General features: G+C 34.6%; 5 protein-coding genes and 3 pseudogenes across 7 annotated transcripts; 6 read left to right on the top strand and 2 right to left on the bottom strand.

The window, feature by feature from the left end:
* Positions 1-1872: 1872 nt before the first annotated feature.
* On the bottom strand, positions 1873-3716 carry LOC132167047 (rust resistance kinase Lr10-like; annotated as a pseudogene).
* Positions 3717-7551: 3835 nt separating this feature from the next.
* LOC132168084 (rust resistance kinase Lr10-like) lies at positions 7552-8890 on the top strand (annotated as a pseudogene).
* Positions 8891-19513: 10623 nt separating this feature from the next.
* Positions 19514-22013, bottom strand: LOC132165057 (rust resistance kinase Lr10-like). The gene is made up of 3 exons (XM_059575564.1): positions 21293-22013; positions 20888-20914; positions 19514-20802 (listed from the first exon to the last, which is right to left on the bottom strand). The coding sequence occupies exons 1-3, from the start codon at positions 21996-21998 to the stop codon at positions 19694-19696; spliced, it is 1842 nt and encodes a 613-aa protein (XP_059431547.1). The 5' UTR covers positions 21999-22013; the 3' UTR covers positions 19514-19693.
* Positions 22014-22263: 250 nt separating this feature from the next.
* On the top strand, positions 22264-28010 carry LOC132168241 (cysteine-rich receptor-like protein kinase 18). Of its 2 annotated transcripts, none has more exons than XM_059579367.1 (6): positions 22264-23203; positions 23506-23544; positions 23732-23773; positions 23909-23950; positions 25417-25461; positions 26760-28010. In XM_059579367.1, the coding sequence occupies exons 1-6, from the start codon at positions 22300-22302 to the stop codon at positions 27857-27859; spliced, it is 2172 nt and encodes a 723-aa protein (XP_059435350.1). In that variant the 5' UTR covers positions 22264-22299; the 3' UTR covers positions 27860-28010. The 2 variants fall into 2 exon arrangements, with proteins under 2 accessions (XP_059435350.1, XP_059435349.1); XM_059579366.1 differs by having other exon boundaries at positions 23906-23950.
* Positions 28011-29330: 1320 nt separating this feature from the next.
* LOC132179386 (pentatricopeptide repeat-containing protein At3g49170, chloroplastic) lies at positions 29331-33557 on the top strand. Its single transcript, XM_059592112.1, has one exon. The coding sequence runs from the start codon at positions 29332-29334 to the stop codon at positions 31921-31923; it is 2592 nt and encodes an 863-aa protein (XP_059448095.1). The 5' UTR covers position 29331; the 3' UTR covers positions 31924-33557.
* Positions 33558-34155: 598 nt separating this feature from the next.
* Positions 34156-37936, top strand: LOC132179379 (probable protein phosphatase 2C 8). Its single transcript, XM_059592099.1, has 3 exons — positions 34156-35123; positions 36702-36807; positions 37068-37936. The coding sequence occupies exons 1-3, from the start codon at positions 34416-34418 to the stop codon at positions 37379-37381; spliced, it is 1128 nt and encodes a 375-aa protein (XP_059448082.1). The 5' UTR covers positions 34156-34415; the 3' UTR covers positions 37382-37936.
* Positions 37937-45273: 7337 nt separating this feature from the next.
* LOC132186970 (spermine synthase) lies at positions 45274-51594 on the top strand. Of its 2 annotated transcripts, none has more exons than XM_059601110.1 (11): positions 45274-45453; positions 46841-47058; positions 47188-47232; positions 47619-47695; positions 47803-47925; positions 48945-49049; positions 49153-49225; positions 49343-49414; positions 49716-49911; positions 50294-50423; positions 51278-51594. In XM_059601110.1, exons 2-11 carry the CDS (start codon positions 46872-46874, stop codon positions 51380-51382), a joined length of 1113 nt encoding a protein of 370 aa, XP_059457093.1. In that variant the 5' UTR covers positions 45274-45453; positions 46841-46871; the 3' UTR covers positions 51383-51594. The 2 variants fall into 2 exon arrangements, with proteins under 2 accessions (XP_059457093.1, XP_059457085.1); XM_059601102.1 differs by having other exon boundaries at positions 45274-45473.
* Positions 51595-53625: 2031 nt separating this feature from the next.
* Positions 53626-58210, top strand: LOC132181161 (plastidial pyruvate kinase 4, chloroplastic-like; annotated as a pseudogene).
* The last annotated feature ends 1814 nt before the right edge of the window (positions 58211-60024 follow it).

Below are 60024 nucleotides of genomic sequence, written 5' to 3'. Positions count from 1 at the left end.
ATATATATATATATATATATATATATATATATATATATATATTGAGATTCCTTATCAAAATAAAATGATATTAATTATTGTGAATCCTTATCTAATCCGTGCCACATCACTCAACGTCTCAACCCTTCCTCTAGCTCGACAGATGCACGTGATGGCACTACATGATGATTATGCAGCAAAGTTACTAAGCAGGAAGAGACTTGTACTCTCCTTTCAACTCTTCAAGATTGTATTGATAACAGAAGTTTAACTTAATAGATATCAATGATGGTTGAGTCCTCGATCAATGTGTTATATAAATATATATTTTGCGTCAAATTCATAGTGTGTTTTATATAATGTAATGGGAATTCGTAACTAATTCAACAACCTTAAATAGGGAAAGAAGTAGGATCAACTTCTTCCTTTTGCCTATCTTGCTTAAAAGAGATTAAAATTATAGGATATTTGAAGACCCTAGGCCTTTGCCAAACACAAGGTTTAAGGGATAAAACTTTACACTCCTTTTTATTCTATGAGGTTGTTTTAAATAGGCTAATGCATAAAAGACCACACATTCTTACCCAATAATAATTACTTGCATAAGAGATTGACTAAAACATATTATGATACCAAAGACCATATCTGTTATGACTTCGATAAAGACTCCTTATTCTTTAATTTACAACTAACACTAACTAGTTGAGAATCATCTCTTCTTTATATCTTATCTTTCAATACTTCACCACATTGTGAAACTCTTGATCATGCAATCACCTATTCACATAACACATAACATGCATGCTCCATTTGCGAGAATTGGTGGCCATCAAATATCCCTATGGTGCAACTGAAACAAATTCACTCTTACGATTTGTTTATTTCGATGTAAAATATTTTTTATTGAAAAATATATTTTCAACGAAATCATTTTTAGTTGGAGGGGGAAAATTAAGAAGAAATTATTTTCCTAAAAATATTTTTCAACTTTTGGCTTTAATGGAATATGAGCGACCACAGAAAATGGCTATGCGAACTCCTGCGATGTGAAAAGGAGAAGCTCAACTTCGAAAATTGTTTTTACCATTTTAAAAAAGTTAAATAATTTTAAGGAAATTAAAGAAGTTTTTTTGGTCAAACTCATATGTTCTCGGTTTGACTATTATTTTCTGTCGTACCAAACATTGAACAAATACGGAAAGTATTTTCTATAATCATTTTACTTCAAAACAAACGAATTCTTAGATTATATGATAGCCCAAGCAACTGAAAATTGAAAAGGTATAAAAGGCAGCTAATAAAAAGAAGGAAAAATTACAGTTTACCTCCTCAAAGTTGACAAAAATTTTCAATTCGAACACCAAAGTTTCAATTTTTGCAATCCATCCCCACAAAGTTCCAATTTTTTTTCAATTCGACCAATATTATCCCAAAATTCCCATATTGCCCCTAATTTTTAGTTTTTCTGAAAAAAAAAAAAAAACAAATTTGGGGGTGTAAAAATGACCAAATGTGGCCAAAGGGGTGGCTACGGCCACCCCGAATTTTATTTTTTTTTTAATTTTTTATAAAAAATAAATAAAAATAAAAATTAGGGGCAATATGGAAAGTTTTTGATACAATTAGTCAAATTGCAAAAATTTGAAACTTTGGAGGAGGTGGATTGCAAAAATTGAAACTTTGGTGTTCGAATTGAAAAACGCTGTCAATTTTAGAGGAGTAAACTGTAATTTTCCCTAAAAAGAAAGGAAGAAAGAAAAAAAAAAAATTAACAAGATTAATAATAGTTATACATTGATATAAGAAAAAACTTAAAGTTCCAACATTGACTACAAGATTTGTTGTAAGAGTACAAAATCATTGCATTATTACGTACACTAAGTTTACATGCAATTATTTTAATTCGAGGATGACCTCCAACTCATGGTTTAGACGTTTTGTAGACATATTTGCATTGATTGTTACAGGGCCTACAGAGGCAAAGGGATTAGGAGGCATAATTAATTTATCTCCTTCTCCTTCCAACATTTGAACTACATCTTTCATCAAAGGACGATCCATTGAGTGCCATTGGATGCACCATAGTCCTACAATTGCAAGTTTCTTTGCAATTTTAGCATCACCATCATTCTCAACAAAGATCCGTATGTCTTTTTTTGGTTATAAGAGATTGTAGATCCATTCTGGAAAGTAGACTTGGCTAGTATTCTTGACTGTAACATCAACATTTTTCCTTCCTCCAACTATTTCAAGTAACAATATTCCAAAGCTATAAACATATGCTTTAGAATACACATTCCCAAAATTTCTAGAGAACACTTCAGGTGCAATGTAACCTATAGTCCCCCTAGCTGTTGCCATGGAAACTGCACTTTGATCATTTGAACACAACTTGGCAAGACCAAAATCAGAAATTTTTGGATTGAAGTTTTGGTCTAGCAAAACATTGTGAGGTTTGATGTCTAAATGGAGGATTCGTTAGTTGCATCCTTGGTGAAGATACTCAATTCCTTTTGCTACGCCAAGAGCAATATCCCAACTAAGGAAACATTTATTGGCGTATGTTGAAGATATGAACTTCTCTAGTGAATCATTTGGTAAGAACTCATAAACTAGGGCCCGTCTAAATTCGTCAGCGCAAAATCCAATCAAGCGAACCACGTTAACATGATGGATCCTACCCATTGTTCCTACTTCATTTATGAATTCTTCCTCATTTTCGTTGGACGTGTTGAGGATCTTTACTGCAATTTGAATTTCATTGGAAACATTTCCTTTGAATACTGTTTCATATGCTCATTCGTTGTAATCCTTCTAATATCAGCATACAAGTATCTTGTGGGTTTACAACTTCGGTAATCTTCCAAATATATTTCAATCTTCGCTTGATGTGCTTTTTCTACTTTATCATAACGTAAGTATAGAAATGGTAGAGAGCAAAGATAGCTAGTAGTAATACAATTGAACCGAATATGACCCCTGCATAATAAACATTTGTGAGTCAATAGTATTTTACATCTCTCCAATAAAAACAATTTCAAATGGGCAAGACAACTCACCACTGATTTCTAACTTCGATATTGTAGTACCTAGTGTTAAAGATTTCACATAATTAGCTTCTCATTGTCCATAATTAATTTCAAAAAAAAAAAATCGCCTAAATTTTTTTTTGGTAATAGCTAAGTTATATTGAATTCAGACCTTGATGAGTTCAAGCTGTACAGGCTTCTAAGAGGACTAAACGTGATGTGCAGTAAATTTTCCTGAATTAACATGTGTATGCTAATCTTTGTACGCAAATTGTATGTTGATTTTGTGCCAGCTGATTTCCATCAATTAGTTGGAAGAGCTACAATATTATATGGCCTAATAAAATACTTTAGAAACAAATGCCTTTTACGCGTGGTGTAAAATTAATTGGATAGATAGAATACCTTTAGAAATGCACTCGGTTCCTGATCCGCTGCTATTACTCTTCGTACATCTCATGCCTTTTACTTCACAGTGTCTGCACGCCGGAGTGGACCAATGCAATTGAAGAAATTTTTTAGGATGGAGTATTACTACATCATATGGAATCGATCGAAGAGTATACATCTTTGTACAATGTAGGAGGCCCAGCGACATATTGTTCCCACCAGGAGTGAGGGCGAAAACTTTGTAGGAAGGGCTTCTAAGACAAGAGATATCATCGTAATAAACCTGTGTTTCTCTTGGGGAACAATTGAATAAGGCATAGTCGTCAATGAAATAAGAGGAGTCTAATTTGAATTGGAAATGCGAGGAAGATAAATCGGGTCCCCGAAGCCGCCATGGGAAGCAATGATGTGGATCGTATAATTGAATTACCTGAGATTTGTAGTCAATCTCTTTCACAAAGAACTTCACTGAAATCGGCAAATCGAGTACCGTATCTTTTCTATCGGGGCATGATAGGGCAAACCCAGGATACCCATAGTTTTATGGCTGGCTGTTAAGTCGGAAGGGAAATCGGATGGTTGGGCCATGGACTCCACACCGGGACTCTTCAGCAGAAACATTTTGGCCTGCTCCAAGGTCTATGATGAAAGCCAGAAACAAGAACAAGTATGAGATTACCATTTCTAAGCAAATATCCATCTCTGTGCTCTTGGAGGATAATGGTTCTCAGCCTCTTAAACAAGAACAACTATGGGATTTGGAGGACTTGTGCCAAGTAGAGCAAATATCTCTCACATCCTGGTCTCATCAATATGGTGATGACTTCACAAATATGTCCTGTACAAACATCCACAATGAATTGCTACGGCGTTTTGAGCTTTCATGGTACCGAGCTTATTGTGTAAGCTGCAGATATGACAATTGCTACCTTCACAAATATTTCCTAAGAAGGAAGGAGGTCTGGGGCTAAAAAGAGTGGAAGTTTGGAACCAAACTTCTATGCTCAGACATGTTTGGAGTCTCTTTGCTCGATCTGGCTCTTTATGGGTAGCTTGGGTGAAAGATTATTTGTTGAAAAGAAAGAGTTTCTGGAGTGTGAGCATTCCTCAAAATTGTTCTTGGAGCTGGAGAAAGATCTTAAAGTTGAGGGAGATTGCTAAGAGAATTTTGAAGTTTAAGGTTGGCAATGGAGAGAACATTTTCCTCTGGCAGGATTCTTGGCATCCCTCTGGAATTTTAATTGAGGTCTTTGGGCATAGAGCTGTCTATGATGCTCATAGTAGTTTGGAGGCTAAGTTGTCTTCTGTCATTCTTAATGGTGACTGGTTTTGGAGACCAGCCAGGTCTGAGGCTCTAGTGGAGATTCAAACTAGGCTTCATGAGATAAAGTTTGGACCTTATGACAAACCTGTATGGACTGTTTCTAGGGGAGGTTCATATGTTAGCTCAGAAACTTGGGATTTTTTTAGAGAAAAGAAGGTAGAGGTTAGTTGGTGGAAGATAGTGTGGTTTCCAAATGCTATCCCTAAGCATGCTTTCATTTTATGGCTTGCTTTACAGGACAGGCTTCTCACTGGGGATCGGTTGATGAAATGGGGATATAAAGGTGAGGTTAAGTGTTTATTCTGTCATAATCAAATTGAAAGCAGGGATCATTTGTTTTTTGAGCTTCAGTTACAGAATATGGAAGTTCTGTATGCATTGTTGCCATGAAAACAATTCTCCTATTATCTGGGATGAGGTTCTGAAGTTAGGAATCAGCAAATGGGGAACTAAAACTCTTAAAGGTCTCCTCTGCCGCCTTGTGCTAGGATCTGTTATTTACAATTTGTGGTGCACTAGAAATGAATTAAAACACTCTGGTCATCCTATTTCTGAGGAACAGATTTTGAGGAAAGTTCTTTGGGAAGTGAGAACAAGAATTGCAGGGAAGGGCAAGTTTTCTAAAAACAAAGAGAATTTGGGTTTAGCTGCTCAGTGGAATTTACCTGCAGATTTATTCTTGTAATAGTTGTAATAATGGTGTGGTTTGTAATTAGGCCCTTGGGAGGGCGTCTCTGTTGGTGAGGCTTGGTGGTTTTTTTTGTGGTTTGGTTTTGTTTGCTGTCTGTATTCTCAGCTGCAGATTGGATTCTGGTTTTTTTTTGTTGGTTGGGGTAGGCCTCTGTGAGGTCGAGTTTTTCAGCCTTTTGGAAAAGGCTTGTATTTGGTGTTACTATTGTTGATTGGTTTGTTTGCTAATAAAGTCTCTTATTCATCAAAAAAAAAAAAAACCATGTTAGCTGCCATCGAAATGGTGCGTGAAAGAATGCGTGCGAGAAAAATTACACATCACTTGCAATTTCGAATGAAATATCTGACATGTTGACCATTATTTTGCTTTTGCCAGTTTTTTTCTTTTATTAATTCTTGGATTTCTCACTCTGATAATAAGATATTCATTGTGGTTTAACGTTGTGATTAATGACTTGATTTTTAATTCTAAGTTTCCAACTCTGATGTTATTCCTTTCTTTGTCAAAGCAGGAATCCGTGACATACTACGAAGGATATACATTGGTAAGGTTTCTATATATCTCAAAAAGTTGTTTGAAGGACATATGATAGAATAACACAATGGAATAGATTTGGACGAGTTTTGTCTGATCGATGACACAAATAGAGAAATAACGGTGTGCTTGGGCATTGGTTCATCTCAAACTTCTACGGCTTTGTTTGGATCTCATAAACAATGAGGAAAATGCATGAAGGCAACAATTTTCCTGTCCGTAATTCCGTGCCGCCAATATTGCGTTCCTGATGACAAAGGCCAATATTGCGTTCCTGATGACAAAGGCAACAAGCATGGCCGAAGCCGAAAGTTGTTTCTGCAATTTTTTTAGGTTATAAACTTTTAAAATGATTCAAGTCACCTTAGCGATTAATTACTGAATTTATTTTTTTATTTTATTTTTTCATGTTGTAGATATCATGATTGTACTATTACAACTACCAGTGGCAATATGTAAGAACCTATATCTCTCTTTTGATTTTGATTTTTGATTTTATTTTTTATATAAACAGACAATTCCTTGCCATGTGAAGCTATTATTAATGTTTACATAAAAAAGTAGGGGACGACAAATACTATATTTGCAACTTTAAAAAAATATGTTGATCGAGTTTTAATTCTATGTTTCCAAACACTAATGTTATTCTTTTATTTGTCAAAACAGTATCAGACCAACAACAAAGTGTGTGCTAATTGACAAAGGTGATGTTTCAATCTCAAAAAGTTATTTGCAGGATAGTATAGAATGACACAATTACATTGAAATGGATTGATTGTCCTTGATGATGAAGCAAGTAGAGGATAACCATGTGCTCGGGAAATGGGTTTTTTTTTTTTTTTTTTGGGTAAGTGCTTGGGAAATGGTTGATCACAAACTTGTAGGTTTTGTTTAGATTTCTGAAACAATGAGGAAAATGAAAAATAGCTTAAATTTCTTAAGAAATTAGCTTCTTATCTTGAATTAAAAATTTTCTTTTGCCTGCTTCCCCATTGTTTCCTTGATAAGATAGCTACAAAGGGTTAGTATTGAAACCTTGTTTACAAGCCTAAGTAAGTAAATAACTTATCCACTGCTACAACTTCAGGTCAAGGTCGTTGTGAAGGTATATAATCGAGATCAACCTAATTGAAAGCCCACACCTATAAAGCTAAGAGGTTAATAGTAGCTAGCTTAATAGTGTTGCTTTTATTTCTTTTCAAGGATGGCCCTAGGTGAGATTTGTTTATGCAATTTTATTAATGATTTATTTATTTATTTATTTTTTTCTTATTGCTTTCAGGTCCTGCAGTCTTATCATTGATAATCACGACCATGGACTACGGTTAGAACCTTCTCTCCTTCGATCTTCTTAAATTTTGTTTTTCCTTTTTAGCAGATCATTCTTTACATTGCAAAACACAAATTAAACATGCAGTCAGAATGAAAATATTAATTATTATCCAAAAAATATAACAAGTATAGTACTTAATTACTAGGATCAAGTAGGCAATTAATTGAGCTATAAATATGCCCAAAAAAAGATTTTACAGCAATGCATCATGCATGCAACATGTGTTCGCTTATAATTTATTTTTTGTGATGGATGTTCTTCCATAGGACAATGCCTTGCAGCCAAAGTTGCATTAGGGACTCCATGTGTGATTGTGGTTTTGGTATATAAATGGCGTAGAAGACATTTATCGATGTATGACGTGGTTGAAGAATTTTTGCAAAGCCACAATAACCTCATGGCAATAAGGTATTCTTACACCGAAATTAGGAAGATGACAAAAAATTTCAATGACAAATTGGGTGAAGGAGGCTATGGCACCGTATTTAAAGGAACACTTCGAAGTGGCCGAATTGTAGCTATAAAGATGTTGGGCAAGTCCAAAGCTAATGGGCAAGACTTTATAAATGAAGTTGCGACCATTGGAAGGATTTACCATGTTAATGTAGTACAACTCATTGGTTTCTATGCTGAAAGATCAAAACAAGTTATTGTATATGAGTTCATGCCTAATGGCTCACTAAATAAATACATATTTTCGTCAGAAGTAAGCATCCTCCTAAGCTATGAGAAAATGTATGAAATAGCTCTAGGAGTTGCTCGAGGAATTGAATATCTACATCAAGGATGTGACATGCAGATTTTGCATTTTGATATCAAGCCTCACAACATTATTCTTGATGAGAATTTTACTCCCAAGGTTTCTGACTTTGGCTTGGCAAATTTATATCCAGTAGATAACAACATTGTTTCTTTAACTACTGCAAGAGGGACATTAGGATACATGGCTCCTGAGTTGTTTTACAAAAATATTGGAGGTGTCTCATACAAAGCTGATATTTATAGTATTGGAATGTTATTGATGGAAATGACGGGTAGAAGAAAGAACTTGAATGCATTTGTAGAACATTCAAGCCAAATATACTTCCCTACTTGGGTCTATGACCAATTCCATGACGGAAATGACATATAAATGGATAGTGTCACAGAGGAGGAAAAAAAACCAGTTACAAAGATGATCCTTGTTGCACTATGGTGTATACAAATGAAGCCAAGTGATCATCCTTCAATGAACAAAGTCGTAGAAATGCTTGAAGGAGAAGTTGAATGCTTAAAAATGCCTTCCAAGCCTTTCTTATCATCACAAGAGGAACACATATTTGAAGCCGAAGGGACTTCAAGTCAAACATTTTCATCAATTCAATCAAATGAATCAAGTCAATCATCTTTATTTCAATTGCAAATTAATTAATATGAAGATATTGATTTAATCCCCATTGAAGGGGGTAATTAGTTTTCTCATCTATACTAGATAGCACAAAAATGCTTGATATTTATGTGCGGTAAATAAGATTTCCTTCGATTTCAAGGTTATTCTGCTCGAGAGGAATTGTATTTCTTATGACACAATTTTTCATGGTCATGCTAAAAGTTTGAATTTTGAAAAAGCCTTTGACCTTCTTCATGAAACCAGAGGATACACGAATTGAGGCAAACAAATACATGGCAGTGTACTAAAAACAAGGTATGTGTAAAACAAATGCATTTTTGGTCTCCATATGTTGTAGGTGTGGAAACGTAGAATCTGCTGTCCATGTTTTGAAATCCACTTATAATTGGATTATGAAGAATTTATGTTTTTGAACAGTATATAATTCTTCCAACATGATTTATAGTTGTGTCATAGAGATTACTATTAGATTCAAAAAAGCCATTGACAATCAGACTTGAACTTCAATAGCAATACATTGTGTAGAAGATTAAACTCCTAAACCAAGTCCCTCATTACTGCAAGTACCAAGTACAAAATCCAAAGGTACACAACAGAAAGATTGAGTGCACTTGCGTGCAAAAAGGATGATTTGGTTAACTAGACGATTGTCTGACGAGAGGGATGGGCTTGAAGACAACCTAAAAGCCCAATTTCTTTTGTAAGAGCCTTGTCTAGGTCTTATGAAGAAATGGTTATTAATCACGGGTGGAAGATACGAACATCTCTAGTGAATCATTTTATAACAAGTTTATATGCTAGAGTTCGTCTAAATCTTTTAGAGCAGAAGTCAACTAGAAAAAACACAATTATATGGTAGATTCTACTCATTGTTCCAAATTTATTTATGAATTCTTCCTTGTTTCCTTCGTAGTGTGCAATATGAATTTCATTAAAAAAAAATCCTTTAAATAGTGTTCCATAACCTCTTCGGCCTAACTTCTCAATAAATTAATTCGCAATCCTTTTTTATGCTACTTTACCCCATAAAAATTACACTTGTGACGCATTTGACAGCTTCATATCTAATGGATCAAGCACCAAGCCCACCCAAACATGATTAAAATGCGGTGGATGGATGATCGTAAATAGAATGTTTTGGTGGGCTTGGCATTTACAGATCTAGTTACACCTGGGCTTTAAAACTTAATATGGGTATTTGACAGCTTGAGGTTGGGTGGATTCATTTTCTTGGCCCAGGCCCATTCACATATTTTTGACATTTATCAGCTTCAGTGCATGTATTTGGCCTGTTGGAAGCACGAATTTTGCCATTCATCGTCACCATCGTTTACAACAATTCAGAAACTTACATTGAGATTTCAAGTAGATATATGGGTAGAAAAAATGGGAAAGAATACTCGGACAGGGTGAGTTTACTGTTTTTTTGAAGAAAAACAGTAATGACCATTGAAAGAATATCCCACTTACTAGTTGATTGAAGAAAAAAAGTTTCCAAGAACTGGCATCGACAATTAATGACCATTGAATTTGAGGTAATGTAACGCAAAAATGATAAATCCTACCCTTATCATGAAATGCACACACGGTGATTTAAATGTAGATCCATTTAAAACAAACACACCACTTATGAGTGAATTTTATAATATAAATTTTTGTGAGTATATAATTTTACCGTCATTTTATTATTATGTCAAAGAGGACCCATGATACATATAAACTCATCCATCTTCCGCTCCTTGGTCAATGTGAGACACAATATCTTATCTTTTTCAGCAAGATTTACAACTATTCAGTAACTTAATTGCGTTTATGATAAGGTTTCAACTTTCAAAGTAGATAGAAAATAATACTTTGATACTATAAGAATCGAAACAAATGGGAAATTGACATGCATGTATCTTAAAGCCTATGTTCAGTAACATGCATGAATGGTTTGAGAATGCACTTGTTAGTTTATTGAAGAAAAGGTTGTTGAGGACAACCACCAATAATGATGGTTGAGATAATGTTAGTCAAATATGGGAAAATCATACTCTAAAAGGTTGGGAAACTCATACGGATTGAATAAGCAAGCATTACCCTTCCATGTGGGGGTGGAGTACTAGTCTATTGATGAAATTGTAGAAATGCCTAAAGGAGAAGTTGAATATTTACAAATGATTTTCAAGGCTTTCCTATCATCGGAGAGTCCCATAACAAATGCCGGAGATACTTCAAATCAAACTTTCTCATCAATTCAATCAAATGAATTAAGTCAATCACCATAATTTAATTGCAAATTAATTGTTATGAGTTTGCTTAATTACATTCCCATATATTAAAGGGGACAATTATTTTTTCTCATCTATATTTGATAGGACAAAGATGCTTGATATTTATGTGTGGTAAATAAGAGTTCCTTTGATTTATGATATCTTGCCTTATTACATCCTTTTTTTTGTTCGAACCCTATTTGCTCATATTTAATCAATGAATTCAGTTTCAGTTTCAATTTAATTAAGAAGGTAGGATGCTATTTTTGGTTCTCCATTAGTCATCCACTGCTTTCTAAATTTGGCATATTAGATAGGACCATCCTTGTCCTTTACAAATACTTTTGGTCACAATTCGTAAGTTTTTATTTTAAACGTTGAAGAGAAACCGAGTTAATCGAGCAGCTATTAATTTTCTCAAAGCTTTGGAAGCATAGTGTTGAAATGTTTGGTGTAATATAATGTGTGTGAGATGTTCAGCCGTGTGTCTTGTGGGTTGGGCAATTTTAATAGTTTGATGAAGCGGCAAAGCCTACCCAAACATGACTAGGACGCAGTGGATAATCTTAAAATAGAATGTTTGGCACTAATGGTCAGTGGGCTTGGCATGTACAGCTCCTGCTACAGATGGGCTTTAAAACTTGATATGGGAATTTGACTTCTTGAGGCTCTGTGGATTCATTTTCTTCAACCAGGCCCATTCACATATTTTTTAAGCATTGATTAAAGCCAGAGCCCAGATGGAAAAAAGACATGCATTGTTTTTAAAATGAGCTCACGATAGAGTCCTGCCGAAAATCTCAATTATTTTCCAAATATATATATATGCCTCCATGACAATAAAGGGACCTCCAACGCCAGCGAGGAGCCCTCAACGGCCATGGAGGTCCAACCTCCATAGCTCCATGTACTTGGGGCCTTCTATGGCCATGAAGGGACCTTCATAAGCTAGCCTCACAGCCATGGAGGTGCTACGCATGCAAGGAGGCTACCTCCATTATCCTCCATGCACACCTAGGCAATTGCCAATTTTTTGTTTTTATCATTTTTTTTCGTGTTCAACAACAATAATTAATGGCTAGTGGAGAGTGTCTTGTCAGCACGGTTAAAGATGAATGTTTGATAGACTTATTATATCCGACATTTTTCATTTAATAATGACTCAAACCGCGTGAATCTATTTGACAAACTCGAAAATATATGGGTTTTTTGATAATGTATTTTTTTTTTTTTGATGTAAATGCTTGGAATGTGAATTGAGTTATTTATCAGCTGCGTTTGTTGCCTGTAATATTGTACCAATAACAACAACAACACTGGTTTGTATTTGTATACCTATATACAGCGTTCTTGTCGGCAACATACAATTCTTAATATCAATATATATTTGTACGACACTGAAGGAAAATTTGCTTGTAATAAGGCTCTATGATAGTATATGGAGCTTTGATGTCATTGGTTCATGTTTTTTCTCTGTGTGCATTTCATTCCTGTTATTTGCTTGTAATAAGGCTTTCCCTCTTTGGTTCACCCACGTTTTATTTAGGTTTTCTTGCTTCTGTTTTGTAATAAGGTTTAGCCACTCGATCTGCCTGCTTGGATGTGAACTGAATTTTGGTCTAGATCTTTTAGGTCGTGGATGTGAATTTTAGTCCAAACCTTCGAGTTGTGGACGTGAACTTCATCCTAGCTTTTGGGTCGAGGAGGAATTTGCGCTACTTATGCATTGGATTGCATCTGTCTTATGCAGATCTGTTATTTCAACTGATAACTAGTCATAGGTTAGCGGAGATTTTAGGTGATGTTTTATCCTTATAGCTTCGGCTATAATTTGTATTTTCAGGGCTTTGTGCTCTTACGATGTAAGAGCTTTATGCTCGTGATTATTATCAATAAAATTGTAGTGTATTTATTTCAAAAAAAAAAAAAAAGTTCTTAGGATATACACAAAAATAATAATTTAATTCATGAATGTGACTAAAAATAATATACAAAGTGAACTCAAAAACCCTTATATTATGCTTTTGACTAAAAATAGTAATAATAATTCATGATATATATAAGTTATTCTTTTATATATATATATAACCTATATAAGAGAGAGTCAAAAGCATAGGGCGGAGAACATATATAAGTAATATAACTCTAGTCACAAACACATTAAATATGATCATCAACATACATGGCCCACTTTTCTCATCGTCTAGAATACGGTTGAAGTGGGTGTATAAATAAATAAATGAACAATTTAATAATTGACTATGGCTTTTCAACGAAATTTAATGAATTCATAACCATAATATTCGATTCCAAATAAATGTGGAAGTTGGGAGATCGAAGATAATAAAGGTTGAATCCATAAATTATTATGATAGGTACGTAGAACTTAACGTATTTGACTGGTCACATGAAAAGTGGTATTATTGACTATGGCTTTTCAACGAAATTTAATGAATTCATAACCATAATATTCGATTCCAAATAAATGTGGAAGTTGGGAGATCGAAGATAATGAAGGTTGAATTCATAAATTATTATGATAGGTACGTAGAACATAACGTATTTGACTGGTCATATGAAAAGTGGTATTATTATTATTATTTTTTTGAAGGAAAAAAGTGGTATTATTGACTATGGCTTTTCAACGAAATTTAATGAATTCATAACCATAATATTTGATTCCAAATAAATGTGGAAGTTGGGAGATCGAAGATAATGAAGTTTGAATCCATAAATTATTATGATAGGTACGTAGAACTTAACGTATTTGACTGGTCACATGAAAAGTGGTATTATTGACTATGGCTTTTCAACGAAATTTAATGAATTCATAACCATAATATTTGATTCCAAATAAATGTGGAAGTTGGCAGATCGAAGATAATGAAGGTTGAATCCATAAATTATTATGATAGGTACGTAGAACTTAACGTATTTGACTGGTCACATGAAAAGTGGTATTATTGACTATGGCTTTTCAATGAAATTTAATGAATTCATAACCATAATATTTGATTCCAAATAAATGTGGAAGTTGGGAGATCGAAGATAATGAAGGTTGAATCCATAAATTATTATGATAGGTACGTAGAACTTAACGTATTTGACTGGTCACATGAAAAGTGGTATTATTGACTATGGCTTTTCAACGAAATTTAATGAATTCATAACCATAATATTTGATTCCAAATAAATGTGGAAGTTGGGAGATCGAAGATAATGAAGGTCGAATCCATAAATTATTATGATAGGTACGTAGAACTTAACGTATTTGACTGGTCACATGAAAAGTGGTATTATTGACTATGGCTTTTCAACGAAATTTAATGAATTCATAACCATAATATTCGATTCCAAATAAATGTGGAAGTTGGGAGATTGAAGATAATGAAGGTTGAATCCATAAATTATTATGATAGGTACGTAGAACTTAACGTATTTGACTGGTCACATGAAAAGTAGTATTATTGACTATGGCTTTTCAATGAAATTTAATGAATTCATAACCATAATATTTGATTCCAAATAAATGTGGAAGTTGGGAGATTGAAGATAATGAATGTTGAATCAATAAATTATGATAGGTAGAACTTAACGTATTTGACTGGTCACGTGGAAAGTGAAATTTCAAGGAAAAGCAGGAGTTTAACAGAGTGTACAGAAAGACTGGGTAAATGACAAGTATGTTTTCATTTCTTCAATATTACGCTATGCCCCCAATTTTAATCACCATTGACTTGGTTGGTGTACATCAATCTTAGTAAATGCCCATCACGCCCTGGAACCTACAAAATTTATGACATGACAAACTTCACAACTAATTCATTTTTGGGTCCATTATTTTAGACTAATTGACACGCATCCAAACAAGTTATAATATTTGAAGACTAGCAAATTTGCAAAAAAATAAAATGATCATAACTTCGAATTTTCTAAACATTACAAGTATTCAAAACAAATGGGAAAACTGGTAGCAAACCCTAGGCCTCCAGCGAATTAATCATTATGTATGTTCATGTACGTACGACTGATTAAATAGTTTTTTAAGCTTTTCAACATAATATGGTTTTAAATGTTTGAAATCTTTAAAATTAGTTTGATGGTATTATATATATGGTGTATAATAAATCTCCTTAATTCAGAAATAAACATTACTCTAATCACAACTTATGATCACCCTGTGATATAATTCATTTCAAATAAACTACGGACTTCGATTAGAATCATTATTAAAAAAGTTCATTCCGTTCATGTCAATTTTTTTTTTTTTTTTAACAAAATGCTTGAAAAATGTAAATCTTTTTAAGAAAACAAGAAATTACAAAAAATATTTTTATAGAATATTAAATTATTAGTTCCTGAAACTGTTTTAAATTTTCAATTTAGATCAAATAAAATAACTGAAGATATCCTGGTTTTGATTTTTTTTTTTATTCACTAAAAATGATTTTTCTTGAAGATTATCAATTATCAAATATCAAAAGAAGATTTACAAACTCCCATTTTATGGATACAAATTATTTTATGGGTGTTTTTGTTTCATGATGCTTTAATTTGAGGACCACGCTAATATTACTTTTCCCTTCCAATTTAGTAATTGCAATTTAATTTGCACATAAACATCTATGATTTCAGGTTGTGTTGTACGTTTTTTTCTCTTCTCTTGTTTGGACGTTGAACACAATTTAAGAGGACTTTTCCTAGCTGCGTCTTTACTTGTCTTGTACTTCTCGTTTTCCCGACTAATTATAGTGACTCATAAAGTGACATTCTTTAGATGTTATGAAAATTTCACATTATAGAAGGTTGAATGAAATTTCCTCCAAATAAATTTGGAGGAAATTTGGAGGAAATTTGTGTCCATATTAAAAAGTATTTATGAATATAGAAATTTCTTAGAAACTGGCATTTAAAAAGTGACATATACTTTTTTATTAATCTTATTAAAAAAATGCTATTATAAAAAATATATATTCCTCATATCATAAATAACACACGACTTTTTTAGAGAGTACTGAGTCATAAGAAAGTCTAACAACCAATTTGTGTAGGAAATTTCTATGTTTGTCCAAATAGCAACCTAACTTGCACGGCAAATCATAGGATACATTCACTTTTTCTTTATTTTTTTTTTCTAACAACCAATTTGTGTAGGAAATTTCTATGTTTGTCCAAATAGCAACCTAACTTGCACGGCAAATCATAGGATACATTCACTTTTTCTTTATTTTTTTTTTAAAAAAAAAAGAAAAAAAAAGGGGAGACATTTTTCATATAAAATTAAGGACAAAAAGTCCAAATAGCATGTCAAGTTGCACGGCAGATCTTCAACAATGAAACATCATCCATACATTGTTCAATAGTCCAGTCTTTGCTTTCTCGTTTGTTTGTTTGATACGATCATACGACCTCAAAGTCAACAAAAGAATGCAATACTGCTATCACTGGTGCATTGGTTTCATTCGGAATCGTCCCCATGCACATCTTATTTGTGTGTGGTAGGGATGTCACGTGTGGTTGATTTATTGCGTATAGTGTGATAAATTACGAAGAAGTTCAGTTTGTTCATATATATGATTGTTATAATTGTAGAATTATTTATTGGAGTCCCAGTCAAATTATCATTGGTGTTAAATTGTTAAACTAATTTGTGTTTATCTTTTGAGTCATTAAGATTATTCTATTAATTTATTTATTGTCAGTCGAGGAGGATGAGTTTGGTGAGGGATGTTGCTACATATGTATCGAATTGAGTGTTTGGATTAGACTTGTTGTTATTGAAAATTAGTCATGGGTTAGCAGTGTCATAGATAGATTGAATGTGATTGTTATGTATATATTAATTTTATAATTTGTACCTTCGGGGGAGAACCCGAGAAAGATTTGATGGGAGAAGGCGATTTATTTTTTTATTTTTTTATTTTTTTTTTCAGTTCTTTAGAATTTTTTTATTAAAAAAAATTATTTTGATTGTTTTTTATGAAATAAAGACTACCGTAAGGGCCAAAAAAAGTGAGCATTTAAAAGTAAGGGCCAAAAAATGGACATTTGAAAGTAAGGACAAAAAATAAAAAAACTTAATAGGTATGGCCCAAAAAAACGAATAAGGCCAAAAGTTTTTATTGGATATGGCAAAAAAATTTTAAAATAGAACCAAATTTTTTTTGAAGGGGCCCAAATGACTAAACTTAAAACTTTACTTTACTACTCTTTTTTATTTTTTATTTTTACTTATAATTTTTTTCCCCCCTTATTTTGGGGGGGGGACCATGGCTTACCCCGGTCCCCCCTCCCTCCGTCTCTGCCTTCGGCTATGATTTTCTTAGAGCTTTTGCTCTGTGATGTAAGAGCTTTATGTTCGTGATCCTTCATCAATTAATGAGATTGAAATGATTTCCCCTTAAAAAAAAAAAAAAAAATCATATTGTTAATTATTTATTATATTCTTTGCAATTTTAAATTTGACATTTTATCTTATGTCTCTCAAAGAATGATGTGGCTCTTAAATTACCATTGAGTTCGTGATTGATCATTAATTATTAAATTTTAATCAAATTATGATTTTAAAAGCCACCTCATTTTTAGAGTGACACAAGAGATATTTATAGAATTGCTCATGTTTAACTTGTCAATGCGAGTCAATGCCGCGTTTTCTTTTTTGTAATGAAAAAGTTTTTTTGTTTTTTTTTTTTAATTGGGTTTAAATATATTTTTTTAATTCAATTTATTAAAATTGACATATACTCTTAGAGTATGCGAAATACATTTTTAATAAGATTAATTAAATATTTGAGATTCACTTGCACTAAAGTCAAATATGAATTTAATAAATCCATATATTGTCATTATTTTTCTATAAATTTAATAGATTAATCGTTAGATTTGTGGGGTTCACTATTGATTTATGTGGGGTTCACATAAGTGTACAAATCTAATAATTGATTGTAAGAAAATAATGGCTAAATATATATATATAAAAAAATATTAACCTCTAACATTTATCTTTAATAAATTAGATTAAAAAAATATTTTCAACATGTGCCATTTTTGTCCTGTCATCAAGGTTTCTAGTTTCCAATTGATTCTTCATTATGTGACGCAGGAGTGTTGACCAGATGCATGCATTATTGATCAGACTTTGGATTGTATACTGGGGTAGAAAAAGCATACAGAAGACTAGGGCAGCCTGGGCACTGGGCAGGTTTGATTACTGTTTCTGGTCTTGGGGACCTACGACATCTATGTCACGTGGCGTTAATGGTGAGAAGTACAAATAATAATTCTCTCTATTTCATTTAAAATTAATACTATTTATTTTATAATCAAGAGTGTATTTAACGATATATCACATCTTTTAAAAAGTTTAAATAATGTAACATTATATATATTATTCATTTTATTTGTAATTAAGACAATCTTAGTCCCCCACGTAACAAAAAAACTAATGTGAATTTAGCACTCGAACTTATTTATAATTCAGTCATTTCATGCATGTAAGCAATACAAGACTAACTTTTTGGAGTATTATATTAGTTATGAAGTAATCCATAATGGAGATATTCATTAAGATTGAATAAGTATGCATTGTTAAAGTATTTAATTAAATGATTAAATTTATTTCTTCTTATTAAATTAAATTTTTTAAATAAGTATAATTTAATATGCCCCACCCTTTGCATAGGGTGAAGTCTATTGACTAGAAAAATCAGCGGCAAATGGAATGCTACCAGAAAGCGACCTTTGACTATTCATAAAAACAAGTCAAGAGTACTTGTCTTATGAAGGCTTCAAGAAAATTCCATTGTTGTTTTGATCTTGTAGAGACGTGCACACTCTTTCTTCTTACAAAATTATTAAATTTTCACCATTTGCTCATTCCATGATTCCTTAATTTCGTTATAATTAATTAAAAATAAACTTTAACTACATAGAGTTATAAAAATAGAGAACTTTCTTTAATTAGATCAATATAACAAAATAAAGGCCATTTGTGTTATACACAGATTTTTTTTGCGCAAAATTTGTACTCAAACTCCATCTTCACCATTGATTTATTTATTTATTTATTTTGTGAAATATATGGACTTCGTGAACAACTTCTTTGCATATAACATAATCTCTGATTTACTTAAAAAAAAATTCACATAATCTCTAATTTAAACATGCATAATGCATCATGATAGATAACAAATTTATTATATTTTTTAAAATGGAAAAGATCAAAATCACTCTTGCGCTTTGACTCATATCATCTGTTAGACCTGTCATGATGCATTATGCATGTTTAAATCCATATATGTAGTTTCTATTTTAAAGAATATATCATAAATATATTCTGGCTTATAAGATTATATTCACAAACGTATTATATTCTAGCATTTCCTATAAATATATATTTTGCTACAAATCCATATGTGTGTTTTATAAAACATTCATGCTCCTTTTGCAAGAACTGTACGTTGGCCATCAAACATGCATGCCTACGGTGCGACTAAAAACAAATTCACTTTTAGTTTTAGATTATATGACAGCCCAAGGAATTCACAATTGAAAAGGAAAAAAGAAAAATGAAAGAAGAAGAAGCTAGATTTACCAGGTACGTACATTTTTATAATCTCCAAAATACTCCTACATTGATAGGAGAAAAAACTTGAAGTTGCTACATTGACTACAAGTCTACAAGATTAATAACTTCTAAGAATACAAGAGTACAAGATCATTGCAACCTATATTGTTATCACATATGCCCAATTTATATACAACTATTCTCATTCTGGGATGACCTCTAACTCATGGTTTAAACGTTTTATAGGTATATTTGCATGAATTTGTACGGGGCCTGCAGAGGCAAAGGGATTAGGAGGCATAATTAATTTATCTTCTTCTCCTTCTAACATTTGAACCGCATCTTTCATAGAAGGACGACCCACTGGGTGCCATTGGATGCACCAGAGTCCAATAATTGCAAGTTTCTTTGCAATTTTAGCATCTCCATCATCATCAATAAAGATTCGCATGTCTTCTTTTTGTTCTAAAATATTGTAGATCCATTCTGGAAAGTAGACTTGACTAGTGTTCTCAACTGTAACGTCAACATTTTTCCTTCCTCCGACTATTTCAAGTAACAATATTCCAAAGCTATAAACATCTGCTTTAGAAGACACATTCCCAAAATTTCTAGAAAACACTTCGGGTGCAATGTAACCCATAGTTCCCCTGGCTGTGGTCATGGACACTGCACTTTGATCCTTTGAACACAACTTTGCAAGACCAAAATCAGAAATTTTTGGATTAAGGTTTTGGTCTAGCAAAACATTGTGAGGTTTGATATCGAAATGGAGGATTCGTTGGCCACATCCTTGGTGAAGATACTCAATTCCTTTTGCTATGCCAAGAGCAATATCATGTAGCTTATCCCAATTAAGGATACATTTCTTGGTGTCCGTTGAAGATATGAACTTCTCTAGCGAATCATTTGGTAAGAACTCATAAACTAAAGCTCGTCTAAATCCATCAGCACACAAGCCAACCAAGCGAACCACGTTAACATGATGTATCATACCCAATGTTTCTACTTCATTTATGAATTCGTCCCCATTTCCATGGGAAATGTTAAGGATCTTCACTGCAACATGAATTTCATTGGAAAGCTTTCCTTTGAATACTGTTCCATATGCTCCTTCACCTAGCTTCTCAGTAAACTGATTTGTAATCCTTTTAATATCAGTATACGAGTATCTTGTGGGTTTGAAATTTCTGTAATCTTCCAAAAACTTTTCGATCTTTGCTTGATGTTCTTTTTCTACTTTATCATAAGTATAAAGACGGTACAAAGCAAAGATAGCTAGTGGTAATAGAAATGAACCTAAGATGACACCTGCAAAATAGACATATATTTGGGAGTTAATATATGATTTACATCTTCCCAATAAAAAGAATTTCAAATGGGCAAGACAACTCACCAGCAATTGCTGACTTTGATAATGCACCTGTTAAAGATTTAACATAATTAGTTTCTCATTGCATGTACATTGCCAAAAAATTAAAAAATTAAAAATTGTTGGCCAAAAATTTTATAGCTAATAACTTAAAGTTAAATTGAATTCAGACCTTGAGTTCAAGTTGTAGTTTTCTAAGATGACTAAAACGTGCTGTGCAGTGATTTTTCCTCAGTTAACATGTGTATGCGTATTTTGATCTCTTGTGAAGAGCTACAATTATATGGCCTAATAAAATGCTTTAGCAACACGCTCTAAAATGAATGCGCGCAGGGAATTATTCGCCGTTGCTGAGGAGGAATCAATGCATGTTGGCTTGAAAACTGAATAAATTGAGTACAAAGGTGGAAATTGGAGAGAAGAAAATACCTTTAGAGTCTTTGGGGAAGCATTCGGTTTGTGATTTAGAGCTATTATTCTTCAATCTGCATTTCTTGCCTTTTGCTTCACAGTGTCCACATTTTGGGATGGACCAGCTCAATTGAAGAACATTGTAATCACTGCCGTTTTTTAATATAGTCTCTGGAATTGATAGAAGATTATACATCTTTGTACAAGATAAGGGCAACTCAGCGATGCTCCTATAGTAATAGATTGCATAAACTTGGTAGGTAGGGCCACTAAGACAAGGGATATTGTAGTACTTGTAATTCTTATCTTCTATTGGGGAAGGATATTTGAATAAGGTATAGTTGTAAAGGTATTCATTGGAATTTACTTTGAATTGGAAATGTGAAGAAGATAAATTGAGCCCCCGAAGCTGCCTTGGAAAGCAATGATGTGGATCATATAATTGAATTACCTTAGATGTGTAGTTAATCTCTTTCACATAGAGTTTAACTGAAATCGGCAGCTCGAGCACCGTATCGTGTGTATCAGTGCATGATAAGGTAAACCCAGGATACCCACAATTCTCTGGCTGGCTGCTAAGTCGGAAAGGAAACTGGATGGCAGGGCCATGGGCTCCACAGTTCCGTAATTTATCATCACACCCATTTTGGGCTTCTCTAAGGTCTACGGTGAAAGCCAGAAACAAGAACAAGTATGAGATTAGCATTTCTAAGCAAATATCCATCTCTGTGCTCTTGAGGGATAAATAATGGTTCTCAGCCTCTTAAATAGTTGGGCTTTCTTCGGTGATTACCTCTATCACTTTGTTCTAAGTGACAAGTAAATTTCGGGTGAACTTCAAGGACTTGGACAATGTGGTGATGGCGACTGGCGACTGGCGACTAGTAAAAATCAGTCATCATTGATTTTTCAATATATGACGTAAGTGCTTACGCCTTATAAATCTACATTATTTAATTTGTCTATGGCTGTGGATTGTGGAAGCCATACCCTCTCTCACTATCTTCTCTCTCTCTCTCTGATCAATGGCAAGCCAAAAGCTCTTCCCTGCCGGACTCATGGTCCTAATTGTTGTTCTTGTCCTAGTCCATGAAGCTTGCAGTGCCAACAATAGTCATTACCAATGTCCTGCTTCTTCCTGCGGCAATATCCACAATATAAGATATCCCTTTCGGTTGAATGGTATTGATCCACCAAACTGCGGTGATCAAAGGTATAATCTGTCATGTGAGAATAACCAAGCAGTGTTATACTTATATGATGGAAGATACTATGTACAGGAGATCGATTACCACAAATACACAATCCGACTTGTAGACTCAGGTATTCAGAAGGATAACGACTCCTTCATCCCTCGTTATTCTCTACGCCTAACTAATTTCAGTTCAGGGGATCCATATGCTCCATATCATCCATATTCGATCAACTGTGATTCGTGTGAAGCTAACGGTAGTTATTGCTCTTTGAGCTTGCCCAATCTGTATCAGAAATATATGGTTTTCGTTAACTGCGAAAAACAAGTGAAGTCTCGGAGGTATTTGGACATTTCTACTTGCTTTAAGAATGGAGGAGTAGTGTATTCTTCCAACTCTTTTTTATCCCATTCCAAGAGGTATACATATGTTATTGCTGGCTTAACCCCAGCAATTGCTCGCAGAACCCCAGCATATTGCTTTGCAGAAGACCAGATGATGAGCGTATGGGATTTGGAGGAGTCGTGCCAAATAGAGCAAATGTATCTGTCAACATCGAGGGTATCTTGTCCAAATAATAGTGACCGATATTTTCGATGTACTGACTTTTACGATGCAGTGGTCTCCGGCTTTATGCTTTCATGGTTCCAAGTTGCTTGTACACCTGGAGATGATGATTGCTACATCAAGGACGACGCGAATTACCCTGTTCGGTGCTACGCCCCTCAAAGCGAAGGTGCGTAAGGAATAAAAGAAAAAAGATATAACACTAGAGAGTTTCTAACGAAATATCTTACATACATGTTGGCCATTATTTTCAATTTGCACATTTCTTTCTTTCTCTTTTGTCACATTTTAATCAATACCATTAATATTCCAAGGATTATTGAACATATAACTTCTTTAAGACGGGAGTAGTTCGGAGCATACCAAATACTGGCAAATATCTTTTGTAGTTTAGACTTACAAAATTAATGACTTGCTTTTTCATTCCAAGTTTCCAAACTCTGATTTTTATTTCTTTTCTTTTCTTTGTAGGGCCCGCGAGATTCTATATATTTTGGAAATGTAGCAAAGGTGAGGTTTCTATCTCAAAAAGTTTTTTGAAGAATAATATAGATCGTCTAGAGGTTTATAGAGTTGTTTGTATTCCTTAAGCATGGCCCAGGGAGGGGAAAGTTGTATATACGCAGGCCATACACTTTTAAAATTATTTAAGTCATCTTTTCTATTAATTAATAAGTTTATCTTTTTTTGTACGTAGTTCTTGCAGCTGTTATCAAATTACTAGTGCCGAGGAAAATAAGTAAGAACCTATCTCTAGCTATCTCCGTTGATTTTTTTATTTTCATTTTTTTAGGAAGGCAATTAGGTCTAATTAGTTCCAACTAAAAAGTTTCCGAACACTGATGTTATTCTTTTCTTTTCTTTGTGAAAGCAGGACAAAAATTGGGCATTCCTTATGTTGGCATTGACGACTCAAGTGAGGTTTTTGTCTAAAAAATTTGTTTAAAGAATAAGACAGAATAGCACAATAAAGAGCGTACAATTGGATGAGTTATGGCTGATGATGGCAATGGTTGATCTCAAACTTTTAGGTTTTGTTTAGATATCAGAAATGAAAGGAAAAATATAAATTCTTACGAAATTAGCTTCCTCTTTTTGTTAGAAGTTTTCCTTCCCTTACCCCATTTTTTTCCGTCGTCATAAGAGCTAGCATTTCCAAACATTTATCTAAAGTTTTATACAAAATAACTAATCAAAACTCATTTTATCTAATTTAATTGACCATTTTTCAAAACCTCCGTCCAACCATTTATCTAAATTTCTTCTCTCTAATTTATTAAAATAATCATTTTTAAATTTTTTTTCTCCACCAAAAACACCAAATGAAACCTGTCCCCTGCAGCTAACCAAAACAACCAAACACTCTAATTACTTACTGACAACAGCTAAACAAAATTAATTAACACCAAAAATTATAGCAGCTAGCAACAAAATCTATCAACCACAGGTAACTCCTCCCCTGCCTCCCCTTTCGCTCGCCACAGCTTCAACCATAGTTACCTCTTGTCCACACACAAACGATTATCTCAACCGAGCGAAGTCAGATAAAAGCACCCAAAACAAAATTAGATCAAAAATTTGTTGGAGAGAGATTTGGTTATGGAGCTTCGACAAAGATGATGGTGGAGCTTCGTTGCGATAATGAAAAAGGATTCAAAGATCTTTCAACCTGACCATATCTAGAATGAGGGAATTCCTCACCCAGATACCCATTCCTATTACTCAGCATAGAATGTTGCCCTCTTCTATTGCCGGAACCAAACCTCGAATCATAAGCTATGGGTCCCAATTCCCGAAACCCATCGACTTTTCCATACTCCCCAACACCAGCTCTAACATAATTCTCATCGCTAATCAGCTTCAGTCGCCGTTCATCCTCCTAAGAAATCCTCAAAGAGTTCCGATTATTTCGAGTGTCATCAACCACATGGTGGAGCTTCGCTGAAGAGAGACAAATGAAAAAGGAAGGAGAAGCATTGAAGAAAGAGAGAGGGAGAGAGAGAAATCAATAAAGAAAAATTTCAGTGAAAACTCGTTTTCCAGCCTTAATTGGCAAGTTATTCGCCTCATCTAAATGACTACATATTACCTCAATCCAGCACGTTGAGAAACCATTGAATATTAGGATGGTTGCTTCGGGACAAAGTGGTCATTCAGGGGCTTTGGTTAGTGATCCGGGCTATTTCCCTAGAGCTCAGCCCAGTTTCAACGCCAGCAATATTAGTATAGAGGTTTATAAAGCTGCTAATTATATTTCTTCTTAAAACATGATTGAAGGAGAAAGTTGTTTACGCAATTTTACTTGGTCTTCCACTTTTCCAATTATTCAAGTCACTTTCCTGATTAATTAATTAATTTACATATTTCTATATTTCTTTGCAGACATTTTGTTAACCGGCCTACAGTCGAACATGCTCTACGTCAGCGGTCAGAACCCCCTCTCTCTCTCTCTCTCTCTCTCTCTCTCAATCTTCTTTAAATTTTGGGAAAAATTCATACTCCTCACACTATTGTTCAATTGACAATATCTCTCTAAACTTTTAATTAGAACAATGTCCCTCCTAAATTACAAAAAAATTAACAATGTCCACCCAAGGCCATGAAAAAGACAAAAATGACCATATATAGTTTTTTTTTTTCTAGCAAGACAAAAATACGAGTAATGGTAAAAGTCCCGCTGGTGTCTTTTTTGTGTCAATCCAAAAAATAATATGGCTTTTAAAATCACTATTAAATTATTAAATTTTAATCAAATGGTGATTTTAAAAGTTAACTCATTTATGGAGTGACACAATAGAGATACAAAAGGAACTTCTAGCACTACTTCAAAAATACTCTTAACAAATTTGAAAAAGAAAATTATTAAACAATTTTTAAAAAAATTTCCAAACTTTAAAAAAAAAAAACATTTTTAGTTTTTTTTTTAAAAAAATATTTTATTAAGGGTATTTTCTTCATTGGGGGAGACATTGAAAATTTTTATAGTTTTTTTTTTTTTTTTTTGGGGGGGGAACATTGTTTCAATTGAAAGTTTGGGAGGATATTGCAAATTTGTAGTTTGAGGGAATATATAGGCTTCCCCTTAGTTAATTTTCCTTTTCAGTCGATAATTTGATATTGTGAAGCATACAAATGATTTAAAATACAGATAAGATGAAAATGTTAATAAACTTTACTTAAAAATTATAATAAATATTGTGCTTAACCATTAGGAATTTGAAAGGCAATTAGTTAAAAGAAGGAAAACTACAACTACCCCTTCTAACTATTAACAAATTTGTAATTTCCTTATACTGTTTTAATTTTTGCAATGTTATGTCGCCCAGTCTACCATGCATTGGAGTTAAAAAAAAAAAAAAAAACTGAAAGTCTACCATGCATGCATTGAGGTAATAATGTCCTCATTTCGTGATTCAGAATGACAAAAATATTATACATTGATAAAAGTTTTTTTAAAAAACTAATAAATAACTAAATAAGACCAAAAAAAAAAAAAAACATAAAAAATAGGAAAAAAAATTATATTTTTTTTTCTTCTTATTTTTGTAAAGTTTTTATCAATATTATTTTTTTGTCATGTTTGGCACGAAAGGGACATTGCAATCCCAACAAAACTTGAAAGATTGTGAGGATATTGCAAATTTATTGGTAGTAAAAAGAGGTAAATGTACTTTTGCCTATAGAGAAATTCTTATTATATTTACTTTGGTAATTTTCCTGTATAGGACCATCCATTGCACTAAAGGTACTTGGGACTCCCTGTGTGATTGCATTTCTGATATATAAATGGCGTAGGAGGCATTTATCGATGTATGACAATATTGAAGAATTTCTGCAAAGCTACAATAATCTCATGCCAATAAGGTACTCTTACTCAGAAGTTAAGAAGATGACCAAAAGTTTTAAGGATAAATTAGGTGAAGGAGGCTTTGGCACTGTATTTAAAGGAAAGCTTCAAAGTGGCCGTCTTGTGGCTATAAAGATGTTAAGCAAGTCTAAAGCTAACGGACAAGATTTTATCAACGAAGTTGCAACTATTGGAAGGATTCATCATGTTAATGTAGTACAACTCATTGGTTTTTGTGTTGAAGGATCAAAGCGGGCCCTAGTATATGAGTTCATGCCTAATGGCTCCCTAAATACATTTATATTTTCCCCAGAAGTAAGTTCCCTCCTAAGCTATGACAAAATGTATGATATAGCTCTAGGAGTGGCTCGTGGAATTGAATATCTACATCAAGGATGTGATATGCAGATTTTGCATTTTGATATCAAGCCTCACAACATTCTTCTTGATGAGAATTTTACTCCAAAAGTTTCGGACTTTGGCTTGGCAAAGCTATATCCAGTAGATAATAGCATTGTCTCTTTGACTGCTGCAAGAGGGACATTTGGATACATGGCTCCTGAGTTGTTCTATAAAAACATTGGAGGTGTCTCATATAAAGCTGATGTTTATAGTTTCGGAATGTTATTGATGGAAATGGCTGGACGAAGAAGGAATGTAAATGCATATGCAGAACACTCAAGCCAAATATACTTCCCTACTTGGGTATATGACCAATTGAACGATGGAAACGACATAGAAATGGAAGACGCCACAGAAGAGGAAAGGAAAATAGGCAAGAAGATGATCATTGTCGCGCTATGGTGTATACAAATGAAGCCTAGTGATCGTCCTTCAATGAGCAAAGTCGTACAAATGCTCGAAGAAAAAGTTGAATACTTACAAATGCCTTCCAAGCCTTCTCTATCATCACTAGACATAATCACAACCGGTGGCGGAGAGAGTTCGAATCAATCAAGTGAATCATCTCAATCTTAGTCTTTTGATTTATTATATTCCCGCTAAAGGATAAAATTAGTTTTCTTATATATATTTGATAGCGCAAATATGCTTAATATTTATGTGTAACAAATAAGAGTTTGTTTTATTTAATATAACTCTACTTATTACATAACTTTTCCACGTTCAATTTTATATTCTCATACTTGACCAATGAATTGAGTTTTAAGTTTGAGAAAATATGTTGCTATTCTTCATTCTCTACTATTATTATTATTATTTAAATCTTTGGAAGCATCTAATGTCAAATTCGTTATACCAATAAACAATTTGGAAGCATAAGATGGACTTTTGACAATTACCATCCTTTTTTCTTCATCAAGGTTTCTAACTAAACAACTTAATTGAGCCTATCTTATACAATTAAAAAAAAAAAAAAAAAACCTTAATTGAGCCTATAACCGCTAAATTCGTTATAGGATTAAAGTGTATGTTGACCAAATGCATTATTCAGATTTCAAATTATCTACGGGGTAGAAAAATTAGAAAGAAGACTCCGACAGGTTTCAATACTGTTTTTCATGCAAGACCATTTTTTTTTTTATATATATTTTAAATTGAAAAAAAAAAAAGTAAAACATCGTGCAAAAATTAATTATTTTTATACGTTTTGAAGCTATTTTCAAATAATTATTTCTAAAAACAACATATTGTTAAAGATTATTGAAATATTATTTTACGAAACTATTTTCTATTTTTAATTTAGATAAAATAAAATAATTGAAAAAATGTTGGTTTTGATTTTTGATTCAGTAAAACTAATTTTTAAAATTATACACCAAATAAACACTAATGTTGAAGACTATCAGATATACCAAAAGAAGATTTACAACCTAGAATTTTATACATACTTTAAGCATAAAAAAAAATGCAGAAAGTAACATGTAATTCTTGAAATAATTATGGGATTTTATTGTTATGTCATAGAAATCTCAATGGGTTCAAAAGGCCACTGACAATTAGACTCGACCTTTGATAGCAATTGATTTTATTGAGAGATTAAAATCCAAATCCGAGAGGTTCAACGTTTCGCATGAAACCAAGTCAGAATAATTCTTCATCTAACCAGCAATTTCCACAACTTTGTTTTGGTCTTTCACCCAATTTTTAATTAAAGAATTAGTCTACAGACCATGTAACCTTTTTTCCGTTATTTTTTTTTTAAAAAAAAAACCAACGATGAAAGAACTCAATGGCCTAAGCCCCAACTACAAAGTTAAATTCTTCAAAGCCCAAATTCTTTATGAGATGGGCTTCCATTCATTGTGCACAAATTCATGAAATAATATTTGTGATTGAGATGGGCTTGACAACAACTTCAACGCCCCAATGCTTTGTGAGATCTCCGTAAAGGTCATGAGGCCGCTCCATTGAGAAAGGCCTTATATTTATTTGCTTTTGGATATAGCTTGGAGCGTGTTTGTACTGAATCGGGTTTGACTAGAAGAAATATGCTTAGCCTCTCGCTTTCGTCTCCATCCAAACTCTCCTTACCTTCTCTCAAACCACCCTCAAACCCTTCCCGCCAAAATCTTCCATCATCATCATCATCATCATCATCACCACCACCACATAAGCAAGACTTTGAACTCTTTAACCACCGTCTGATCCACCACCTCAATGTGGGTCACCTCCACAAAGCAATCTCCACCCTTGATGGCATGGCCCAAAAGGGTACCCACCCAGACCTCACCACCTACTCCCTTCTCCTCAAGTCCTGCATCAGGTCCCGGAATTTCCAACTCGGCAAAGTCGTTCACACTCGCTTGGCTCAGTCCCAACTCGAGCCCAACTCGGTCGTTCTCAACTCTCTCATCAGCTTGTACTCAAAGTGTGGGGATTGGGGTAAAGCAAAAGCCATTTTTCATAGTATGGGAGATAAGAGAGACTTGGTTTCTTGGAGTGCTATGGTTTCGTGTTTTGCGAATAATGATATGGAATTTGAAGCCATTGGGACATTCCTTGAAATGCTTGAGAATGGTTTTTACCCAAATGAGTATTGCTTCGCGGCTGTGATTCGGGCATGTTCGAATGCGGACAATATTTCGATCGGGAAGATGATTTTTGGGTTTGTCATAAAGAGTGGATATTTTGAGTCCGATTTGTGTGTTGGATGTGCATTGATTGATATGCTTGTAAAGGGTAGTGGTGATGTAGATTTAGCGTATAAGGTGTTTGAGAAAATGCCTGAGAAAAATGCGGTTACTTGGACTTTGATGATAACTAGGTTTATGCAATTGGGGTACTCAAGAGAGGCCATAGATTTGTTCTTGGATATGGTTTTAAATGGGAATGTTCCGGATCAGTTTACACTGAGTGGAGTTTTATCGGCTTGTGCAGAGTTAAAATTGTTGTCGCTTGGGCAGCAATTGCATTCTTGGGTTATCCAGGTGGGATTGCCTTTGGATGTTTGTATTGGTTGTTGTTTGGTGGACATGTATGCAAAATGTGCGTCAAATGGATCTTTGGATAATTCGAGGAAAATTTTCGATCGGATGATAGATCATAATGTCATGTCTTGGACAGCAATTATCACAGGATATGTGCAAAGTGGAGGGCTTGATATGGAAGCTGTCGAACTATTTCACAAAATGATTAAGGCTCATGTTACGCCAAATCATTTCACATTTGCTAGTGTCCTGAAGGCATGTGCAAATCTTTCTGATCTACGACTGGGTGAGCAAGTCTATGGCCATGCAGTGAAACTAGGTCTTGCATCGGTTAATTGTGTGGGAAATTCTCTTATTAGCATGTATGCACGGTCTGGCATGATGGAAGATGCCCGGAAAGCTTTTGATATGCTGTTTGAGAAGAATTTGGTTTCTTACAACACGGTTGTTGATGGTTATGCCAAAAATCTGAATTCTGAAGAAGCCTTTCAACTTTTTCATGAAATCGAGGATGCAGGACTTGGGGCTAGTGCTTTCACATATGCAAGTCTCCTGAGTGGAGCTGCAAGTATTGGTGCAATTGGTAAGGGCGAGCAAATTCATGCCAGTGTACTGAAATCAGGGTTTGAGTCAAACCAATGCATTTCTAACGCTTTGATCTCTATGTATTCTAGGTGTGGAAACATAGAATCTGCTCTTCATGTTTTTAATGATATGGGAGATCGGAATGTTATTTCTTGGACTTCTATGATCACTGGTTTCGCAAAACATGGATTTGCCTCTAGAGCTATGGAATTTTTCCACAAAATGCTTGAGGTTGGTGTTAGACCGAATGAGATCACCTATATTGCTGTCTTATCAGCTTGTAGCCATGTGGGGCTGATTTCTGAGGGCTGGAAACACTTCAATGCGATGTACAAAGAACATGGCATTGTCCCGAGAATGGAGCATTATGCATGTATGGTCGATTTGTTGGGCAGGTCAGGATCCCTTTTAGAAGCCCTTGAATTTGTTAACTCAATGCCTTTCAAGGCTGATGCGCTAGTCTGGCGTACATTTCTTGCTGCTTGTCGAGTTCATGGAAATAAAGAACTTGGGAAACATGCTGCTAAGATGATTCTTGAGCAAGACCCACATGATCCAGCAGCATATATCTTACTATCGAACTTGTATGCTTCCTCAGGTCAATGGGAGGATGTGGCAATAATTAGAAAAAATATGAAAGAGAGAAACTTGATTAAAGAGGCAGGTTGTAGCTGGATAGAGGTTGAAAATACGGTGCACAAGTTCCATGTAGGGGACACTTCACACTCCCTAGCACGAGAGATTTATGATCAACTGAACCATCTGGCTTTGAAAATAAAGGAACTGGGCTATGTACCCGATACAGAATTTGTTCTTCATGATGTGGAGGATGAACGGAAGGAGCAATACTTGTTTCAACATAGTGAGAAAATAGCTGTGGCATTTGGTCTTATAAGCATATCCAAATCAAAACCCATCAGGGTATTTAAGAATCTTCGGGTTTGCGGAGATTGTCATGCTGCAATCAAATTTATCTCAATGGCCACTGGTAGGGAAATAGTGGTAAGAGACTCTAACCGTTTTCACCACTTCAAAGATGGGACCTGTTCATGCAATGATTACTGGTGATTTTGTTAAGGTGGAGTGAGAACAGTGAAGTTTTCTCTATGACAGTTCTGCGCTTATCGGACAGCTTATATGAGCTTCTTTTCTGGGCTCTTATCTTCCTAATTTGTTTGTTGATTGATTATTCTTATTCTGGTCACTTCCCATTAAAACTCTTCAAGAGCTGCTTCTTAGGGAGGATGAAAGTGGCCTACAGAGCCTACAAATGGAAAAGATTCCGGACGCATGAGTGCCAGGTATAATTAATCTTACGTTGGCATGTATATTTGTCATCTCATTCTTTAACCTTTGTCTTGTTCTACTAGCTGTAAACTGTATAAATCATACTTGTACCTGCTTTGTGTAATCTGTATGTCTGTTAACTTCAAATTTGCGACTCCTTGTACAACTGCGAATTTGGACCCTCATTTGATCAGTTAATTTATTGCCACTATATTCATTTTCTCCCACCGTTCATATTTCCTATTCTTCAATGTTCTAGACGCCTTGTTCACTATTATCCTTTATTCCCCTCCTGTATAGACCTGCTAATGTTTGCATTTTCTGGTTTTAGAAGAATGTTCATGAATAAAAAAATGTGCTAATGTTTTAGCATTTCAATGTTTCTGGTGCTGTGAGATACATGTGTTTGGCATCACCGTGATCCGCAGCGGACCTCGGGCTTGGCGTCAATGAAATAACCAACACCTTAAGGGAGCGGGGGGCAACCCGAAAAGGGCCGTCGGAATGACACGGAGAGGGGAGCGACCTGGGTACAACACTCGAAAAACTTTACTGATTTCGAAAGACAACTCCAACGGCAGCCATAAATCACACTCCAGAAACTTGACCAATTGGATTGGTCAGGGACGGAATCAGGGTCAATTAATATGGATAAAAATAGGCCTAGGGCCCAAAGATAGAGGTCCAATCGATATAAAGGCCCACTTACACAAAAGTTAAAAAGCCACAGGGAGCCTTAGATAACCCATCATCAGATGGTCTTCCGCTCACCTTCGGCCCAGAGCCATTATAGTGGTTCTCTCCTTATTTTGCAAGCACCCGCAGTCTAGTCAAGTCCAATCATGCAAAAATATGCATCAACAAAAACCAACTAATAGTTGAGATGGATGATGGATCACATGTAAATCATGTTGATCTTGTTCCTATATTTTACTCTTATGTTGATTGTTATATTTCTTCAATACCCAACTCGGAGGGTAATGCACTCTCACCATTCCTGCTGCTAATAGCTTCAAAAGTTCTCTGTTTGTTTGCTTGTTTAACTACAGGAGATGTATTTACTCAAATCTGAACCGAAGAGCTACACTCTGGTGTTCTTAAATTAAAAATTCCCGTATGTCACTGTTAAATCTCAATTTATTCGTCTTTTAGTGATTACTTTAAATTGAAATGACAACATTGCAGCGACCCATAGGTAACATTAATTCATGCCATTTCTGTGAAAGGATGATCCTCATACCGTGGCTTCCTTCAATTATGAACAAATCGTTCCTATGGACTTCATTAAAGAACACTGTAGCACCCATCAACATTCATGATAGGTCACGTTCTGCACAGTTGACCCAATCATAGCCCTTTATATTTTCATTCAAAATCGTATAATATAATAAAAATAATTAATAAAGGAAAGAAAAAACCATAGCACGAAATATCATCAGGGACACAACGTACGAGGTCCAAGTTCGGCACGCGACCCCGCTTCACGCGACACGCGTCCTCCTCCCCACCACGACATGTGACTTCGTCGAACATTCAATATTGTCCGAGAGCGAAAGGCCAGACCGCCAAAAAGCAAAAGCGGCACTCAGCACACCGAGACACCACGTAATGTCCTTTCTTGCGACCAACTCTAATAAAATCTTTTTTCACCACCACGTAAGAGCATTCTCAATGGAAGAGCCATATTTTTATGTAAAATAGCTCTTCAAACCTCACTTTTATCTAGTTTAGCTAAACCATTTTTAAGTGTCTCCACATCCGATTAGCTATATTTCTAAAAAAAAGGTGTGAAAAGATTTGGGAAAAAGATAAAGCAGGAGAGAGAAACACTAAAAAATAAAATGGCTCCCTTAAAAAGTGCTGCTACATTTAACTTTTTTTTTAGCTCTTCTAATCAAATATCTATTTTACATATATTTTTGGCTCATCCAATGTGGGAGGTTTTTTGAACATTTGAAGAGCTATTCTAGATAAAAGTAACATTTGGCTCTTCCATTGGGAATGCTCTAATGTCCTTTCTTGCGACCAACTCTAATAAAATCTTTTTTCACCAAACTGAATCACTAACCGCATGATCGGTTCTCCACGTGTCCCACAACCTCATCTTCACGGCCCACGTCTCTGTTTGAAAAATCCAAGTAAGTGGTCCACGGAAGCCCAACTGTCCCAGATCCAACGGGCAAGAAAAAACAACGGCCAAGATTCCATGCTTTTTTCTATACTAGTACGTTTGGAAGTCGCTTTAGCTTTCATTCAAAGTTTCATTCACGCAAATGAGAATGAAGCAGAAGCCCGAGTTTACGGTGGCAATGGATCTCCGGCGGATGACGTTAGATTCCGGCGAGATGAGCCAACTCACGGTGACCCAAACCAATAACGCTCGCCGGAAAAGGCTGAAGGTCCGGAGACTGAAGTACACGTGTGGAACGAAGACCCACGTGGAGGAAGAGAAACAATTGGACGAGAACAAGAACGAGATGTCATTGTCGTTGTCCTCCTCTGCAGAAAAAGATGAAGTTTTATCGTGCCAGAGAGACAGCTCGGAGAGTTTCACGGCGCACGGGTCGGTGTCGGTGATAGGGAGGAGGAGAGAGATGGAAGACACGGTGAGAGTGGAACTAGGGTTCATGATAAAGAGAAACAACATGGTGTACGACTTCTTTGGGGTGTACGATGGGCATGGAGGGCCGCACGTGGCGAGGGCGTGCGAGGAGAGGTTTCATGGGGTTATGGTGGAGGAGGTGGGAGGTGATCAGGGTAGAGATAATGGTGACGGGGTGGAGTACTGGCAGAGAGTGATGGAAGGGTGTTTTGGTAAAATGGACGAGGAGGTAAGGGGGAATGGGGTCGGGAAGACTGTGGGGTCCACGGCGGTGGTGGCGGTGGTGGGAGAGGAGGAGGTGGTGGTGGCCAACTGTGGGGACTCTAGGGCGGTGATGTGCAGTGGTGGTGTGGCTTTGGCCTTGTCTAAGGATCATAAGGTACGGGTTTTATGTACTTTTTCCTTTTATTCCTTTAATTTCCCCAAAATGAAAAACGCTACTGAAAGCAACGGTTTCAGGCTTGAGAGCGAAACGGGAAAAAGGTCATAGAACGTAGATTATTGAAAGCAAAGAAAAATGGCGGTTCTCTAATAGCTTTCTATGTTTTAAGCTTAGGAAGGTATCATAGAAACATAGATTAATATGCGTGCGTAGGATTGCCAAATTGATCAGGGAGGAAATTGGCCGGACAAGAATTAACTGGTAGTCAGGAATAAAGTTTTGAAGGCAGAAATATTCATCAGGAGTTCATGGTATTGGTCATACTGAAATGTGACCGACATTTTCTTGGTAGCCCACTTTATTGCTTTCATCCAAATTGGTATATTAGAAGTTTTTATTTACTTAATAATATGGGTTGTCGTTGTTTGTTAATATTATTAGGGGAAAATGCTTGAATGGTGAAGTATGGGCTTTCATCAAATCGCTCATTAGGGTTCAAAAGTTATCAATTTACTATCCAGGGATATAGAACCATTATCAAATAGATCATTCCATTCACCTTTTGTTCATGTCATACCCAATCATGAGATGACATAAAAACAAAAAATATATAAATTTATACATATAAATATAGAAAAAAAAAAAAAAAAGAAAAAAAAAAAAGTCATAGTTCAGGACTATTGGAGCATTTTTCCCATGTTATTATTAATATTATCGGTAGCTTTAAAGGGAGTCCCATTATACCGGATCATTGGAAGGGTTTTCCCAGCTCCAATAGAATACAAATATAAAGTAAGTAGTGAACTTGAATATGACGATAAAGTTGTTAGTGAATTTATTTCAATGCCATGTTGCAAGTCCAATAATGAGCCCAAGCTAGGGTCATTTTGGGCCATTGCCAGGAAATTAGAAGGTGATCAATTTCTGCTGCACAACTTTTGTTTCACTAGGGAGCACTTATTTTCAATTTGATGTGTGCTTTGGTTAGAACAACTATTTTGTGGGGGCATGGACTGATCAATTTTATCAAATCTAGCATTTGTCAACAAAATCCCCTATGAATTCTGAGATAATTCTTTGCCTGACCCATCAAGTCACTGTGCAACTCTCATCCTGTACTGTGGCTACTTGAAAAACTTTGTGAACTGTCACAACATTCCTGATTCTGAACTATGGTAACGTATAGACGTATTTAATGTGTACCAAAAGTGGCATTTTAATTTTCCCTACATTCTTAGGACGAAAGATGTACTCAGAAACGAGGGGGAGAACTACTAGTTTTCCCGGCTTTACGAGCTGGTCAGTGTGATCAAATGTGTAACTCTCTTGGTGATGGCACGTATTCTCCACATATTTTAGTATCATCTTTTTTATTGTCTAGCTTTGGTCTTATCAGCTTGTTATTAATTGGGGGAAAAGGTTCATGGTAAGAGATTTGTATATTGTCAATAAAACCGAGATTTTCAGGGTCCCCTTAACTTGTATTATCATTCAGTTTCCTTATGGTTATGATATAGAACTGAGATTTATGCAGCAATTTATAAATCTTACTAGTGAAATCATTTCTGCGCATAGCCTGACAGACCAGATGAGTTGAATAGAATTGAAGCAGCTGGTGGAAAGGTCATAAACTGGAATGGACAACGCGTTCTTGGAGTTCTATCCACTTCTAGATCAATAGGTATGTATATTAAGTTCCTACATGCTATGCCCATTATTTTGGAATCTACTAGTTTTTTAATAGAACAAAGATGGCTTGGTGTGCTTGTGACTACTCAAATTTAGTCTAATTAATGTAGGAAAGAAAATGGTGATTTATAATTGGGATGTTAAGAATGATGCCGTATGGAGTAATTATCTCCAAATTGCATCTATATATAGTACATGAAATATTGCTACGATCAACATTCTCTTTACTTAATTTCTGAACTTTGGATGCAGGTGATCATTACCTCAGACCATATGTCATTTCCAAACCGGAAGTCACGGTGACCAAGCGATCCGACAAGGATGAATTCCTCGTACTCGCTAGCGATGGTTTGTGGGACGTTATCTCAAACGAAGTTGCGTGCCAGGTCGTGAAGAGATGTCTCGATGGACGAATGAGGCGGAATTCCCTCGAGGCTGAGAATGAAAGCCATGCTGCTCGGGCAGCAGCAGTGTTGGCCGAGCTAGCAATGGCTCGGGGGAGCAAAGATAACACCAGCGTGATTGTTGTTGATTTAAGGAAACCCAGAGGCTTTCTCACTCGGTAGCCCTCTCGTTATCTTCTCTAGCTTGGTCCTGCCAAGCTTTAATTGAACGCATGCACGTGCAAGAAAGCTTGATCAATATTCCCGGAACCGCCCAAGGATTCAGACAAAGAAATGTCGGATTTGGGAGCCTCAGAGTTTCATGGAAACGTGGGTACGCGTGTCGTTTAACATGTATAAATTCATTTGTGGTGATGTTTGATAACCATACCATACACCTTCCTTGAAATCATCACACCATGGTATTACAAGCATTACGAAATGGGTTTTTTTTTTATTTTTGGTGTGGCTAAAAATAAAAACAAAGCATGCTAGATTGTGGTGAGTATTTGTCACGTTGTGATGGGCTCCGCTTGTTAATGTTGTTGGGGATTCTTTTTTGGGGCAAGTGAAGCACAATGTCTATTTCAATGGGCTCAGCTTCTCTGTTTTTAAGTGTTCTCTTTTTGTTGGGCTGCTTCTCAGGCGGCCAATCCATGAACCAGGACTGATGTAGCCTATTTGCTTTGTAAGGTGAGCTCAATTTTGGGAGACTCCTTGCCTGGTTGATTGTTGAAATAGATTGCATGCAGATAGAAGAAAGTGGATGGATCCCTAATGCATACGATGTCACATAGTGAATATTTAAGTACGTCGTTTAAGATTTTAAATCACATAAATCATATATATTATATTACATAAATCATATGCTTTTCATGGTATGGCGTTAATTGCATTTTTAAGGAAGGAAAAGGATATTGTAGTAAGATCTTTTTTTTCTTCTTCTGTAGGCAAGGTTCTTGGAAAACCAAGCAGCTAGACACAGCTTGATGCGTGTTTAGTGTCGGCTTTAATCATATTGTAAGGGTCATGGAACTTACAATATGATTAAATTTAAAGCCAACCAAATATCAAGCTCGGCCGAGCTGCTTGGTAACAGTAATACGTACCATTTGTTTAGTATGCGACTACCATATGTAATATGTTTTTTAAATCAAGTCTCGTAAACTTCAGCACGAAATAAAATTTCTAAACTATTAAAGAAAAGTGCAAGGAGCCAAAAGCAATATGTTGTTTTTTCTTTTGTGGCCAGTTTTTTTTTTTAAAAAAAAACAAAAAAAATTGTAAGATAAGATATCATCAAACAAAGAAGCAGAGAGAGGGACGTGGGGTCTCTCAATAATCAGCTCAGTGCTTTGAAAAAAAAGTGAACGGTCGAAAAAGGTTGAGTCGGTCCAATGGCTTATTGCTTATGAATTAAAGTTCATGAAAATTTCTATGTTTTTAAATCTAACATCAGTTGAAGGTAAACTTGGCCACCTTGAAAATTTTTGCTAAATTTGATGTTTATTAGGTCGAAACGGGTAATTAATAAAAGTCTGAAAATTTGAACAGAATAATTTGTTTGAAAGGCGTTCGAATGAGATTTGTACAAAATTATCTTGAGTTTGAACGAAATTTATTTGAAACTGCTCGTTTGCAATCTCATTCAAAGCTTGGCTAAAATTTAGTCAAAAGACCACATTTTTCTATTTTAGTTTTTTTATTTTCTTAAAGCATCCACATTTAGTTTATCATTTTAATTTTACTTTTATTATTTCATTTAAATATTATTTATCTATTATTTCTTTATTCTTTTTTCAACATTAAGCATTCAAGAAAAATAAAATCATTTTTTAATTAGAGGAGAGATAATGGACGAATCTTTTATTATATATGATATACATTGTTGAGCTACCGTGCTCAGCAAATTTGCTAGCTCCTCAACAAATGGTTGGGTACTTTGTTAAGCCAGGTAGCAGGGACGGATTCAGGAAGTTTTATGGCACGGGGCCAAAGCAATTTTATTTTTTGTTGGTTATTAGGATTTTTTTTTTTTTTTGCATTGTGTAATGAACCGGTACTTTTTTCTATTTTTTTCTTCTTTTTCTAAAAAATAACTGGTACTCAAAAAGTGCGACTTGCGTGTGATGGTGCAATTTAGGATCAAACTCCACTGAACTAATATCAAATTCATTGCCATCAACTCCCCGAAGTCTTTTAGGAGAATTTTCAAAAATTGGGTTATCAAGTATTGTATTTGACTTTTCCATCATCTACAAATAAATTTACATTATCATTTTGGAGTCTTTAGAAAATAATACTCATATTCACATACAATAATCAATATAATTCTACTATGACATATTACAACCTAAACCTCATTGGCATCAATTTCCATTGAACTCATGAAAGTCTAGGGTTAATCAACACTTTAAATGTAATTAACCCATCCAATTAGCAATCCTAGTGTTTACATACCAAAAGCCATAATTTAATTCATACTATATAAATTAGGGTTTATGTCCATACTATGAACAATAGTGAAATTGAAGCTTTCAACCCCATTAATCTAACAACCCGGAGCTTAAATCATACATAGAAATCCACTACACACAAAAGCCCCAAGTTAATTTTAGGGATTTAACTTCTTACTAAAATTCTCCCAAATTTGGACCTAATCAAAAATTCTCCAAATCAATATGATTTCAAACTTGAAATTCAATTGATAGAACACAAACTCAAAGAAAAACTAGAGATTTCAACAATATAGCAAAATCCCCAAAATTCCATGCATGAACCCTAATTTCTGAACCCAACCCAAAGTCTCACAAATCCTCACAATTTTTAGCTTCTAATCTCACGAGTATAACAAAATTTACAAAAAAATGATAAGGATTTTACCTATATCCGAAATGCCCCTCTAGATTTAATGAAGGTAAGAGCAAATGGGTAATTTTTTTGTTGGGCAGGGCCATATGGGTAGTTTTCTTTTTTTATTACCTAAAATTTTTTTTAGGAGGAATTGGGAGGGGGTCCTACCCCACTCCAATTTTTTGGGGTAGGGCCAATGGCCTTTAATTTTTTTATTATTATTTTTTTTAATGCCTAATTTTTTTTTTTTTTTTTTTTTTTGGAGGGATTGGGGGAGGCCAGAGCCATCCCCCTGTCCCTCTAAATCCGTCTCTGCCGAGTAGAGTGATTTTTTAGCTACATGACTCAACAAAATAACAAAAAAGCCATATGTGAATGCTCTAGCTATTCCAACGATGATATTTATACGTAACTTCTAGCATCTCGCTCTAAGGACCAACCACGCGTACGGGTCCACGGCATGTGATCGAGTTCCTTAACTTTCTGAAAAGAGATAGATTTTCAGATCAAGGAATATGATTCTCTTTATATTTTATGGTTTAAACTTGTACTTCTCTTGCATATTTCTCCAATATTTTAGTCCATATATACCAAACAAACCATAAATTTTAGAATCCCGATGCTCTTTCTAGGGCATCTAGAGTACCAGCACGTTTTAATTGTTTGAAGAATTCTCCACCACATGTTTATCGTTTGAGCCATTGAAATACTCTTAATATTGCTTCTTCCAAACGCTTTACTATTTCTCTTTCTTTTACATTAGCTCAAACTTTCACTCAATAAACTATAATATTATGTTAAATTAATATGAAATTTTTCTAAAAACAAAATGATAAGGTTAATCATATAATTAATATTTTAATATAATCAAGTTAAATTAAGAGACTTAATAGTCTAAATAGATAATAATTATGTCTTAAAAGTATAAAAAAAAAAATCAGCACATGTTCCACATATGTATGAGAAAAATAAATAAATTAAAAGGCACATATGCTATATATTGCTGTCAAGTCATTTCATGTACTCCCTTGTGACAGGAAACGTGAATTGCATATGGCAGAAATCGCTTTTGTAGGCCCCAAAAAAGTTGGTAAGTGATAAAAATAGTATGACTGTATGAGACAATCATTTGTCTATAGAGAAAAAGAGCCTGCAAAATAAAATTAAAAAAAAAAAAAAAAAAAATTATTTTACCTCTTAAAGTTTTGAGAGTTTTTCAATTCGAACTCTAATGTTTAAAAATTAGCAATGTATCTCCTTAATGTTTCAAAAATTTTCAATTCAAACTCTCTGTTTCTAATTTTCGTCTAATTGGACAGAAATTATCTCACGTGCATCTCGCGTGAAATTTTTATGCCCTCTATTCCAATTTTGTCTTCATTAAAACCTATGAAATTTCTTAATTACCTTAATTAAAAAAATATGAAATTGAGGGTAATTATGTAATTTCATAGGTTTTAATGAGAAAAAAATTAGAATGGGGATATGGCTCTATTGTGAGCTTATGAAGTAAGGATGTTCCCTATCAATTATATGGAAGTGTGTGCTGAGAGAATACGAATAAAATTTTTAGTGATAAGAAATACGGTGTCGATTTTAAATAGTCCAATTAAAACTAAACTTTTAAAGAATAAAGAATGAATTTAACAAAAAAAAAAAAAAAAAAAAAAAGTTAAAAGACATGCCGAAAAAGCATTGGAGCAAATGAAAGGCATAGATGATGAGATGAGAGGCACCCAGTAGCCAGCACCCTCCTCGATTTGTCCAACCATTCCTTTAGGGTTCATGGATATATGGTGCATCATGCTTTTATTATTTTGTGCTTTTCTTTATTTGATCCCTTCGATCTCCCTCCACTCCCTTTAGTTACCAAGCAATGATTGCTGGTCCAAAAGATTTCGATGCATGATGATGACATGGTTGCCATGGATGCTTTTTCTTTCCTGCAATCACAGCTTCTTTGATCATCAGAGAGGCTCTTGCTTTAGCTTTTGCCTCTTTTGAGATTCTGCATGGGTCACGACCCACGTTGGTAGAAAAAGAATACGTGCCAACTTTGTTTATTGTTTCACTGTAATCTTTTAGGGTATTATTCTATGATTCTCAGGACGTGTGGCCTTATATTTTATTGGACTACCAAACCCAGATGATCCTGACCTTTTTCAAATAGGAAGAACGTGGCTAGTTTGGAGTGGGACTGGGGGCTTTTGAAAATATATCCTCAAAGGAGGGCAATTACCACCACTATCATTATATGTATATATATATGAACCTTAATCCCTTTCATTAGAGACTTTAACCTGTAGTTTCTTTGCTAGATGTCCCTCCCTTTATGTTTGTAAAATATATATATAAAAGCAAAAAAAAAAAAAAAAACCAAACCCACATTAAATATTATAGCCGTGTCAGAATAGGATTCTCTCAATTTCATTTGAAATGGAGAGTATCCATTTAGTGTAAAATGATGGGTAATATTGTAAATTTTATCTTTTAATTTTAATGTTAAAACAATATTACTCCTCATTTTACACTAAAATGATACTCTCTATTTCAGTTGAAATAGAGAGGATCCTGTTCTGTGTCGTAGCAAACTGTACTAATTTTGCAAAAAGTTGTCCAATTGCTTTTGAAAATGAAGACGCACAACCAATTAATGTGATTACCTTATTGGGACAAACCAATCACGTAATAAATAATGCTATAAATTATACTTTTATTTTATTATTATTTCATTATATGGATGTAGCAATGTCACAATTTTCTTTTAATAATAAGGAATTAGCATTGACATGTTATTATAGTAAAATAATAATAAAATAAAAGTGTGATTTTTAAATTTTTATTATTAAACAATTAGCATCATATTATCAATTAAAACGACGATGATGTGATACGAAAAATCCCCAAGGTACCATAATCACCAATCATAGGAAAAAAGTGTTAAAAGTAAAATGAGAGTTTCAAGAAGCAAAAACCATCAACATAAACTTTTCTAACCGTATTTTATTATGCAATGGGACGATGTGATTGTTTGTGGGGAACATAAAGTGGTTTTCATATGTTTGAGGTGTCAAATTGAAGTCCAGGTCATAGTCCACAATGGGCATGTGGCCAAAAGCGTGTCGCACGTTGTGCTTCTGGGGGATTTGATAAGATTTTAGGAATTTATTTTAGCCTAAAACATTTTAATTACTTCTACCAAGATTTTTCCACACTAAAAAAAAAAAAAAAAGGGTTTAGCCATGGTTTTTTTATTGATGGTTTAGGACTAAAAACCATCACTACTTTTTGTAGTGACGGTTCCAAATAATAGCTAAACAAGGGTAAGAAAATGAAAAAATGTGCCGGTTTAAGTAAAACCGACACTAATTAGTGTCATTTTGTCCAAACCGACACTAATTAGTGTCAGTTTGTCCAAACCGACGCCTTGTAAAAGGTGACGGTTTTTAAATCATAAAACATAATTCAAGCTCAGAAAAGGGGAAAAAAAACATATCATAAGGGGAGTAACAATGAACAAACCCACATCTTCTTAATTGCTTATTTAACATAATTTTTTTTAATCTTCTCGACGATTCAATTAACACGCCTCACAGGATTAACACTCAAAACATCTTCTCACAATTCCATATATATAAGGGAGACAATATGTTTGTTCATGTATTTTAAAGGTAAAAATATATTTTGTATTTTTAGTTGCTTGATAATGTATTTATTATGGTGAAACAAAAAACAAAAGGTATAAAAAACAAACATGAAAGTGTCATTTTGTATATGGGCCATTAACTGAACCTTGTTAAACTATAATATGGTTTTGTAGACTACCAATGTCTATGGAATAACTAAGTTTCGTATTGATTGGCGTAGTATATTTTAAGTGGCTTTTTAGCTACTTAAAAAAATATAAAAGTAAAACCTATTGTGCTAAATTATGAATGTCCAAATTTGCGTTGGTATGTGCCTTAAACGGTGATCAAATCGTAGAGAAAGTGAGCACTCCAAAAATCTTTCAATCTTTGTTCAAATTACTGTATTGAATGACAAAGATCTTAGAGAGAAAAAACCTGTGGGGAGAGCTCCCTCCTCTTTTTTCCTCCCCCTACTCCCCTCTTCTTTCTTTCCCCTCCCTTTTTTGTTTTGTTTTGTTTTTGTGTTTTGTTTTTTTTTTTTCAGCTTATTTTTTGGTTTTTCTGACCAGTTCAGTTGCTCCGCCCATCCCTTTGCTTATATTGCGTTGCTTCCGTCGCTCTTCGCCTCCCCAGAATCGGTTGAGCTTTAAATTTAGTTTTTCAAATCTAAATCTAGTCCCCTCAATTGGTTTCGCTCAGTCACGCGTCAACCCACTGTGCTCCCTAGCTCCTCAGCTGTCCATCGGCGCAAAACGGCTCCATCTCGTCCACCGCGCGCTGGCCAGTGCGCTTCGCCTCCCTCGCCCCAGTTGTTGTGGTTGTTTGCTGGCTTTTCAATTGTGTTTTTGTTGTTTTTTTTAGTAAGGATTTGACTTCTCTTTAGATCTACTTTTATAAGCGATCTTTGTGGTGAAGTTTTTTATCTGACCAGGCTTTGGGTTGAGGATGATTAGTTTCGGTGTGAGGATTTTACTCCCATGGTTGAGAAAAATAAAAGTTGAAAATATAAACTACCTATGTATTAGATTGAGTTTGCTTAGAGTAGATTTGTTCTAAATCTAAAGTTTAAACATGAGTTAGCGAATCTTAAAGTCGTAGATATGACTTAATTGTAAAATTTTATGTTTGTTTCTATAATGTTGTAACCTCCTAATTTTAATTATAATTTATCAAAGTTTTATATTCTTGATTTTTTTCATAGACTTAGTACCAAAGATTCTCTTTTATTTTTATTTTTTATTTTTAAAAAACAAAGTACAAAGATGTCACATAGATTACCACAGGTACTAGCTTACTGTAGAGAAGTGATAAGAAGAAGATAGGCAAAAGTTTAAAAGGAGATGACATTGTACCCACTGATTTTGACCTTTTTTCTTGTGTCTCGGTAGTTGAGAGTGGCGCCGCTTGTGTTGCCATTTGGTTGCTTTTTGATTTTCCTATCGGGGCACAATTTCAATTTTCAAGTCCCAAACTTCAATTAAAAAAAGTATTCTACAAAATATGAAAAAATAAATAAATAAAACGCAATAAGTTTAAATAAGTATAAACAAAAGACAGTCAATTCATTGTATAAATAGGCTTCCACAACACCAGTTCCGTCCAAACAAACATTTTTACATTCACAGGCAAGGAGAGAGAGTGAGACAGAGAAGCAGACCATTGTATCTCTTTCCCGCTCACTCTTTGGCCTTCAGGAAAAGGAAATCGTAGAACAAAGAAAGCAGGAAGAACAAAATCTGTAGAGGAAGACAATTTCAGTGCCATTGACGCCAGGCAAGGTCTATCTATATTCTGTAGGTTTCTTCTCTTTCTCTCTCTATATCTAAACGTTTCTACTCTCTACTCCCACTTTGCTTTTGTAATATAATATCTCTCTTGATCTGCTACAGGTTTTGACTGAAATGTGATTTATTTTTTTTAATTTCATTTGATTTTAAATTTGTTTTTTTATTTAATTTTATTTCCGATTTTGGCGAGGTAGAGATTGTGTTTGTAGCTTTTGGGTATTGTTAATTGGACCATTTTTGTTAAACCCTAGCGACTCTGTTTGGTTCCGAGGAAATTTTTTAGGGAAAGTTTTATTTTTGCACTCGGTGCCGTTTGTTTTATGTGGGATGGTTTGAGATAATAGTGATATTATTGTCGATGCCAGTTAAAGTCCCATATTTTCGTTTCTCTTTCTACAGTTTCTCGGAAACCAAACGGATTTCAGATATTTTTGTGATAGTTTAATGCAACAGGCAAATGGAATTTGAGCTTGATATTCTTGAGTTTGATTCTTTCCGTGCGGAATTTTGTTTTCTTAGTTGATACGTGGTTTGATATAGTTTAGCACTTCACTTTTCGGCATTTGACCGAAAAGGAAATCGTGTTCATTCTTTTCTGCCCAAAAGTAGATTTCTTTGGTAGCTAAAAATGTGCTGGCAATGGAAAGAAAAAGAATTTTCATTTTGTTATTTTTCTTTTCTTCGTAATTGTTTGGGACCACGCGAAAAGTAGAAGCCGAGTAAAATCATCTGGGTTTTTTTATAAGGTGAAGGTGATTATTATTTTTTTTCCTTGGAACGGAGCTTGTGATATTTCCTTGAATTACTATCAACGATTGCATGATTTGATTACGATTTTTGGTTCTTTATTCGGTGAAATAACTACAAATTTGGCAAGGTATTGTGACTATTTTATTGGCAATCACCTATATTTACAAATCAAAATGTGTACATAAAATTGGGTTAAATTGATGGTTTATTTTTATCTCTTAACTTTTATCACAAGCTATATATATTTCCTTATGAGAAGTAAATATTTCTTTCCCAACTTAACTTTTGAAGGAAAAATTTTTCCATTTTAGCGATGGGCTTGGTTATAAATTATGCCCCTTTTGCTTGAAATTGTAAATATGAGATTTTGCTTGGTATTCTTCTCTGCTGTGCTCTTTTATTTTCTTTATATCTTTTTCTTTGATATTTTTTTTCTTTAGAAGTTTTAATTTCATTGTTTATGTTAATGCCTATTGGATTTATGAACTGTAATACTGGAGATGAATGCTTGAAACTTCAAGGGATATGTTTCCCTCTGCGGTCTTTGTGTGTGTATGGAAAGATTAACCGCAGTTATAATTTTTATTGTTGATTAAAATTTTTCAATATCTTTTGGTCTGTAGAGGCTGGAGCCAGAGAAGAAAAAGATAATATATGGAGGGCGGCGCAGGAAGAGGTTTGGAATGCCAGAAGATTATGGATGGGAAGGCGAGTAACGGGAATGGCTCGGGGAAGGTTATACCATCCTGTTGCTTGAAGGCTATGGCTTCAGTCCCTGAGCTCGAGGCAAAATGCCATTCTACTGTTGTTTCTGGGTGGTTTTCAGAAACTCATTGCTCTGGTCATTATCTACGATTATCCAAAATTTTCATTTGTACTTGTTGTACATGGTGCCTGCCCTTATATCGGCACATTAGTTGGACTAAATAGTTTCATAACACTCACCTGTTTTCTTATCTTTCTATTACAGGGAAAGCTAGCAAAAAGGTTTATTTTAACAACCCGATGTGGCCTGGTAGGCATTACTTGCATACTTATGCAGTAGATATTCTCATTGTCATGAATAATTTTCATACATCTTACTTATCAAAAAAAAAAAAAAAATGTTAAAACCTTAGCCAATCAAATTCTTCTGATGGTAATAGCTGCAGGATATAGCATGAGAAACTCTGTAATCCCTCTTCACTATGTGATCTTTCTTATTGTTTTGATATATTTAGAAAGATTACATCCCTGATGAAAAATATACACCCTTTTGGCTTTGAGAACAAGGAATGCTGGAGCTTTTTGGTAGTGATGTTAGTCACACCTTCTCCTTATACTAGGAAATTATTAATTTTTTTCGTAATGCTTTAACCACTAACTTGATTTAGTGAATATGCATCTTTTGATCATATTTAGGAGAAGCCCATTCACTAAAAGTGGACAAGGTTTTGTACAAGGGAAAGTCAGACTTCCAAGAGGTCCTGGTTTTTGAGGTTTAGCATTCTTACCTTGCCGAGTTACTTTCTTTTGTCTACTTATCCTTTGCATTCTTTATAATTGTTCCCTATCAGTTGGTGAATGCCAATTCTTTTGTCTGCAGTCCTCAACATATGGGAAAGTCCTTGTACTTGATGGCATTGTTCAACTGACGGAGAAAGATGAATGCGCCTACCAGGAGATGATTGCTCATCTTCCTCTTTGTTCAATTCTGTCCCCCAAAACTGTAATTTCATCCGAAAATCATGGTTTTGAAGTCACTGCTGTTAATTAGATTAAGCTTGCTGTGGATTTCAGCTCACCTGTGGCATTTTTTGTTGTTGCATATTCTTTGTTTTATTTATTGATGAGATGGGTCTATAAAATTTGTATGTATTTGTAAGTTTGAAAATAATGGTCAAACCACGTTTGATAGTATTGTGTGACGCCGCTAACCTTAACTATCTTTTATATCTAATAGAAGTATATCATTATTAAGAAAGAAAAAAAAAAGGGGGCATTTATACTTTGTGATAATTGAAGTTTGTACTTCAGCTTCTGTATCATTTATAAAGATAATACCATGCTGCTTCCTGAAACTTTAAAGGGAATGCTAATAATAAAGATGATTGGTTTCTGCTACTTAGCCAATTGATTATGGTTTCTAGCATGTTGATCATGGGGTTCCTTTTGAAATTAGAGACAGAAGTAAACAGCCTCTATAAGAATAGGATGGAACAGAACTTTGAAATTTATTAGATGGATGCATTTCACTGAATTAATTGTGGACATTGTTCTATGAACAAGATTGGTTACAAAGTACAGTTCTAAATTATATGGAGAGGACATGGTTAATGGAGAATCTTCTATAGGATTGTTCAACTATAATACCAAGAAGGACATGTGGTTTGATAAGAGTATAATATGTGTATAGCTTTGGTGTTGCATCTGTGGCCACCAGTTTTATGTTTACCCTTTTTTTTTCATAATCAATTGTTGCTGTCAATTGGAAAAGTAGTTCTTCGAGCTAATTCCTTCTGTTATTGCAGCCTTAAAATACATAAAAGAAAAGACCAAACAACGCACTTCCTTTTTTATTTTTTTTATTTTTTATTGATTAAGTAATATATTATGCATCAGTGTGATTTTACTGATGAATTTGCTGGTGGAGTGGGGCACCTTTTACTTCTACATGACTTTGCTTTTTGGTTTTCTCCTTTTTCATTGTTGGCATAATGCTCTGTGTTTCTAAAATTAATTTTATAGGTTTTGGTTGTCGGTGGTGGTGATGGTGGAGTTCTTAGAGAAATTTCTCGCCATACCTCTGTGGAGCAAATTGATATATGTGAGATAGATAAGATGGTCATTGATGTAAGTAGATAATGTAGCGTGCCCCTCTTCATGTGATTTCCTGTTGAGTTGTTCTTTTTTAGGTGAGTTAATCAACTGATTGGCTTGGTTTCTTTTATTTTAGGTCTCAAAAAGGTTTTTTCCCGAGTTAGCTGTTGGCTTTGAGGATCCTCGCGTCCACCTTCATATTGGTGATGGTATGTTCAAAACAGTGTGATTGGTTTTTTTTTTTTCTTTCTTCATTGGTTTCTGTTGAATTGGCCTGGGTGTAAGGCTATGTGCCTGTGGTTAATCATACTTTTTCTTTTTGACAGCTGCTGATTTTCTTCGGCATGCACCCAAAGGGAAGTATGACGCTATCATTGTTGATTCATCAGACCCTGTGGGTATGTTGTTTTTTGATTTGTTATGATTCATTCCACATATTCAGAATGGAGTGCTGCTGCAGATTAGTGTCTGAGGTGGATTTATAAGCATTTATTTATTTGTTTTATGAAATTTCGATAAAAAAAGACATGGTTTGCCTAAAATCTGAAATATGCAGTCACGTTGTTTAGGAAATACTGAAAGCTTTGATTTCCTTTTCCCTCCTTTTCTTTAATTCTTTTTTATTTTTTGAAAAATATGTTGCTTATCAGGTTTGTTATTAACCAAAGCCTCACTCATGGGTTCCTTTTTCTGATACAGGTCCTGCTCAGGAGCTTGTGGAGAAGCCTTTTTTTGAGACAGCAGCTAGAGCATTAAGGCCTGGTGGTGTTCTCTGTAACATGGCAGAAAGCATGTGGCTTCATACACATCTTATTCAGGATATGATCTCTGTTTGCCGTGAAACATTCAAGGGTTCTGTTCATTATGCCTGGGCCAGTGTCCCAACATATCCAAGGTATTGGTGTTCCCTATTTTTCTCCATACTTCATGTTCCAACATTATTGATTAACATTTTGCACTTTGCTTTAGCTTATTGCCTTTTCTGCTTTGTATGTGTTTGAAATGGTAAAGAATTATTGAAAATAGGTTGTCTGTTTATTGGTTTTGCACTGTCTTGACTTTACTGTTTGTTGGTTTTCTCAACAAATATTGGAGTTGTCTGTGGCAAATTTCTTATTGTGATTCAGTTGGACTTTTTGACATGTAAATAAGTAGGCTATTATTATTAGGTTTGCACCCTTTATGTTATGTATCCTATCAACCAAATATGCATGTTTGAATTACTGTAGTTAGATCTCATCTCATTCTTCCTTGTGGACTGCTTCTGTGCCATGCAGTGGTGTGATAGGATTTCTTATATGCTCAACCGAGGGGCCACCTGTTGATTTTGTAAATCCTGTCAATCCTATTGAGAAATTAGAAGGAGCTCTCAAGCATAAAAGAGAACTAAGGTTCTACAACTCAGAGGTAAGATTTGTTTGTCATTATCATTATTATTATTATTATTGCTGCTGTTGTTGTTGTTGCTGCTATTTTAAATTCATCTTCAATTGATATTTGCCGTACAGCCTACGCTGCAACTTATTCTTTTTCATTGGTGAGCAAGATAAAAAAATATTTACATAATATACCTTGCAAAAGCTAAATTTCTTTGATATACGCTAGATCAGGTTTTGGAGGTAAACTAGGCATACCCTGAGTTATTAAATGAGAGACTTTCTTAACCTTTTATGGTTGTAGGTCTTGGTGAAGAATTGTCATCTTTGTTCCATTCTAATCTGTCATCTTTGCTTGTGAATGAAATCCTTATTTGCACTCTGGGTGAAAAAAAAGAAAGGGAAAACTTCACTAAGGACTCCCAAACTTTCACCCGTTTTGAAATACCTTCCCTGAACTTTAAAATCACTCAATTTAGTTCCCTAAACTTTCAATTGCTTTCAATTTGGATCCCTTCATCAGATTTTAAACGTTACATAACGTTTATACCTCTGACTTTTGTATAAAATTTCAACTTCTAAAACATTTTTTTTTTATTTAAAAAAAAATAAAATTAGGGATATTTTGGTTTTTTTTTTTGAATTTTTAACGGCTAAAATTAACGGAATGGTCTAAATTGAGAGCAATTGAAAGTTCAGAAGACTAAATTGAGAGATTTTGAAGTTCAGAGGGGATATTTCAAAACTGGTGAAAGTTTGGAGGTTCTTAGTGAAGTTTCCTAAAAAAAAAAAGAACAGATGAGAAAAAACACCCGTACTTGTGCACACAAACACATGCACAAGCTATATTGACTTGAAACTAAATGGCATTATTTTTTGTGACAGATGCATTCTGCTGCCTTTGCCTTGCCATCCTTTCTGAAAAGGGAGGTGAGCTCGCTTCGTAATTCTCCAACCCCAGCACAAGGAAAAGGAATATGTGTTTCCTAGTTTATCATTAGCAGGCCTAGTTTGATTTTTCAGATATGTGGAATTAGTCCCACATTGGAAAATAGACACCTGGTGATTATTGCACAAGTGCAGATGGGGCATCAAGCTCTATTCGATGTTTTAGTAAGGATATTTATGCATGCATGTAATATTATCGCTTCCAACAATCAGTTTGTTGATACCTACTTTCATAATATAGTAGCTTTGTGACATTGTCATCTTCTGTGGGTGCTGAATTTCTTCGTAATGTCGAGGCTGTAAGTCTTTAATTCGATTATGGGTTCCAAGGCCTCACAGTGAAATGTTAGAACTCGAACCCCTCTTATCATGTTTCCCATGTATCTCCAGCAAATATATATCAATTTCCAGTTTACAAAAACAGAAGAAGTTCAATAATTTCCGGTGCAATAATCTCTTCACGAGCATCTTGGTGTATGCATGCATAGATATGTTCTACCATTTTACCTCGGTATTACCTCTAAATGGCGACGTCAAGGTGGAGATTTTATAATATCAATGCCTTTTTGGCAGGATGTGGAAAATGCAGACGGAGACAGTAATGTTTGGGTTTACCTTCAGCCCTGAAAAATAACATGAAAACAATGATTAACTACTCAAAATTGTGTCTTCTCCATGGATTTATTTCCTATGATTGTAATGGTTAATCCCTGTGTTGAACGGAATATAATCCTCTTCATTTTAGGAATTACTTCATGGTACATATTAGATTTTATAGCATTATAGTATTTTATAGTATTTCACGGTATATATGGTGTTATAAAAAGTAACATTAAACAAAAATAAATAAAATTTCAAAAAAAAAAAAAAAATGGTGAAGACCAACCCCACGAAGCTGCTATCATGGCTCTTTTTTCTTTTTATTTTTTTATTTTATTTCTTTCTTGGATTTTTAGTTGTCTTTTTGTCTTATTAAAATTTATTAAGGATATTTCTGTCTTTTAGCGAGACAAAATGGTCAAAATTTTGTTGGTTTGAGGGATTGATACATTCTTTAGTTTGAGAGAAATATTGCAAATTAGGTGATAGTTTGAGATAGTATTTATCTGTTTTCATTTTAAAAATACTTACTAAATTATTTAAAATGATTGTGTAAAATGTTAAGTTAATAACATAAATGATTTGTTGAAATATACCTCTCTTTTCTCTCTATTATAACTCCAAAAATAAAATATATAATTGATATCCACATAGAGCATTTTATATAATAATTATTATTCAAATCCATTGATTTTAAAACCCTCGCATATAAACCATAATTTGTCATGTTTTTCCTCTTCCAAATTGTTTCTAGCAATTAATGATACAACTAAGTTCGTGATTTAAAAAAAAAAAAAGAAAAAAAAATTATTTTCTCTAATTACTTGTATAAAAAAAGTTATTTTCTCTAATTATATTTCTTGGTAATCACAACTCACGCACCACACGATGCGAAAATTAGACCGTCCCATAGGTAATTGTACTTCCAGTTTTTTTTTTTTAAATAAAGGTTTAAATCAACAAAAAAGTTTGTTGATTCTTCTATGGATATTAGCATAGGTAATCTCTTTCTCATCGATTCTTCTATGGATATTAGCATTCGATGGTTATAAGACCGAAAACTAACTTAAAAATAGACTCTTTTGTATCATGTGAAATTTTCATAGCATCTAAAGAAATGTCACTTGAATAAGCTAGTCGAGAAAAAGAGATCAACTACAAGACAAGAAAAGAAGCAGCTAAGAAAAGTCTCTTAAATTGTGTTCAACGTCCAAACAAGAGAAGAGAAAAAACGTACAACACAACGTGTAATCATATATAGATGTTTATGTGCAAATTGCAATTACTAAATTGGAAGGGGAAACTAATATTAGCTTGGTCCTCAAATATTTAAAACCCTCGCATATAAACCATAATTTGTCATGTTTTTCCTCTTCCAAATTGTTTCTAGCAATTAATAATACAACTAAGTTCGTGATTTTAAAAAAAAAAAGAAAAAAAAAATTATTTTCTCTAATTACTTGTATAAAAAAAGTTATTTTCTCTAATTATATTTCTTGGTAATCACAACTCACGCACCACACGATGCGAAAATTAGACCGTCCCATAGGTAATTGTACTTCCAGTTTTTTTTTTTTTTTTTTAAATAAAGGTTTAAATCAACAAAAAAGTTGTAGATTATGCCACGTATTGAATCTTGACCGAATCTGGCAGACTGCCACGCTCTCTCCACACTCCCCCTTCTCCATGCCCGCTGCCTCGTATCATTTTCCCTTGCACTTTCTCGAGAAACAGGCGCAGCTCCGCGGACTTTTTGGTTTCTGTCTGGAATGCTCCAAAGGTACCATTTTCTGTTTCTTTCTGTCTCAAAAAACGAAGAATTTTCTTTTGATTTCGAGGAATGTATTGCGAATTCTCAAGGGTATGAAAGCAGGTTAATTTGTTTGTGTTGGGTGGTCTTGGCAGGTCCATAATCTGCATGTTCGCTGATTTTGGCCAATAATGACGACGCTGGGTGCACTTTCAGTTTGTGTGGTTGCTAACCAGGTGACTATCCCAAACCATGTAATTTGCCCCTTTGCCCTCAATGCAATTCAACATCCATAATTTATTGCCGTATATGTACATAATCTGTTGACGTATTTGTATGTTTTTGTTTACATAACCATGTTCATATAGTTAGACACAAAATATTGCAGATAGGATGATTTAAGCGAACCATGAATATAAGTTTGTTAGATTTCAACCTGACCACCTATATGAAGGCTATTTATTTTTCTTCCAGTCTATGATAACGCATTCATGAAAAAATGACTACTTGAACGGTTGAGAGGTAGATATTAGATAGTAATGGTGGAATTGGTGATTACTGGATGGTGATATGTTTATCAGCAAAATCAAGTGGTATGGGATGTTGATGCTTTTGATGGATATTTCAGTATTACTTGTACCTTTAGCCAATTATCACCTTTCTGGAAGTGATGTAAATGGTGTTATTGAATGCTTTAGCCAATTGTCACCTTTCTGGAAGTGATGTAAATGGTGTTATTGAATGCTTTAGCCTGTACCTTTATTTGAACTTGTTTCCTCCCTTCAATGTGTTCAGGTAGTGTAACATTCATGTGTCATTTGAATTTTATGGATTTCAAAACCAGTGAAGTTCTCAGTGAATCTTCTGCTTTGCAGGCCATTCAAACAGCTAATCTCATACAATCTACACCCTCCAACGTAAGGGGGGAGCTCAAACATCTACCATGTGGACTGCATGTGAAACAGCCAGCTCATAATGTTCAAATATTAGCCACACAAGGGAGAAATCAAAGGCCAAGGACTTTAGGTTTTTCTGTTCCAAATGAAAAGAATAAAAGCAGATAGGGGGAGTTCATATGCTTTCGCTGATGATCACAATGAGCATTCCAAGGATCCAGATGTGGTAGCTCTTGCCTCTAGTTTAAGCTCACAAGCCTACTTTTATCCAAGTTCTGAGTACCCAGGAAACCGAGGATCCCTTCTTGACAAGCTAAAGGCAGTTCACTTACATGTATTAGCATCAGAACAATGCAATGCTTCTCGGCTTGAACTATGCCATAGGTACATCTAGCATTTTTTGTTTGCATTTTTTTTTTTTTCTCAAAAAAGAGTCTGGAGTAAAATTTTGTCTGGGGACACCAAAACAACTGACCCTACAATATGTCTCCACTCTCGTAAACCATTGAAGATGTACCTTACTGGAACTTTTCATTGGAATTTAATACGTGAAAGTTTCTTTTTTTTTTTTTTTTTTTTTTTTTTTTTTTTCTCAGGTAGACTCAAGATTTTCTACTTTTCGACTTTTTAATCTAGTTCTATATTACATGCGTTTGCATCTGTATTATTAGACTAATGGTCCTTTACATGGATGTGCTGTGGCCCAAATTCAACCATTTGTGGACTACAAGTATCCTCATCCCGTACCATTTATCACTCCTGTAACTAAATAATTTAAGCAACTACATTGATGGTTTAAATGTTATTTATCGGTCTGAACAAGAGGTTCGTTGATTTCTTGATCATCCTAATAACTTCAGCATCTGTTTTTGCAATTTGGTCAAATTAATTTACTGTGTGAGGCAATACATTGCAGAACAGGGGAAAATGTTTACAGAGCAAATAGGCTATATCTTTTTCTTTTAAAAATCAGCTCCTGTTTACTCTTTCTTGACATACATATTTCCTGTATACTTCAAGTTTCTTGTTTTGTAAGTACATTCTAAATATGCATTTTTTTTTTACCTCGCAGAAATTACTTGGTCAGTGCAACAAATTTAATACATTACCTGGCACTGAAATGTCTTGATCTAGAGAAGCTCCAAGAAGATCTCTCTTCTGTTGGTCTTTTCAATTTGGAGACTATCAATTCTAATGTTCTTGCAAGTCTTACTGCAGGGATCCAATTGCTAGAAAATTTGAAATCTAACACCGAGAAGATCAAAGAGAATACTGCTCCAGGGATCGACTCTCAAAAAAGACTGGACCAACAAAAGAACGAGAAGTCACAATACGTACAATGAAGAAGAAGGCATTGTCTAATAGCGAGTTATTATTGGGTCCACTACAAGATGACATAAATACTCATATAATGGTAACAGTTGGCCAAGAAGCTATTGAGAGTGATACACTTATAACCAACCTTATCAAGACGGGGACCTCTATTATATGGATTAATTGCGCACATGGAAACCCAAGTGTTTGGACAGAGATAATCAGAAGGGTGAAAAAAAGCTCTCAAAAGCTGGAGAAACCATGCCAAATTCTCATGGATTAAGCTGGACCTAAGCTCTGAACAGGCAAACTGATGCCTGGTCCATGTATGGTAAAGATATCTCCCAACAAAAATGCTACCGGAAATATGAGCGTCCCTGCTCAAGTGTGGCTGTGTCATAAAGGCATTCCTCCTGCTCATTTAACTCCTGATGCAGTTCTCTTCATAGATAACCAAAAATTTCTGAGCATGCTCCGGGTAGGTGATACTGTGGGATTCCATGATGTTAGGGGAAGGAAACGGATGCTTAAGATTTCTTAGAGGTTTGATGTCTTTTCTGGCACTGGGTATGTTGCTGAGTGTACTAGGACTGCTTATGTTGAATCTGGAACTAAATTGCATGTTAAGAGAAAAAATGGGAAGTTCCATATTGGACGAGTAGTGGATGTCTCTGCCATAGATCCGCTTATAAGATTGAGAGTTGGAGACTTACTAGTAATATCCAGAGAGAGCTTATGTGAACAGGATGAATTGCCTGGGCCAACATGTGGTGCTCATAGAATAGGTTGTTCTTCTGGCTTTCTATTTGATTCTGTCAAAATTGAAGATCCCATTGCTTTTGATGATGGAAAGATTTGGGGAGTAATCCAGGGAACTAGTATCTCCGAGATTCTTGTCTCAATCACTCATACTGGTCCAAGAGATGCTAAGCTTGGATATGAGAAATCCATCAACTTTCCAGAGAGCAATGTATGGGTTGAAGGCCTCACTTCCAAGGATCTTATGGATCTTGATTTTGTTGCTGCTCATGCTGACATGGTTGGGGTTTCATTTGTCCGAGATGTTCATGATATTGTCATGCTCCACCAAGAATTGGAGAAGCGGAAGCTTCGGAACCTAGGAATTGTTCTCAAGATTGAGACAAAGAGTGCATTTGAGAAATTGCCTCTCATGCTGTTGGAGGCAATGAAGTCTCCCATTCCTCTAGGGGTGATGATTGCTAGAGGAGATCTTGCGGTTGAGTGTGGGTGGGAAAAGTTGGCTGATATGCAAGAGGAAATTCTATCTGTTTGTGGCGCTGCGCACATTCTGGTTATTTGGACAAGTCAAGTCCTGGAGTCATTTGTCAAGTCTGGTGTGCCTGCCAGAGCTGAGATAACCAATGTGGCCAATGGAAGGAGGCAAGTGTGACTTACTATTTCATTTACCAGTCCATTTGCTCTAAAGTTGCATGAGTATTAACTGTATTATTAATTTCTTCTTTGTGATTGCTAGGTGCTTGCAGATATTGTTGTTTGTCACATATACAGCTAAACTTTGAATTTCCATGTTAGCCTTTAGATGATAACATTGATAACTTCCTAGAGATTACTACTGTTCTTCAAGTCCATTGCTTGGTTTTGGTGATGAAATTCATTTTTGTTGGTCCCAGAGCCTATATTGCTATGTCAAACTATCATTTTCAATACCCTATATGAATCCTACTCCTTATCCAATGCTGGGCAATAATTACTATAATTCTCTCATAGCAGTTGTCCACGATATTCTTTTAACCCCTTGTTTTGTTTGCGTATATGCGCTACTCCTTATCCAATGCTGGGCAATAATTACTATAATTCTCTCATAGCATTTGTCCACGATATTCTTTTAACCCCTTTTTTTGTTTGCGTATATGCGCATGTGCATGCATGTGTGTTTTGTTTTCTTTTCCCCCATCCTTTTTGCCGGGTAAAAATGCACATGAATTTAAATTCTGAATGGGATTAAAGGGTTTATGATTTGGTATGCAGGGCAAGTTGCATCATGTTGAACAAAGGAAAACATATTGTGGAGGCTGTTTCATTTTGAATGGGATCTTACACAGAAGCTCCATAAAGATGAAGGAAGAATTGGAGCCTCTTATACTGTCCAGCCACCTGTTTTAGTGTAAGCCCATCTGCTCATATTTAGTTGATAATTCTCCTTGTATTATATGCAGCAACATTCGAGGGTCTCAATCCATACATATTCCTAGCTTACATCAAAGTCGTTTTTTTTTTTAAAAAAAATTGCTTATTTTTTATGTGCAGTAGTAATTAATTTGCACCTGCATTTAGCATGTGGAAACCCTGATCAATTATTTGCTTGGATTGATTATTATTAGCATAGTTTTTGGGGTTTTAGTTGGCCAGGGAGAGATTATCCATCTGGGCTACAATTGACAAAAAAATGTGTAGTGTTGGGCGTTTGTAGCTACTGTTCGACTTGTGACAGATATCGGAAACGGACGCGTTCTATATATTGACAGACAACGGGCTTGTGACATCCAGTAGAAGTTTGAGCACAAATTTGAAAATTGAACTATATTCTGAACTTGACTCGAGCGTTCTTTACTTGTTTGCTCTTTGAATGTTTTTTTTTTGGGCACCCATTTACGGCGCTTAAGAAAAAAGAACATGTTGTGTTGAGCCATCTGAATTACATATATGTTGTTATGGCATGTTGCTCTATGGATGTGCCGCCCCATCTCATTTGTACACATAAGAAGGCATCACCACATGCTTGGTTCTATTCATTGAGGCCATCTTAGAAGCTCCAAGATTAGTACATAAAACAACATATGAAAAAAAGAAGAGGGAAAACTTCACTCATCCGCTTTGAACTTTCATCACTTTTGTAATCATTTCACTAAAGTTTAAAAACCCTCAATTTAATGTATCAAACTTTTAATTTTTGCAATGTCACTCATTCATTAAGTTTTTCCGTTAAAGCTTGTTAATATTTCCAAAATATTCATGTTTTTTTTTAAAAAAAAATTGAAAGGATTCAAGCATTGGTATTTTTGCAATAAATATTGACTAACGCTTGAATGTTTGCAATTTTTTTCTTTTTTAAAACGGGGGTATTTTGGTCATTTTGACACCCTTTCTTAGGATTTAATGGAAAAATCTAACGGAGTGGTCACATTGCAAAAACCTAGAAGTTTTATACGCTAAATTGAGAATTTTTAAAGTTTGAAAGCTCTTGGATTACTTGGTAACTGGTTCTAACGGGTGGGGTTAGTTACTCGTAGGAGTTTGATTAACGGTGAGGATTGTTGTACAGTATGCATTTGCGATGTGCAATTAATATGAGTAAAGTTCTCATACGTTATATATAAAAAAAAAAAAAAAAAAAATTTGCAAAAGTATTGCAAAAGTAAAAGAAATTCGTGGGGAACATACAATTCTCAAACAATTTGGAATATCATTTATTGTTATTTGTAAATATTTATATTTTGTTCTCTACTCTTACCATTCACTGAAAACGACTAGCAACCACAATCAATAGACAAAACTAGTGGAGTGACTCGATGGACATTAAAGTCACACTTACGCCACTGTTTAAATCCAAGCAATGTTCCCCTTCCCTGTTTTCCCATATTTGCTTAGGAAAAAAAAAAAAATCCAAGCAATGTCTTGTACGTAGGAGGTAGGAATAGAGATTCAAAACAATTTTGTGTTTGGATCGGTAACAATTCGTACGACAAATGTGAGGTAATTTTTATAAGGTTTATCTTTTTAAACAAGTTTTGGGCAACCTGCTTATTTGTTTGGGCAAATGACCCCATAAAAGTTCTCACATTTATTAATTGCTAGGAATCTATATCCCATGAGAAATAGCATCGCATCAATGTTTCTCCCTTATTGAGAAACATTGTTGTGCTTTCTGTAGTGAATTGGCTTGAGAAACAATGCAAAAGTTGTTCAACAATCTTCTTTTGAACCTTCATATCTAGTTTAAATACATAGGAAGAATAATGAGAAAATTCCAATACTCAATAAGTAATGTACTAGATACATTTCCCAACCAACTTTGGATTTTTGTTTTCTATTTTTTTAACCAAGACCAATCTAAAAATTGGTTGACTACCACATTAATTAGC

The sequence above is a fragment of the Corylus avellana genome, chromosome ca1 (assembly GCF_901000735.1).
Source record: "Corylus avellana chromosome ca1, CavTom2PMs-1.0".
NCBI lineage: Eukaryota > Viridiplantae > Streptophyta > Magnoliopsida > Fagales > Betulaceae > Corylus > Corylus avellana.
This window is presented reverse-complemented; position numbering and strand designations above follow the sequence as displayed.

What these genes read in the sequence shown, in the direction of transcription:
- LOC132165057 (XM_059575564.1), bottom strand. Translation starts at nt 21,998, where the DNA reads ATGGATATTTGCTTAGAAATGCTAATCTCATACTTGTTCTTGTTTCTG. An exon ending in CTTCCCCAAAGACTCTAAAG is followed by an intron (nt 20,915 to 21,292) that starts GTATTTTCTTCT and finishes AATCTTTAACAG; the next exon opens with GTGCATTATCAAAGTCAGCA. An exon ending in ATCAAAGTCAGCAATTGCTG is followed by an intron (nt 20,803 to 20,887) that starts GTGAGTTGTCTT and finishes TCTATTTTGCAG; the next exon opens with GTGTCATCTTAGGTTCATTT.
- LOC132168241 (XM_059579366.1), top strand. Translation starts at nt 22,300, where the DNA reads ATGGCAAGCCAAAAGCTCTTCCCTGCCGGACTCATGGTCCTAATTGTT. An exon ending in ATTTTGGAAATGTAGCAAAG is followed by an intron (nt 23,545 to 23,731) that starts GTGAGGTTTCTA and finishes TTTTGTACGTAG; the next exon opens with TTCTTGCAGCTGTTATCAAA. An exon ending in ACTAGTGCCGAGGAAAATAA is followed by an intron (nt 23,774 to 23,905) that starts GTAAGAACCTAT and finishes TCTTTGTGAAAG; the next exon opens with CAGGACAAAAATTGGGCATT.
- LOC132179386 (XM_059592112.1), top strand. Translation starts at nt 29,332, where the DNA reads ATGCTTAGCCTCTCGCTTTCGTCTCCATCCAAACTCTCCTTACCTTCT.
- LOC132179379 (XM_059592099.1), top strand. Translation starts at nt 34,416, where the DNA reads ATGAGAATGAAGCAGAAGCCCGAGTTTACGGTGGCAATGGATCTCCGG. An exon ending in CCTTGTCTAAGGATCATAAG is followed by an intron (nt 35,124 to 36,701) that starts GTACGGGTTTTA and finishes TTCTGCGCATAG; the next exon opens with CCTGACAGACCAGATGAGTT. An exon ending in ATCCACTTCTAGATCAATAG is followed by an intron (nt 36,808 to 37,067) that starts GTATGTATATTA and finishes CTTTGGATGCAG; the next exon opens with GTGATCATTACCTCAGACCA.
- LOC132186970 (XM_059601110.1), top strand. Translation starts at nt 46,872, where the DNA reads ATGGAGGGCGGCGCAGGAAGAGGTTTGGAATGCCAGAAGATTATGGAT. An exon ending in AGTGTCCCAACATATCCAAG is followed by an intron (nt 49,912 to 50,293) that starts GTATTGGTGTTC and finishes TGTGCCATGCAG; the next exon opens with TGGTGTGATAGGATTTCTTA. An exon ending in TAAGGTTCTACAACTCAGAG is followed by an intron (nt 50,424 to 51,277) that starts GTAAGATTTGTT and finishes TTTTTGTGACAG; the next exon opens with ATGCATTCTGCTGCCTTTGC.